This window comes from Halichoeres trimaculatus, unplaced genomic scaffold (genome assembly GCF_033239565.1).
Source record: "Halichoeres trimaculatus isolate MK-OKI-2021-1 unplaced genomic scaffold, fHalTri1.1 fHalTri1_scaffold_14, whole genome shotgun sequence".
NCBI lineage: Eukaryota > Metazoa > Chordata > Actinopteri > Labriformes > Labridae > Halichoeres > Halichoeres trimaculatus.
This window is the reverse complement of record NW_027437192.1, coordinates 32,762,905-32,827,906: the sequence shown is the minus strand read 5'-3', so window position 1 is coordinate 32,827,906 and position 65,002 is coordinate 32,762,905. Positions and strand designations below refer to the sequence as shown.

Below are 65,002 nucleotides of genomic sequence, written 5' to 3'. Positions count from 1 at the left end.
TCAGGAGATATTTAGATCCAAAATCGTGCAGCGGACGTCCGTATAATGGGATCCATCGGGGCAGAGACAGTGCGGCTCCTAAAACTGCATTAATCGTCCAAAAACTCATGTTTTTCACCAATATTCCATCATGGTCCGCTTCGGGTTAGTCCTCTGCTGCAGTCTGTGTCACTCCAGACAGCACTGTGTGGCTGTACTGACCTCTGAACTGACAAAGACTTTGTTTACGATTGCCCCTCTGCGCATGCGCAGTGCGGCTCATTATTTCTGGGGAAGACAGCAGGCTACATGACGACACGCGGAGGGGCAATCATAAACAAAGTCTTGGTCAGTTCAGAGGTCATTACAGCCACACAGCACTGTCTGGAGTGACACAGACTGCAGCAGAGCACTAACTTGGAGCGGACCATGATGGAATATTGGTGAAAAACACAAGTTTTTGGACGATTAATGCAGTTTTAGGAGCGGCGCTGTCTATGCCCCGATGGATCCAATTATACGGACGTCCGCTGCACGATTTTGGATCTAAATATCTCCCGAAGCACTGCTTGGATCAGGAAAGCCTTCTAGTTGAGTGTTTTGTTCTACTTCATTCTATAAACAATGTAAAAGCTGTATGAACTGAACTTATCCTTTAAAGGCCGTGGTACTCAAAAGACCCACTGTTATTTCTTTAATGATAAATTCATTCATTCATTATCTGAACCACTTATCCTGTTCACGGTTGTGGGTGGCTGAACCACCACCTCTTCTCTCTTTAAAGATGCTGTGAGGAGGATCTGTTTTAATTTGATTGCCTCGCCACCTTCTGGCCCGAAGTCTCACACACACTGTCGTAATTACTTTTAGCAAGGTGTGTGTTTTGGAATTAAATGGAGATCAGATCAAAAAAAAAACATTTGTTCGGGTCAACTTTTTACTGGATACAATGCACCGAGGTAAGGTATTTATTAGTACAGTTGCATAGCGCTGCGGTTTGGAACGAGACATCAAGCAAACATTTTTAGTCTATATGTAGCGCTATCAGCCCTGTGCTCTGACGTATCTGTAGACGTCCGTGATGACAAGTTAACACTGTCAATTTGTATGTCGTTCAGTAGCTGTTTATATTTAGCTCAGCTGGCAGCTCAGTGCCCTAAGACATGTCTGTAATGTGTAACGTTAGTAAATCCTGGTTCTGTCCTGCCAGTCATCTACCAATCAGAGCTAACGTAACCTCACTCTTCATTTTATTGATAGACTCTCAAGTTTAAACAGACCACTGCAGAATAACTGCTGACTGTGGGTTGGAGTCAACATTAGCACAAACAGTTTAGCTCCTGTGTTAGCATTTAGCTCGTGCTCTATCTCTCTCCTGTTTATCTTTCTTCTTTTCTTCTGTCTCACAGTTAGGCTCCAGTGTCTACCATCACTACAAAATTAATCACAGAAATCATTTTCAGCAAAGAAAACACAGATCTCTCTTCTCTCTACTAAACTTCATCAGCCAGCGTGGTGTTGTCATAGAGACTTAGATGTGCCATAAATCAGTCTGGTCCTGCTCGACTTGATCAGGAAGCTAAGAAAAGGTTTTTGAAAAAGTGTAATATTGGTGTTGATAATCTCATTTTAAAGTGTTGATTAGGATCGGGCCTATATCGAGAAGGGAGACTTTTTCCTAGATCACTTTCAAACTCCTCAGCACCTGTAATTAAACATCATGCAAGATGAAAACTCGCACACTTCTGCTTGAACTGGTGCACTGTCTGCTCTGGAACAAACAACTCTCAGTACAAACAGAGAATGAGGCCGTTAGTTCGGACGGAAGGTGGTTTTAAAGAAAACATTTAGCCTCATGGTACAATCCCTGCATGTGTAAAGGTTTGACCCACATAGAGTAGAGATGTTTTCTTATTTGACGACTCAATGAAACTAGTCCAAGAGGCAAACACCTGCTGATTCAGACAGTTTGAGGTGTTGTAGATACATTCCAGTCAAACAGGATTTACTCATATCATTTCACATGAAGCACTCGAGTGCCTTTGTCCTTTGGAGATACACGTTTTCCCCCCTGATTGTTGTCAGTCAGATCATCACAGCAGAACGTGCTCAAATGAGGTTTGGATGTTTTTTAACATAATACCCCTGCTCCCTCTGAATGGAGCATGGAAACACGGAACACTTACAGATATTAAATCATCAACCCTTTGCTTTGGCATCATAAACCCCTTAAATAAAGATAAAAAATGAACACTATCCCACATGGAGAGACTCTGATTTAACAAACAGAAACACGCTCAGATTCAGAACACTGTGTGCTGGAACATCCCAAATTCTTCTGTTATTGTTTTTCCTCTAATTAATAATGGATGATCCTGCTTCCAGAGTGATGTCGGCTCTGTGTGCTGCAAATTTTAGAGATGGTTTCAGTGCTTCTACCAAATGTTGAGTTTAGACTGAAAGGAGCCTGTTTAATGGACTCTGGTGTCCATAAAGTTTCAGCTCTGAGGTTTTCTGTCCTGGAACCACTTTGGGTTTGTATTGATCTCTGCAGACCAGGGACACCCAGCAAGACCTGCAGTTTGGGGGTGTTCAGACCCAGCCTGACATTATAGATCCTCAATAGGGTTTAAGTCAGGGCTTTGAGCCGGCCAGACAATAAGGTTCACTTTGGTTTTCTGGAGCTCCTTCTTCACCAGGAGCCACGTAGGTTTTGGCTCGTTGTCATGTTGGAAGACAAAGGCAGTTTTTCTGCTGACTGCTTGAAGTTTTCTTTCTAAATCATCATGCCCTTCCCAGTTCCAGACTGGGCCCAACCCCACAGCTTGATCCACCACCACCACATTCAGCTGTATCTAACATAAATAACGTCTCTATGACTCTCAACTCTGTGAGAACTTTGTATATCCTCCTCCTGCTTTGTGAGCAGTAACACTTATTTGAAAAGTCCAGATGAAAGTGATTTCTTTCGTTTTGAAGTTCCCTGTGCTTTCAGCTCCAGCTATGGCTCAAAGCCTGAGCTGAGCTTTTTATCCTGTGTGTAAAGTGTGGGACAACCAGTGGCGTGCACAGAGGGGGGGCAAGAGGGGCACCCCGACTTATGGCCTCATTGTTAGAAAATACGCACTTAAGTGCCTTTTAGCTGATTAAGTATGGGCAGCTTGCTAAACATAAACAGTGAAATGTAAAACTCAAGTTTTCTTCAGCAATATGAGTTCAGAGAAAAGTGAGCTAGTTTAAAAACAACTATTTGTTAGGAAACAACACGCTCATGTTTCTAGAACTTTCCTACATGAACGTGAACCAAACCCACCTTGTTTGTGGAAAAAAACTGGGTGACATATTGTCGTCCTTTTGGTCCTCTCTCAGCCTGGTCTTTTTTCTTCTCCTTTTTGGCTCCGACTTGTGCGGCATTTTGCTGTCTCTGTGGGACTGGAGCACAGCACTGTGGGTAACAGCTCAGTTGATTGGTAAGAGCTCCCGACCAATCAACTGAGCTGCTGAGCACAGCACGGTGCTCCTACCAGTACATTGGAATAAATAATACACTGCTCAAAAAATAATTGGAACACTAAAATAACAGATCCTAGAACTGAATGAATGAAATATTATTATTAAATACTTTCTTTTTCACATAGTTGAATGTGTTGACCACAAAATCACACAAAAATTATCAATGAAAATCAAATTTGTTAACCCATGGAGGTCTGGATTTGGAGTCACACTCAAAATTAAAGTGGATATTGAAAAAAAAACACACTACAGGCTGATCCAACTCTGATGTAATGTCCTTAAAACAGGTCAAAATGAGACTCAGTAGTGTGTGTGGCCTCCACGTGCCTGTATGATCTCCTTACAACGCCTGGGCGTGCTCCTGATGAGGTGGAGGATGGTCTCCTGAGGGATCTCCTCCCAGACCTGGACTAAAGCATCCACCAACTCCTGGACAGTCTGTGGGGCAGCGTGGGGTTGGTGGACAGAGCGAGGCATGATGTCGCAGATGTGCTCAGTTGGATTCAGGTCTGGGGCGGGCCAGACCATAGCATCAATGCCTTCGTCTTACAGGAACTGCTGACACACTCCAGCCACATGAACTCGAGGATTATCTTACACTTGGAGGATCCCAGGGCCAACTGCACCAGCATATGGTCTCACAAGGGGCCTGCGTATCTCATCTTAGTACCTAATGACAGTCAAGCTACCTCTGGAGAGCACATGGAGGACTGTGCAGCCCCCCCAAAGAAAAGCCACCCGACACCATCACTGACCCACTGTCAAAGGTCATGCTGGAGGATGTTGCAGGCAGCAGAACGATTATAAACAAACAACATAGTTTCATATTTTTTTTGTGAGTTTTCTAATTTTATTAGGGGCCTTTTTGAGCTTCTGTCAATGATTGGCCCCTAGAACACCCCCCTCCTCTTTTGGTGCCCATGTTGGCAGGTTTGAAAACACCAGCCCCCTTGAGAGCCAAAATGCCATTGTCTGGTTAAAACATGTTACACTGTTGGCTTAGATGGAAAAAAACAGAATTCCTGTGCTTTTTTCCCTGTTTCACCCCTGCCCTTCAAAATGTCTGAGCACGCAGCTGAGCACAACCCTCAGTTTGACCTGGATTGATTGATTGTAAGCTGTGATCATTACAAAGTTAAAGCACATGGTTTACACACACTGGGGATTTGGTTTTGACCCTGGTAGTTTTTGTGAAATTTGTCTGTGTGTGCAAAACAGTCTGATACAGCTTTTATTCCCAGACTGTCTCATTGATGCTGAGAGCTTGTGTTAGAGCCCCTAATGTTTCACTTTGCATACTTTTTATTCAGACGTGCTCTAAACCTAAAAAAGGACCAGGGCTGGTGAGCTTATACCTCTCTGACAGCTGACGTTTGCTAGAGATTCCTGCAAAGCGTCCCCATCAAAAGAAACACCACACACAACTTTTCTCTGTGTCCTTTTTATTAGGAGATGACACCAACTCATGTCCTCAACCTTTGATTTCATACAGTCTGGATTTGGATGAGCATCACCAGCTGCTGAGGTGGATAACAGGCAAACATGCAAACCTACAGCGGAGACAGGAAGCAAATAAAAGAAGCATGGGAAAACAGGAAAGAAGGTTTGGTACATTTTGATTCGTATGGCAAAAACACCTTATCATGGCAAAAAATACACTGAATGATACAAAACACAAAGTAAAAATCAAAGCTAGGTAAGATAAAGTAACTAAACTGTAACTTTGAGGTCACGATGATCCCAACAAAACACTGAGTTATCTCACTTTATCAGTGCAACAGTCCCCTCACCTGTGTCAGACTAAATAAAAACACTTCCTCATACGCGTTTTTATAAAAACGAAAACAACAGAAGTTAACTGAGCTGGTGTAAATACAGAAACTGGCCTGTCAGTCCTTCATTTCCTTTCTGTGCAAGAAAAAACATCCACAACCCTGTCCACGTCCCACCGGAAAAAAAGAGGTTTCTATTCTTTGAGGCTAAAAAAAAACAAACAGAAAAGGACAGAATCAGGTCTGCTCTGGCACACAGTTCACTGAAGGTCTGACAGTCCAACACCACCCGGTTTGGCATTTCCCATCTCCCCCAGAGTAACATTACAAAAACAACAACAACAATAAAAATCTTCACTTCTTCACGAGGCTGCACCTCCTGCTGAACAGGAAATGAATTTTCTTTTTGGGACGACATGGTGGTGAGAGCGATCTGCAGCAGTAACACGTGATGTGGAGGTATGAGCAGATCAGGAGATTTATGGATCTGAAGCATACATAATGAACGAGCCGGTTGGTGAAACCCTCAGTCAGTGCGATGTGAAGTGGAGGTTCGATTTTACCAAACCCAGAAGGATTACAGGGTAAAACATTCAGACTGATCTCATGGAACAACTGTGGTTCAGGTTAGTCTGACCATCTCACTACCTTTCTGAAGTTAAACCAATTAGTGTCTGGTGGAGTCTAAGTTGATGAATAATGCTGCTTTAGTTTTAAATATCCAAGGCCAGATTCAGAGGTGCTAGGATGGAAAATATTTGAAAGCGGTCAGTTATCAATCCATCTCTGTTCCTGTGACATCCAGACAGTTTGGGAAATACACCAGATGCATCTGCAGTCCGTCTCTGCTCCGTGCGGCTGCGTGCCGTATCCAGCAGGTCACACTTAATACACAGCCATCCTAATTGTGACAGATGCTGGAGCCGTGACAGTAGGAAAGATCGAGTGAGACAAAAATTTGTGACCAGAAACTTCCTAAAAACAGACAGTGACTTTTAAAATAAAACAAACTGTGTCAAAATCAGTTTGAATCTGGACTACAGCAACAAACAGACATAATGAGTAGAGTCAGACCAGGAGTCAACAGGTTTGAGGTTTTACAGCTCAACATCAATGGAGAGGGTAGAGCAGGAACTCCTTTGTCTGTCAGTCATGAAGCTTGTTGGACTGAACACGCAGCCGGTGTGAGTTGACAAACGCAGTCAACATGCAACAGAGCCAGACTGCAGACGTATCTGGTGTTTTTGAGGCGTAAAGTCCTCAGCTCCCAGGAAACAGTTTAAAGAGTGACCCTGTAAACTGGAGACCCTAAGCGAAACATGCCAGTGGATATTCAGTGTGGGTGGAAGAAAAAAATTGATTCACATAAATATAAGGAATTCTTTGTTTATAAGCTAGGTTGGAAAAAAGTTACCACTTTTCTCCAGCAGAGGGCAAAATGTTATTCTTTAACTTTCCAGTGACGAGATGTCGGGTCCCCTGAACAAATCCTTAAAACTGTCTCACGTGTGATGTTCATTTGTTGGGAAAATATGGCTCCTGAGACATCGTTATCATCAAACTTTTTCACGTGTCAAGTGTTAAAAAAACCAATCTGAAAATTTAAAATATTAAAGAATTGCAATTTAAATAGGATCAGCACCCTAAAAATTGTAAAAGAATTGAATCAGGCGAGAAGTGTGTTGTCTCAGCGCTACCATCCACTTTACAACAGCTGTTTAAACACAGAAGAAGTAATCAGTAACACATTCTAGTGCATCAAAATCTCAACAGATGAGTATTTCATGATGATCTAAAGCTGTTTGGGGCTCATCTTTGAAGTGGAAACACTGTCTGATCTCTGCTGTTTTTATACTTTAAACTGCAGAGTAATCCAGCATTTCAGACTTTTTCAGCTTCATACTTTCTCTCCCTTCATGTGTCAACAAATCCATCTGCAGTGAAATAAAGCACAATGAAAACCAGCACAGGCTTAATCTCCTCCATGCTAACATGCTAACTGCAGCACAGTTATATGATGCCATTTCTTGTGGTTGTCTCACTGCCCTCTACTGATTGAGGAATGTATTGCAATGAGCTTTAAGTTTCCCTCCATATTGTTGCCCTATTAAAATAATGGCCGAAGTCATTTTTTGAGGAGAATGAGTTTTTGTCTTAAATTATCTTTTGATGATGCTAGCCATCTCTGGTAAAATCTCTTAAATCTGTAGCTAAAAGGATCATGCTCTTTATGACCTATAGTAGCAGTCCCCAACCTTTTTTGCGCCAATGTCAGACAATATTTTCACAGACCGGCCCTTCTTCTGTCTCCTCACTGGCTCTTTTAGCTTGGGTAAAGAAACTTTTCAAAGCGGTTTGTTTTTTGTCCATTTTGCTAGCTTGGGGATTTGGTGTCAAGAATGAGTCATAAATGGGTATGATGGGGAGAATCTGGTCATTTTTCAAATAAAACATTGTTCAAAACCAGATAATAAATCAAACTGAAATAATCTAAGTTGAATTTTTTTTTTTTTTTGTGCAGCCCAGTACCAATTGGCCACGGACTGGTACCAGTCCACGGCCCAGGGGTTGGGGACCACTGACCTATAGGACAATGGCCTATGTCAAGAGGGTGACTCAGGCCATTTTATTTGTAGTCTAAGTCAAAATTTTGGATTATTCAGGATAAAACATGTGACTTGGTCAATTCGCCAAGTTTTCATGATGGCAGCTGCTCCAAGAACAAACAGAAACTTTGGAGCAGAAGAAGCTGTAAACATGATTCTTGGATCAGTTTCTACTGCTGAGTGATTAGGTTCACTATCATAAAAGCTAGGCTATAATGTTGTGTAGTTATGTAGTCTAAATTTCACAAGTTATACTCAAACTACAAATTTAGCTACTTCTAGCTAGCTACCTATTCCTGGCTAGCCCACTTATTTCTGTAAACAAACATTAATGAGCACAGGGCAATAACACCCCTCAGAGTTCTAAAATTAAAGAGATGTTTTTGTTCTTTGGTAGATGTATGAGTATACCTACTCAGCGTATGAGTGACCTGAAAGTTGTTCAGTTTAGTTTGGAGTTATTTATGTTTTGAGTTTGCTCTATGGAATTAAAGCACAGTTAATGGTCAGGTTTCAAAAAGTTGTCTAAACTGGATGTTGGAAATGGTTTAAGTTGAATAAAAACCAGCAAAGAAGAACTGGAGAAGTGAGGACAGGAACTGCCTCCTGACCAATCTGATTTACCTGACATTTCATTGAACTCAGGGTCATTTCAGTTCTGAGTTTGCTCTATGGAATGAAAGGGCAGTTTAAGCCAGGTTTAAAGTTGATAAGTTAGACTAGAATGTTAGAAAAAATGGCCTAAGTCACTTTGTTCTTTAATGTTACATGATTGACACAATGTTCTCTACATGTCAGCAGTCATCCACTGTGAAGGCCTGATTGAAATGATTCATTAATATCATATGCTCTGTTATTGGTAAAGTTTTTTGTGTTTTCCCAAACACTTGAAAAAATGACTTCTGCCATTATTTTAATCGGGTGAGGATGTGTGACTGGTCTGAATTGTACAATCTACCAGGGTCTTTGGCCCGTGGTGGAAACATCAACAAACAATGGACAGGAACCATGTAGTGCCTGAATTTCTGTTTTCTACTGGACTTCCAGAGGAGGTGCTACTGACTGAAGCTCAGCGTGTTTTTCTACAAAGTTACACACAAGTAAATAAAACAGGTGACAACCACAGCCCTAAGTTAGTTTATAACAGTCAGCTGGAGCTGCTTCACAGCCGTCATGTGTGACAGGAGATCTACACTGATGCAGAAATTTGGCGAGCCGGGAGAGTAAAACAAAGAGACTATTGGTGATTGGTTGCACAGCCCACAACAGTCAAAGCAACAGCAAAAAAAGCTGGCAAAAACAGAATCCATCAATCCATTCATGACGATAGCCTGTCCCTAATTGGTGGAATGGATGGTCGAGGGCACAAAGCTCGTCCCCAGTGTGAATGCAGAATGAAAAATTAAGTTGTGATAGAGAGGAAAGGTTTTTCTGGTAAATCAGTTTCATTCAGCCTGGCTTGGAGCCTGCATTCCATATACTTCAACCCTGGTTCTCAAGTATAGGTTTGTTAGCAGGGGACTATTTCTGACATGCATCAGATACGTCTCTGCCCTCAGCAGGATGCAGGAACTCAATTTCTTTCTATCATTCACTCAGGTAACTCATTATTTTTCTTGTTTCTGCTGCAAAATGTGTCCATTATCCGAACCATGTGGTCAGGTTTTTCCTCTAATCTTAACATTTTACTAAAAAAACCCTTTGACTCCTCTTTTGGTGAGGTCGTGCCCTTTCTAAAACTCGCCGTCATCAGTCTAACCCCTGTGACGTGAAATATTCAGAAACCATTTACAAAATGTTACAAATCTTCCCATTACAAAATGTTGGCATTGACCCTTTAACAAAAAACCCTACAGCCTGAGCATTGCTTTCTGAAGTCAGTGATTTGCACATGTCAGCCTTTGGGATCTCTCTTCATTTGGTTCTTCTGATTGCCTCCAGTTTGGATTAGCATCTCTCCACTGTGAAAACAAACTGAAAACAAAAGCTGTGTGTACATTCAGTGGCGTTGTGTTGTGATATTTCTGATTGATTCATACATTTATATTGCTGGGAATGCAGCAAGCTTTGTTTAACTGTGCGTGGCTTAAGGCAGAGGGTCCATGCTACAATCATCAGCTCATGTGGCCACAGAAGCTGGTCCAGGTGCAGAGTCCAGTGTATACATCTGCAGTTCATTCACTGTTTGTCTTCATGTTGGTGCATAATATTCTCCACATGCACGGGGTTGCTTTAAGAAGTCTGCATTCCACCACACGAGCATACAGCCGCACTGAGAGGACATCTAAAACTTAAAGGTTTGTTTGTAATAACTGTTCTTCAGCTGCAGACACTAACACCACCAAGTGTTTGTGTGTGTTCATGCCTTATTTATAGGTGTGTGTGTGTCTTTATGCATACTTTGAGGAGCGGCTGAGCAGCCTGCGCCATGTCAAGCTGCTTTGTGCACTCATGTCTGTTTATACACACCCAGACATCCTCTCAAAGTGCTCCTCACGGTGGTTTGTGGGGGCTGCAGGAAGCTCTCAGAGGGCTTTGGCACTGCTGGTGTGAGAGACAGAGTGGGACACGGGCTTCTGTGGGTACAGACTGTAGTAGTACACCTGGAACAGGATGGCAAAGTCCACAAAGACCTGGAGGAGGCCACAGATCCAGAACTGGGCAGGAGCCTGGGTCAGAAGGAAGTAGCCGGTTTTGAAGGTGTCCCCGCTGGTCCACATCAGGACCATCTTGATACTGGAGAAGAGAGAAGAGGAGGCGTTAGAGCAGAAGTTATCTAAAAGTCATGTGGAAAAAATCAGACGACAGAATGTTTCTGCTGATGTTTCTAATTTTATCATTCTCCTTCAAAATAACTCAAAAAGATAAAACTTCATCTCTGGAGTTCCCTCATAACGTAGACAGCATCATTTACAACAGCTGAATAACTCTTGATAAAATTTACAATTTCAAACAAACAGCTTACATTAGCAGACACAGACAGTTGCACAGAATCTGGGATCAAGAAATGCCTTAAAAAAATCAACAATCAGATTTTTGTCTTTCAATGAAACCAATAAATATCAACATCACTGACGGTTCAACCTGTGTATGGCTTTTTAATATTTATTTTATGAATAACATTTATGAATACACAGAGACTTTATTTTATTCATCAGCTAAAAAACTGTTTCTCAATCCCGGGAAAGGTAATGATTGCTTTTACATATTAATGGAATTCAAATTCAGAAACGCCCAACAGAATGTCTTTTTACAGAAAAACAAAACAAAACAACAAGACTAAGTAAACACACAAGCCCTGTTTCCACCAAGCAGTTCAGTTTGCTTCTTCTTGGGATGGCACGCTTTTTGTGGCGTTTCCTTCCTAGAACCGGGACAGGTCCCCAAACTACCGACCCATACCATCCCACTTTTTGGCACCCTTCTTTTTGGGTGCCAGAGATACCGATCCAACACCAGAAGGTGAAGGGTGGGGTTGGCTATGGAAACGCAAAGATCAGGCTTTACCGATCCGACCTGTACCAAACTGAACTGATCCATACTGGACTGCTGAAAACAGGGTTGACAATAATAGAAAGTCAGTGAAAAATCACCAGGTTTTTTAAGGCTACATTCTTGGTCCGGATTTAGGGTGTGTTTACACCTGGATCATTTAGGGCAGTTGTTCCCAAACAATGGGCAGCCCTCCGAAACCCCAGTTGATTTGGGAATATGTGACCACAGCAATCGTGCTCAGATGTGGGACAAAACAAGGAGGTCCAAATTGCCTGAAAAAGGTGGTCCCCGCTCGCTTACATTCAAGCCCTGTAGCGGTTCCTGTGCAGTGAGAACATGAACGCCTCAGCAACCAGCACATCTGACTCATAACTATGGCTCACACTGTAGAGATGGGGGCAGTAATGAGCTCGGTTGACAACTGTACAGTCAAAACAGTAGAAGAAGAAGGAGTAGAAGAATCACTAGAAGGAAAGACCGAAGAACTGAGGAAAATGAGTCATGGGCTCACTTGGAACCGTGAAAAAGTAAAGTGTCCTATCGAAGTGCCTTAACGCAGTCGGGACTCTTGGCGGTACATGAGCCAGACAAACAGGATACTGCTAACTAGCCACACATGTTGTTGATGCTCCATGACTGTTCTTCCCTGAGGAAAGCAGGTCAGAACATACAACTGCTACAATTGTATCATTTAAAGCCCCTGGATCAGAACAAAGCAAACAAGCCACAGGTGTGAAAACACCACAAGTTGACATCCTGTGTTTTTGACTTGACAAAAACAGGTACCAAGAAATTTGGACTTGATCCTTTTAACACTCCCTTTAACCAGTCCACATTCTCCTCTCAGGCTCTTCTTCATGGCCCCTCTGGTCCTCGGATTCTTCATCCTGGGAAGCGGTTCCTACCCGGACCCTGATGCCTCCATCATCTGATCCTGCTGTCTGGCTCTCAGAGAGCTGCTGGTGGTTTTCAATGTTGGTATCAACAATGATGTCAGCAAAGGAGCTCTGAGGGAGGCTCTCAGACAGGATGGGGACCGGCAGGACTTCCAGTGGTTTGATGCGCTGCTCCTGGTCTACAGAATCCTCTAGATGAAGTCAGGATCAGGCTTTGCTCATCTAACCCATTGACATATTCCAACAACTTGTTGGTAACAGGACTGTAGAAGGGCCTCAACACATCAAAGTCTGTTTTTCCAGGTTTCCAGCCTGTCCTGAGACCATCTCTACCATCTCTTTTTTTAACTTAAATTGTGTATATTTTCATCATACTCTGTACAAAGCTCTTTATTTAATATTTTAATTATCATTATTTTCCTCTACTACTTAAGCTCTATTTTTTCTACTTTTTGTTATATTTAGTGTTTCTCTTTGTATCTTTCTATTCACAACATTGTACTGAGAGAGTGCAGTTTAAACCGGAGCAAAATTCCTTGTATTCTTGAAAATACTTGGTGAATAAAGGTGATTCTGATTCTGATTCTACAGCCATCAGACCCAGAGCCCACCATCCATGGTCTCATTAAAGCCACTGTAAAAGGGACACTTTTGGGGGCCCTGTACCAGACAGTCTGGTTGAAAATTTGGTAAAAAGAAAAATCATATTGAAAAGAGACACACACTGCTGACTGTTCATCTTCTTCAGTCCAGGTTTCTCAGGTCCTCCTGGTCCAGGTGATTTTTCAAATTATAATTGGAGTCATTGTTTGAAGTGACACAGAAAAGTCACAGTGAAATGTAAGACGGCAGAGTTTCTTCCATCATGAGCTTAGCTCTCCTGCCGTCATTTCAAACGACTGTAAACTCAGCTAATGAGGCAAAAAATGAACTGTAACTGAAGTCTGAACAAAGCTCTGGATCAAAGCACACAGCTGTACCTACACGTCTTCAAAACGGACATTAGAGGAAATGTAGGACCTCATTCTGGACAGCTGCTCCAAACCTGTCTCCAGTGTTTCTGGCTCTGTGTGTTTTCCACACCAGTGACAAAATCAGGACAGCCGTCAGCTTCAGCAGAGCCCACTTGTGTGAGCCGTGTACTTTTTATACTTTTGTGCTTGAGGCAGGGATAAGTGTAGGCAATGCTGGCAAAGAAAGGACTGAGCCAGCACTGTGTCTACAATGCTCCCGTGTTCACACATACTCACACAGCACTTTTCAGATGTGCCTCCTAAAGCAACCTGCCCACAGCAATATGAACTCACACTGAGACCTCTGAAATGCTTGCAGTGGAGCGTGTCGTTAGGTTGGTCAGCACTATTAGAATACATGCTGCAGGAGGCGTTTGTGTTCCCTGCTCCAGTGAACCACAGGGGTTAGTGGTTAATTTACAGCTGCTCTTTGACACAGGGCAGAGCTGTGAATGGATGCTAGTTTCATCTGTTTAAGATTTTATAGACTGTCGGGAGTCCTTTGTTATCTACTCCAGGAGGAAGTTGCTCTCGACTGCTAACATGATGATGAAGAGAGGTGTTAAACAGCCATGTTTTAGCAGCCAACTCTTAAAATTAGAGATAGACTGATCAAGAAGTTCGACCCATTAATCGGGTTAAAGGGACTGTAAGGACTCTGTCAGAATTGGACTGTAGTGACACCTTTTGGCCAGGAGTTGCACGTACATGGTCTTAAAGACACAACTTTTAACAAGTTTGAAACATGACAACAAGCAAACTTTGTCAGTTTGTACCGTAGTTTAGTAGCCGGCCGAATTTAGATTAAGATCTGAAATGTGTCTGTAACGTGTAACGTTAGGGAATCCTGGTTATATCCTATCAGAGCTCATCTACCAACTCCAACCTCACCAATCAGAGCTAACATAACCTCACTCTTCATTTTATTGATAGACTCAAGTTTGAACAGACCACTGCAGAATAACTGCTGACTGTGGGTTGGAGTCAACATTAGCACAAACAGATTAACCTGTGCTTTAGTCTTTAGCTCATGTTTGAGCCTTTCATCTGTGTTTTAGCTTTTAGTTCATGGGTTAGCTTTCAGCCAGTGTTGTAACCTTTAGCCCATGTGTTAGCCTTTAGCCAGTGTTTATGCATTTAGCCCATGTTTTAACCTTTAACACGTGTCTTCTAGCCTTAAGCTTGTGTTCTAGTCTTAAGCTTGTGTTCTAGTCTTAAGCTTGTGTTCTAGCCTTAAGCTTGTGTTTTAGCCTTTGGCCTGTGTTTTAGCCTTAAGCTTGGGTTTTAGCCTTTGGCTAATGTTTAGCCTTGAACTCATGCTCTGTTTTGGCCTTGAGTTTGAGTTTCAACCTTTAGCCTATGTGTTAACTTTCAAACAGTGTTTTAACCTTTAGCCTCTGTGTTGAAGCCTTTAGCTTGTGTTTTTGTCTTCATCCTGCGTTGTAACCTTTAGCCTGGGTTTTAGCCATTAACCCCGTTGTTCTAGTCTTTAGCCTGTGATTTCACCTTCAGCTTATGTTTTAGTCCTTAGCCTGTGTTTTAGTCTAACTCTTGTTTTAGCCTTTAGCTCAGGTTTTAGACTTTAGTTTGTGTTTTAGTCTTTGGTTCATGTTAAGCTATTAGCTCGTGCCCTATATCTCTCCTGTTAATCTTTCTTCTGCTCTTCTGTCCTTTTTCTGTCTGACAGTTAGGCTCAAGTGTCCACCATCACTACAAAATTAATCACAGAAATCATTTTAAAAAAAGAAAAACACAGATGTCTCTTCTCTCTGCTTAACTTCGTCATCTGACGTGTTGTCACAGAAACTTGAACATGCTGTAAATCAGTCTGGTCCTGCTCAACCGGATCAGGAAGCTATGAAGGAGCATTCAGGAATAACCTATATTGGTGCTGATAATCTCATTTTAAGTATGAATTGGGATCAGGCATATATATCTAGAAGAGAGACTTTTTGAGATCACTCAGAAACTCCTCACAGGGACTCTTAGGACAAATGCTGTCTCAGACCTTTTTCTTTGGAGTGATTTCTGTAAAAATCAGTCTTTCTATGCTCAATCCTCCCTGCTCTATCTTCACAGACTGATGAAATCAAAGCTCACCTGTCCCTCTGGTGTCTCTGGTCCCTGATAATCAGTGGTCAGTTTTCTGTGGTGTTACGTGCTGCGTAAACATCAGCAAACTCTGCTTCTGACCAAGGAACATGTTCTACATTAAGGGGCGATATGAAGAAAATATGTCAGGATGTTTTTATGTCACGATCAGGATCTGGGTTTGATCGGGATTGTTTTCAGGATGGTTAGACCTGTAAACCACTTTTTTTGTAAAAGTCTGTGCAGAACATGAAATCACCAGAACAAGGCTTCAGGAATCAACCATGCTGGTATAACCTCGAGGAGGCAGCGTCTTTGTGTCTGCAGATGTCTCTAAGCCTCCTTACAGATGTAAAGGATGGATGAGAGGTTATCTACAGCCTTCTCTCCCAGCAGGGCTCAGTTGTTTCTGTCTCCCTGTCTGTTATTCGTTTAGTCAAAGCTTTACTCATACGTTCTCAAATCTTCTCCTACATTATTCATGCCTGCAGCCTCACCTTGGCCCTTTTCATTCGTACGGCCAATTTGTGCAAACCTTGCTGTTTTCCCTCACAGCCCGTCTCTTTCCTCAGCAGAATCTCTGAATGCCCCTTCTTCTTTCTGCTTCCATTTTCACTGTTTTCTTCCTGAAGCCCACTCTCTGTAGCACTTCTCTCTCTTCTTCCTCGTCCATTTATCTTCCCACCACTGCTTTCCAGTCGGTCGCCTGCGCCTTTCTATACCTGTGTGTGTGTGTGTGTGTGTGTGTGTGTGTGAGGAGGGGAGGCAGGGAAGGAGGCAAATACACTTTTCACTCTCGGTAAGAAGCTTGTTATTCTTTGAAAAGAGAGCTTCAATCCATGGTGCTCTGCCTCTCCTCCAGCCGTTCCTCAGCCTCCTCTGTCCACATTAGGACAACACGTAGCTGCAGGCACTAATGAGCCAGGCAGGATTCATGTTTGATCAATCTCTCTGCTGGTTCCTATCCAGAGGTAACATGAAGAGGGCCAGAGAACAAGGTGAGAGCACGTCAGTCTGTCTGTTTGCTGCCTTCTCTGACACATGCTGTATGTGTGGAGGCAGAGCACGCTGAGCTCCAGGCTGCAGCTTCAGGAACGCTGTGAGGTAAAGCTACACTGGACCTCACCATCTGCACCGTGGACTCCATTCACACTCTATCGTTGACATGGCTTCATACTCTAAATGTTAACGGGTGTGTACACAGAAGGAAAGGCTGCAAATAACTGTCTTACAATACTCCTCACAATATTTATTATTCCAGAACTAAGTGTGACCCTAGTTCCTCTGGTCAAAAGCATAAAGTTCCCAGGGGAAGTTCCTGCAGTTAAAAACCACCTTTAGATTCCCTGACCTTTGTACTTCAGCTGACTTCCTGTAAGCTCTTTAACAACCTGATACTGAGGTGAGACTTCAGCACTGAGTTATCATGTACCTCCCAAAATACTCCAAAGGGGACCTATTATTCTCCTCTCCAGGTTTATATTTTTAGTCTTGGAATCTACCCGAGCAGCCTCGCATGACTCACAGCTCAGAAAATCCTTAAATATCTTACAGTGCCCCTCGGTTAATCCAGTGTCTGAAACAAGGTTGTTAAGCTCCCGACCACTGTGTTAATATAAAGAATAAATCCACACAGCAAACACAGGCGCTGCAACAGTCACATCCCCAGCAGACCTTCAATCATTACTGTACCAGGGAGTTCAACCTAAAACTTTAAGAGGAGACCAGAGTGAGTCTGAAAAACAGACACAGAAGAAATAAGCTGAAGGATGATTGGTGTACACGTATATTCATAGCCTGCCTGTCTGCAGCACAACTGTTAAAACTGCACAGACTCAGGCCAACATCAGGGTAGCATTGTGCTAAAGACACAGCTCTCTGTTGCAGACCATGAGCTACAGAAGTGGCACATCTGCTGTATCATGCAAAGGGTCTTAACTCTAAAGTTTCTTTATCAAGATGTGTATGACAAGTAGGTCACGATAACAAATTTTGCTAGACGACAATTTCCAAAATATTATTGCCGATAAACGATATTATTGTCAATATTATTTTGATTTTTTTTCCATTTTTTCATTGATGTAATCATGATAAATGGGATAATAAAATGAGTACACCATATCAAAAGCAAGAAACTTTATTTTATTAATTAAAAGGTCAGGATCTTTTAATTAAAATAAATTAAACAAAAATATAATAAATTTAACAAAGAAGAAAGAGAAAAAAACTACAATGAAAATGAAATGGACTCTCTTTTAGAAAAAAAACATGTCAATGAAAATAATTACTACTAATCAAAAACAATAAAACATAGACCCTGTCTCTAAAGAAAAAACCAAACTCCAAAAAAAAATCAACAACAACAACAATAAAAACTATAGCCTAAATAAAAGGGAGTTTACACAGTTCCTGAATTGTTTGTAACATGTACTTTTTCCCAGTCAATCCGTACTATCTGTCAAACATACTTTGCAGACCAAAAGCCTCACTAAGAGCGGATTGTCAAAGAACAAGGCTCTGCTCCACCTCCCCTTCTTCTTCTTCGTCACCACTATTTTCAAACAAATGCGACATATCAGCTCGTTGGTGTTCATGAGCTCACACTTTGTTCATTCTGATAAAAAACAAAATATTCCCACACTGGGACTGTGGCAGGCGGCTTAAGAACTGTATCTTTGGTGCCATCACTCATATTAGCGTGTGTTTCCTCCTTACCCCTCAGGACGCTCGCTTCAGCTCTCTCCGTGTGTACGCGCTAGCAGCCCCATCTTCACCCCAAAGATCGCATTTTTGACAGATGCTCACTCCGCTATAAATCCGCTAAATCCGCTATAGAACCTATGCACCCCGATGTTAGGAAAGATAGACGTAGTGAACCATCTTCTCATTCAGCCTCTTTGGTCGAAAAAGAGGAGGCAAACAAACATGCATGCACGTGTCAGTTTATCGAGGCTGGAAAACTTACCGAGGATGTTTTTATTTATTGTTCGATTAATTGATTTATTGATTATCGTGACAGGCCTAATGTAAAGTATGAAATTACTACACTTTGACTTGGAACATTTCCATAAGCTGTGAAGATGCAACTAAGCAGCATAGAGCCTGCCTCTGGCTACTCTAACCCAGTGCACTGCAAAGATGGTCAGTGAGTAAGGGTGTGGTCACACTGGGCATGGTCTAACCATGTCATACTCCATCATTGCTGTTTCTCCACTGGCCGGTCAGTGGTCACACTACTCCAACATGAACCGACTTGACTAGACGCACACATGGCTCGCCTACATCATTGTGAAGCGTCTGTTTACATGAAGCGCGATCTCATCAGAGTCAGCACAGTGAGACACAGAGAGCACAGCTACAACTTTAGACACTTTTAGACTGATGTTGCGTCATTTTGGTCCAACACAGCCCTCTAACACCCTCGCTACTGTTTAAAATGATTGTTGAGAGGTGCGCTCGCAATAATACGCCATGGATCATACACACTGTCCGTTTGCTTGTGCCCGAGCATGAAGTAAACTGTGCTGCTGAAGTCCACCTCTCTGACACGTGCCAAAGAGGAGAAGTATATCATGCTTAAGCACAGCACACTTGTGGTCATTTAATAATTTTATTTAGCCTTTCCTTGTATTTTTCTTTCAAATACAGATGTCTTAGCTGTATTAGCTAAGTGTTAGCACAAAATTGATTTTTGAAGTGTCCTTTGGGTCTTCTTGCTTTGAAAAATTATTTCTAATTGGCTTAATGAGAAAACAAAACAAAACAAAACCATAAGCTCAAAAAGATTCAGTTCCTGTTGTTAAAACTCAACAAGATTCAAGCCTGAAGGAAGAGAGAGAATTTGATTAATGTTGGTCTCAAACAGCTCTCTGGGTAATGTGAGCAGCTGGGAGGAGGAAAGCCTGGATGAATGATCTGAAGGTTCTCCAGCTGTGGTGATCCGCTGCAGGGTGCTGCAGCTACTCTGTTCTCCAGCCATGCTAAACACTAAAGCACCATGCAACTGGCCACAGGGGTGACGGCCTCGTCAATACGGATCCATCCCAGCACGTGGATCTGAGTGTGTGTGTGTGTGTGTGTGGACAGCTTCATGCAGGCTAAAAAAGGCTCTGGCACTTTTATCTCTCATGCTGGGACACAGCTCAAGCCCAGCAGCCTTATAAGGCTTCAGTTGGTGGTGTGGACGTCCCTGCTCTGTGCTGTGTGTTTGTCTGTTTTATTGTGTCTGTTTCATGGCAGGCTGGGCAGTATCAGTGTGTTTCTCAGGCTCCACAGGCTGTGGACTGTCTGATGACAGCAACAACCTGAAAACTGTCAACACCACAGTCCTCTCATCCCCCACACTCCTCTTAACACAAACACTTACACTTCTCATCTTAACTAATGGCCCCATTAAAGCATCTGTCTTCAAGTATTTACAGCAGCACTGAGGAGACTGTTTGACTGGACTCCAACTCTGTTTATAAAGTCAAGACAGGCTCTTAATGTCTGTTAGTACCCAGCTCTTTACTGATCTTACCTTGTAAGATGCTACATTCTGATTGGTCAAAAACCCTTTTACAACTGTTGTTAACTTTTCCCAACATGAGCAACACCAGAGGCAGACTGATCACGTCAAGTCAAATCAATCCACGGAAAAGGGATCAGAGGGTTTAGTTTCTGATTGCTGACAACACAGCCTGTGAGGTGACGTTACACTGTTGTCTTCCGTTAGCATTGTAATAATTAACAATGAAGCTAAACTGTTAGCTTCTGTTAGCATCATATTGGTAAACCATGTGGCGAAACTGTTAATATCATACTGGTTAGCAATGCAGCCAAAGTGGTAGTTTCTGCTAGCATTATATTGATAAACAGTGTAGCTAAACTTTTAGGATCATATTAGTGGACAATGTTGCTAAAATTTTAGCATCTGTTAGATCAAAAAAGTAAACAACATGGCTAACCTGCTAGCCTCTTAGTATCATATTGGTTAAAAGTGTGGTTAATCTGTTAGCTTCCGTTAGTATCTTATTGGTAGACATATAGCTAAACTGTTAGCGGCCATAGGCATCATCTTGGCTAGCAATGTGGCTACACTTGGAGCTTCTGTTTACAACATACAGGTTAAAATGCAACTGAAACTGTGGGCTTCTATTAGCATCATATTGGTTAACAATGAGACTAAACTGTTAGCTCCAATTAGCATCGTAATGTTTATTGTTGTGGCTTGAACATTAGATTTTGTAAGCTTCATTCTGGTTAACAATTCTCGAAAAAAGAAAATTTCTTCAAGGAAGATATTGGCAGGCAAGTTGTCTAAACTTTCTGTTTTTGCTAGCATCTTATTTGTAAACAATGTGGCTGAAACTGCTAGCTTATTTAGCAACATATTGGTCATCAACAGGGCTAAAATGATGGCCCCTGTTGACTTCATGTTAGGTAACAATGCACATAAAAAGCTGGCTACAGTGAGCATCATACTGGCTATAATAAGGCTAAAAATGTAATTCTGTTGCCATCATAGAGGTAAACAATGTGGCAAAAACTGTTAGCTTATGCTATTGTAAAATTGGTAACAAATGTGGCTTAACTCTTAGCTCCTATTAGAATCATACTGGTCAACATTTTGTCAAAAAAGTGCTTGTGTTAGCCTGGTACCAATAAACAATGTGGCTAAAATGTTAACTTCTGTCAACATCTTGTTGGTTAACGATGTACATAAAACGTTACCTCCAGTACTGTACTGTGAAATCTTTTGCCATTATGTTGCTGGTAAATGTACATCTTATGATCTTGTTACTCAAAGGCTTAACTAGGGACAAGATTTTGAAACTAGCAGTCGCTAAAAACTTCCTTTGCAGCACATCAGATTTGCGCTTTGTTATGAAACTATGTTTAACTGCAACATCCCTATCAAATAAATGATTCAAATTCACATTCACATTCAGTTAGCATTATACTGGTTATCATTAGGCTACAAACTTTGCTTCTGTTAGCATCATATTGGTAAATAATGTCACTAAAAGGTAATTATGTACCCACATTATCCATATAATATCATTTTGCTTAAAGGAAGTATAATCACCATCACTGCCCTTGATTACCTTTCTCAGTAAAAGTTGGGAGAACTTTTCATGGTGTAACTGGCTGACATCAATAATTACAGCTCCAAATAAGAAAAGCAAAGGAGAGTGATCCAAAAGCATCCATGCTGGGTCTCTGTGGTGTTTTTACATCAATACATAATTCATGTCAGTTGGATATCTCTGTTTCTAGTTTAATAACCCGTAACCCTTGTCCTCTTTAGAGTCCTGCTGTGCCTTTCTTTTCATTTCTCAGGGTTCATATGAGCTGTAAAATACGAGGTTTGGGCCTCCAGTCACAGTATGTGAGCTGTTCGGGCTTGATAACTTCCTGTGAGAGCAGTGTGACATCCAGAGCCCCTGGTGAGACAAGCAAAACGACAGAGCTGCATTGTTTTATGGTTCTGAGTATGAGGGGAGTCTTTTTTAGTTGGCTGAAATATGGGTGAAGTGAAGCTGTGAGAAGACAAACAAACTTATACTGCCCTGTGCTGATGCCAACTCACACACATATTCTAGGAATGAGGGGGAGGACTTCTGCAACCTTTACAAATACTAACAGAGTGAAAATGGTGTCATTAGATTCATAACACACACACAAAAAAACATGCGCCATATGTTCAGGTGCAAAGTGCATGCAACTGGCACTTTACAGCAGTGTAAGTGTTACATTTCACATTGTCTAAAACTCACACCCACACACTCTTTTTCAGTCATTCTATATATTTCTGCGAATGCTGGAGTGGTTTGCATCAGGCCGTGGAAGCATTACTGTTATGAGAGCTCTCTCTGCTTTTAGCCATGGCTGTAACTGCTCTGCATCAGATCAAAAAGAAGTTTCCAGGTAAACATGATCAGAAACAGCTACCCCACAGACAGCGTTCAGTCAGAGGGAGTACAGGGCAAACTACTGACAAGGCATATGCTTATAAGACAGCCCGTGGTGTACCACAGGGTTCAGTTTTAGGTCCCATCTCATTTTTTATTCATATACTTCCATTTGGCAAAACAACTCAGCGCCACAAAGTCGATGCAGGAGACACAGGGGCTGTTTACACGACAATGGTTTTAGGGTGAAACGCAAAAGTTTTGTTGTGTTTTGGCCTCGCATTTGCATGGAAACAGTGTTTTAGCCAACTTTAAATGCAAACTTTTGAAAATGGCCTCCAGAGTGGGATTTTTCTGAAACCCTGCCACCGCCATTGCTGTGTAAACAGTAAGCCAGCGTTTTCGGTGAAAACGCTGACGTCACACTCTGCTCTGCGTGAGCGCATACAACAGTCCAAAAGTACCGTTGTTACGATTGTCGCGGGCTACCGTGTTGAGCATTTATGCTGGATCTGCTGACTATCTCTATACAAAATGAGCATCTGTTGCTCCACTTCTGCTCTTAGTTTTTACCAAAACACCAGATGATCGGCTCAACTCTACTTCTTTGGAGATCTACCAAAAGCTGCTTCTGGACAAGACAGTTAGCAGAACAGAGTTTTTTCACCGCATGTTAGTGTTTTTAGATGAAATGTTGTGTAAATGGGGCCACAGACATACCTTCCTGTGAGACCTGAAGACCATAAAAGGCTTGATGCTGTCACAAACATGTTAAAGGGATAGTTCAGTTTTTTTGAAGTGGGGTTGTATGAGCTCTATGTGACCACTAAGGACATTAGATACAGTAGAAAGTTGTCTCCTCTCCCTCAGTAAGACACAAACTGTAATCGATGGTGACGAGGAAATAGACGCTAACAGGGACAGACGGTACCAAATTCAAAGGCTATTTTCTCTGCCTACAAGAACTAAAATCAAAAAGTAATACAACAGTTTAAGAGTACGATACATAAAATATTTTTTAAGTGCATTAAGTCTTCGGAAATATAAACATTTATCAGGATCTAACTAACTGGTCATGCATCCTTCCGCGCAGCGCTAGTGCGCTCCGTCCCCCCTCCTCCTTTCAGCTGTAGGGAATGTAAACAAGCTATGCTTCAGGTGCCGGTTGTAGCCTTGTGTAAGTTTGATCAAGTATCGTAATTCTTTGGTTTGTACTCTTAGGATTGTGAGGCAGCGTAGGAAATTCAAAATGAGTGACTATGACAGCGACGATGAAGTTCCATTCACTCTGGAACCAAAAGGATACCTGTATGAACCGGAGTCCACAGAAGAAGAGCTGCTACAGATGGCGACTGAAAGGAATACAGAGGAAACATCCACGGACACTGGACATCAAGATGCTGAGTGTTACTGCTGCCACGACTGTTGTTGTTGTTGTTGCTGTTACAGGACACTCCAGAATTCAGAAGAGCAGGGGAATCTGTGTGATGAGTTATACAGACGGCTTGAGAGCCAGCAGTGTCCTCAGACAAATCCTGAAGAGTGTCTGTAACCAAGTTCCACTCGTGACAGCAGTAACACTAAGCATCTGTGGGCATTGAGTCACAGCTCAGACATTTACACCACTGAGTATTTCCGACTCTGTCTTGATGTCCAGTGTCCATGGATGTTTCCTCTGTATTCCTTTCAGTTGCCATCTGTAGCAGCTCTTCTTCTGTGTACTCCGGTTCATACAGGTATCCTTCAGGATAACAAATCACCATTTCTGAATGGAGAACAGGAAATGGAACCAAACAAAATATAACTTTGACTCAAAACTAACGTTTAAAAAATAGATGTCCAAAATGACATTGAAAGGGGGTTTCATAGTGCAATGGGCTCACTCCTCACTCAGTCATCCACTTAAAGTCCAAAAAGCCGACGTTCAAATGTTGAACTGCATACTAACATTTAAGTAGGGTCATGGTTTGAGGTCCATACAGCGGACCTGATTTGAACGCTGTTTAGAAGTCCAGAATTGGTCTTGGACCAGCAGATAGAGACGTGATCTGCGTGTCCATCAGACATCCAATGTTTAGCAGGAAGCTCCCTGTAAGTTTTAAAAATGATACAAGAGTTAGCTGATTCTTCTTACAGCATGTAGGGGTCTCGCTCTGAGCTGGATTACAGAACTGTTAACTCAGTGAAAGCCAGCCTAATCCTCAAGGGGGAACATCCTGGTCCTTTTGAAGTCAAAGCTTAAACTAAAGGCGATCAAGCTGTCTCAAATGGAGTCTCTAGACTTTGGATCAACTTTGCAAAGAGAGAGGCGTGTGGATTCAGTTACATCTTTCAAATCATTTCTTAAAGCTTCCTTCTACACATTTATTTTTATTTGATGGGTCTTCTTATCACCTTTTATTTTCCCATTTTCATTATGTCATTGCATTTGTTTAGTTTATTGTTTTTAGCTCATTTTAGTTCATCCATCTCTTTTTATTTTCTTTCTGTCTTATCCTTTTTACATACTTTTTTCACTTTCTTTTTACAGTTTTGTCTTTGGTTCTTGCTCTTTTTAATTTTTGCTTGTTGTTAAAGCACTTACGAACTCTTATGTCTCATAGTTTTTTTTATATTATATAATTGGCTAAAGTTAACTGTTAAGTGGTAACTGACACACACTATGGGTAACAAAGACAGAGGAGTAAAATGACTCCTGGGGTTGGACATAGAGTCAGATGGGTCAGAGAACAGCGCTATCATGAGACACACATGTCTTATGTTTGGCAGTAATCCAGATCTCTAAAGACCCATTATGGCGGCAGGGCAGTAACAGGCTTCAGACTGTAACAAGGAGGTTAACTGAGCACCTTGGGACACATTAATATCACATCAGAAGCCTTCCCGTGTCCTCATGAGACGAGCACTCAGTGCCCCCTCCCCTCGACCCGATCCATATTTCATTATTAAATAAAGCTTTGCTGCTGCTGCCTGTCTGACAGCGTCTCATAGTACACTGCTGCCGTTTCTACACACTGTGGACATAGAAGATGATTCATTCTCCTGCCAACTTCCAGTCGACTTGGACTCCGTCTCCTGCCTTCTTTTGTGTTTTTGAGGTAGTGAAGCTTCCAACTCCATGGTGGATGAAACAAATGCAGAAAGTAGTCTGAGATCTGTTACAAATTTAGACAGATGGAGAGGGGACTGTTCTGCAATGAGCATCATCATGTCTAGAGTAACACACTGAGCAGCCGCTTGCATTTTACATATTGATCCAACATTTATCGTTCTACTGGGAATATTTGTACACCGTTTGGATAAAGTCAATATAACATTAAAATGATTTAAATGCTGACAACAAAAATACAAATATGCATATTTCAGGCCCCAAAGTCTACTTAACTCGTTGGCTGCCTTTGATGTCTATATACATTAATTCGATTTCAACCATTGACCGCGCCTATAGACATCAATTATCTTTCTTCACAGGGGGAGGCGGGTCTGGAAAAGCTTGTCAATCAATATCAGGCTTTGTAAACTACTGTAGACGGCAAAGGTGCACTCTTTGGGTGAGAGATCAGCATAGACATGAGGAGACGATGTGAGATGACAGAGACATGGAGAGATGTTGTAAGACAGAAAAGTTCCGGCAGCTCACACTCCAACTGAGGATGTGTCGTAGAGAAAGAGTGTCGGGATTGTGGGAAAAGACGATGGAGATCATGGAGAGGATCAAAGGATGGAGCTGATGAGACAAGCGCAATCTAATAAAGTGTGTTTTCTTTGTTTTTGGATCAAAAACAGGAAGACACATGAAAGAGGAGAGTCCACTCTTCTAATGGAGCTTCAGTGTTTACATAGTCATAAAACACATTAAACTGTGGGTATTGAAAGACTGGTGAAAATGCTCTGAAAATGGCTGGCAGCCAATGAGTGAGCTCATCCTCCTGCCTAATGTCTCACAGCCTCAGTGTTCTTCGACTCTTCTCTGTGCTTTGGTCGGTGAATTCAATTTAAAAGATCCTGTGAGGACTTAATGAGTGATTTTGAAACAGTTCGCTTTCACACATTTTCTGTTAAACTAAAAAAACTATGATCTAAAACAAAATTATCAGCACCAGTACTGGTTAGTTCTAACACAAACTCATTAACAGCACATAATATAAAGTCCCTTTAACAACAGCATACCAGCTGACCACAGATTGGCAATAAGAAGCAAGGTCTGTCCTTTTTCTCAGCTGATTTCCTGACCTTACACTGCCAGGCCAAAAAAAAAAACCATGACCACCATAAAAAGGTTACAGACTCTAATATTTTGTTGGACCGTCTTTAGCTTTGATTACAGCACACATTCTCTGTGGTGTTGTTTGGATAAGCTTCTACGGTGTCACAAGATTTATTTCCATCCAGTGTTGCATTAATTTTTCACCAAGATCTTTCATTGATGATGGTAAAGTCTGACCACTGAGCAAAGCCTTCTCCAGCTCATCCCAAAGATTCTCAAGGATTCTCAGGTCTGGACTCTGTGGGGGCCAATCCATGTGTGAAAATGATGTCTCATGCTCCCTGAACCACTCTTTCTCAGTCTGAGCCCAATGAGTCCTGGTATTGTCATCTTGGAATATGTCCGTGCCATCAGGGAAGAAAAAGTCCATTGATGGAATAACCTGGTCATTCAGTATATTCAGGAAGTCAGCTGGCCTCATTCTTTGAGCACAGACTGTTGCTGAACCTAGACCTGAGCAACTGCACCAACCCCAGATCATAGACTGCCCCCACAGGCTTGGACAGTAGGAACTAGGCATGATGGGTGATCACTTCATCTGCCTCTCTTCTTACCCTGATGGCCCATCACTCTGGAACAGGGTCGATCTGGACTCATCAGACCACATGACCTTCTTCCATTGCTCCAGAGTCCAATCTTTATGCTCCCTCGCAAACTGAAGCCTTTTTTCTGTTAGCCTCACTGATCAGTGGTTTTCTTAAGGCTACACAGCTGTTCAGTCCCAATCCCTTGAGTTCACTTCTCATTGTGAGTGTGGAAATGTTCTTACTTTCACTATTAAACATAGCCCTGAGTTCTGCTGTTGTTTTTCTTTCATTTGATTTCACCAAACCTTAAAGTGATTGCCGATCACCATCATTCAGGATTTCTTTCCAGCCACATTTCTTCCTGGAAGACGATGGGTCCCCACTTTCCTTCCAGTTTGTAATAATGTGTTGGACAGTTCCTAACCCAGTTGTAGTAGTTTCTGTAGTCTCCTTAGATGTTTCTCTGCTTGATGCATGTCAATGATCTGACCCTTCTCAGACAGACTAACATCTTTTCCACCACCACAGGATGTGTCTTTCCACATAGTTGTTAAAGAAAGAAAGAAAGAAGAAGTAGCTCATTTCACCAGTTGAGTTAAATAACTTGTTACCAGCTGAAAGATAATCACCCATGCAGTAATTATCCAATAGGAGGCTCCTACCTGTTTGCTGAGTTAAATCCAGGTGGAGACTTTTCTTTTTTTTTGGCTGGGCAGTGTATTTTGTAGTAGGTCAGAGCAGAAGAAAACTTAAGGGCAGAGTGATAGAACACAAGCTTAAACACGGGTTACACTGTTTGTGATAATGTGCATTTTTAACCCACATGCAGCAATGGGTGGTGGTGCTCATGGGAAATAGAGTCTTTAATTCAGAAATCCACTTCTGATTGGGCCAAAGGTGTCACTAGTGTGGATGCCAAACAGACAGCTGTCACAGAGACTTTAAATTCAGAAATTTTCAGTCTATTTGTGGAGCAGAAGGACACACGGCAGCTTGTCAGCATTGTAGCTTGTGGTTTGTTTTCCCACACACTGTGTTCTAGATGTGATGTTTTTCGGGGAGAAGACTGTATTTATATGTCTTGCTTTGGCTGCTCCCGTTCATTTACTTATTTTACTTTTCCTGCGTAGAGACTCACCACAAACACCAGCCTGATATAACCCTCCACCTGAGCTTAAAGTGCAGTAAAACTATTTGCTTTTAAACATTGGTTTGGGAAAAACACCCTCACTTTATATTGCTTTCTTTCCCTGCACTCACATCCACACACACACAGAAACCTTGAACGCTGAGTGCTGAGGTAAAGTAACCTAGCAACAGCCTACCAGACTCAACAGGTTTCACAGAGAGGGAGGAGAGGACATAAACAACAAACAGAACTGGAAATGACAATGTCCCCAGCCCTCTCCCGCAGCTTTATTTGCACTGCTTGATGGCTGGCAGAACCTGCTGCAGCCAGGGTAAGACAAAGGAAGTGACAGGAGTAAGTGAGGTGTTTCATACTGACAGTGAGTTTGGATATGATTCTGCAGAGAGGTTAAATCAGATTATGCCAGCCTCAGTCTGAAACGCTCAGATTCTTTGTCTGAGAAAACTGCACATGATTATCACTGAATGTTAATCTGTGCAGCACAGCGGTCATAACAAAATAATCCAAAATAAAAAAAGCATCACACTGTCTGGAATGGAGAAAAATAACTGTGTAGTATCAAAATAATCTGTTTTTAAAATGATAAAGTAATTATTCCTTCAGCTTCTTCCATTATCAGTGTGGTGCTCGCATTGTTTGGAGTCCAGGACGACAAGCAGGTGCACCTCAGAAGACAATAATTACAATGTAATTTAATATTTAGACTTTTCATCAGTTCTATTGGACCATTATTCATCTAACTGATGGATCAATCCAGATTTGGGGATGCCAATTCAAGCATTCTCTGTGATCGATCTTTAGTAACATCAACGATCAATAGCGAATTACTGGTTGAAAGGAAAGACTTTGATTTTTTTAAATGTCAAAAACAAAATCCAAATGTGTTTTTTTCTTCCTGGATGTGTCTTTCCATAGCAGCACAGTTTATAACCTAAACCCCTGCAAAGCAACCAATATGGACATACAAGTTGCCAGCCTCTCCCTGTCACCAGTCTGGCTGCTTTCTGTCCAATGATGGGGTGATGTCTTATAAAGGCTTTTCATCATTTGTGTTCAAATTTGATGATTGTGTGTTCTCTCCCCTAAACAACGCTTAAGTTGTCGCTGAGCATCTCTGCTTTACCCAACACCTTTAGCCTTAAACTAGTCTGCATTGAAACATGCTTTAAAACTTAAAATACACACTGATAGCTTAATATAATATCAAAAAATATAATCAAACAATAAAAAACAAAACAAAACAGAAAAGTGAGTTTTGATTACATTTGTGATAATCAATTATTCTTCTTCTTCCTCTGAACTTCCAGCTAAGTAAGATAATTTGCTCTGATTGGTCAAAACCCCATCATTGCAGAACTCAAACATAGTAATAATTAAACATTTTGGCTAAAACATTAGCATCTGTAAGCATCACATTAGTGAAACTCAAAGTTTTTATTGGTAAACAGTGAACAGACTGAAAGGTTAGCTTCCATTAGCATCATCTATTGGTTAACAATGTGGCTAAAACATTAGTTTTTGTAAGCATGATGTTGTTTATTGACGTGGCTAAAATGTGAAATCTGAAAGCATCACATTTGTAAACAATGTGGTGAGAAAGTATGTTTCCATCAGCACCATCCGTTCTTAAACATTGTGGCTTGAAAGTAACCTTCTATTAGCATCATACTGGCAAACAATGTGGTAGAAACTGTTAGAGTCGGTAAGCATTAAATTGATAGAGCATTTTAGCTAAAATGTTCACCTTCTGTTGGCACTTTACTGGTGAAAAATGTGGCCAAAACTTAAGCTTCTGTTAGCATCTTACTAGTTAACAATGTGGCTTACACTGTTAGCTTCATCTAGCATAATATTGGAACAATGTGACTGAATGGTAAGCTTCCATAAGCATCATATTAGCAAACAATGAAGAAAAAAAAAAGATTTCTTTAGCATCATGGTGGTAAAAAATGTGGTTTAATCAAAATACTGTGACATTAAACTAATGTTACAAAGAAATTATCGTGTGAAAGTCGTGGTCATTTGGTGAAACTGATAAATATCACTTGGTGTAACCAATGTTATCATAAAATAACTAATATTGCACAAAACATGACGATGATTATTATTCTATCAGTCTACTACACTTAAAAAAAAAAAAAAAAAAAGACTTCAAATGATTTTAAACTAATGACCCAAGAATGGAGAGAAAACATTGATGTTTAAGGCATCAAAACCCACATCATCAAGTTAAGGAATAAAATATTTTGAATGTATTTTGATATTATATTTATCACACAGATTATGGGTAACATACAGCTCAGTAGCTCTTTAGCGCCATCTACTGAGCTGTATGTTCCAGAAGAGGTATTGTTCTTCCAACTCACCTAAAATGTGAATTTTTATTTTAACAAAAAAGTCAATATTAAGAGTTTAAATATCGATATTTAATCACAGGTCAAAGTATCACAATAGACTAGTATATCACTATTTTTCATACTTCTAGTAGAAACTGATACCTTCTGTGAGCATCATATAGGTTAACAGTTTTTCCCAAACTTTAGCTTTGGAAAAAACTGTGAAAAAAACTTGTACTGGTGGCTAAAACTTTTGCTTCTGTTAGCTTCATGTTGGTAAACAATGCGACTTAAACGTTGACTTCAGTTAGCATCATATTAGCGAGCAACATAGCTCTATTATTAGCTTTTGCAAGCATTAAATTGGTTAAAAATGTGACTGAAAGCTTAGCTTCCATTAGCATTAAATTAGTTAACAATGTGGCTTTAACACACTGAATAAGGACGGGTTAATGTTAACTTGACCACAACAGGCAGGTAAGAATCACTGGGACATTTTTTCAAAAACTGTATTTTTTTTATCAATAAAACAGTATTTTATTCAACATGTTTTTGGCAAAGTGTTTGTATCTCAGAGTGGTAATAAGCAGGATAATGTATGGTAAACCCTACAACAACAAACATTCTTCATTTAACCCAGCAGACATGGCAGGGGAGGTGAGGAGCACATGGAGCTACATAAAGAAATCAAAAATAAACCAGGCAGTGGACAGTGGGTATGGGAAAGCTCTGCGTGGAAGCTGTCATGGCGTGTTACGTGGACAGGCTGCCCTGCTGGAGCTCTGTTATCTATCTGCTGCAGACAGGCAACCAGCAGGGAACTGAGGAGGGAGGGGGCTCAACATTTTTACCTGACCTGTGTTATGTAAACAATATCAACACTGAAGTACTAAAAGTCATTTCATTCTTATTTCTCATAACTTAAATATTTCTGTTAGTCATAGATTTAAACTTGTGTGAGCTGCTGTGCTGACGTAAAGTTTCCAGGAGAAGCTAAAACAACTGATTTTGTAACTGTGTGTTTTTAAAGAAACCCATTCATCGAACCTGTAATTCAAATTACAGGCTAATTACAGTAATGAGACTGAATGGTGCATTATAAACAGATACAGTAAGACAGAACGCCTCATTACCAGAGTGAATTTTAGAGAAACACTCCTCATGTTAGCATGATAAGTAGCTGTCAGGAGCCCTGTCCTTACCCCCTGCTAAACAGGAGCTAGAGATACATAATAAGCATGTGTCAAAGCTAATGATCGTATGTGAAACGGCGTATTATAGAGCTGTTACTTAGGAATCTCTGTGATGAAGAGGAACTCAATAATCGAGCAGTGACGTTATTTATCAAATGTGCAACAAGCCTTGTTTTGATCACCGTCTGACACTCAGAAAAACCTCTTTTCCAGAACAGGTCCAGGAAACATGAGGATTGGTGGTTAAATCACCTGCCAACATTCAAAAGTCTCACTGTGGGATTATTGTGGCAGGAGATGCCACTGTGAGTGACATCCACTGAAGGCCGATTTGGAGCGTTTTTAACCAGAGACAGCCTGTCAGAGCACTCTGTCATCTCCAACAGCCAACATGAGTCTCACGTTACTTTGAAGACCTGTTTTTTTCCCCTCTGTTTCATTTCGCCTCAATTTGAGCACTAAACCCTGTACATCCTGCTCATAGCTGAGAGCACCATCGAGCACCTCGGCTGTGGGGATGTTGACAGACGTTTTAGCTGAAGAGTCAGCTGCAGCGGACAGAAGAAGATGATTGCACAGCTTCTGGTTCAGGAGTAGTTTAGCTGAGATCAGTTAAATTCAGCACCAGAGATGTGAGTGTGGGAGCAGAGAGCACGCTGCCCTCTCCTCCATCCATCACTCTCTGGTTCCCATCAGACAGATTTCAGTGCTTCAGTCACTCGGAGAAATGATAGAGTTTACAGAGCACTCTGAGCTGGCCTTAAAAATGCACTGTGGACCCTTGCTCTTCTCTAGATGTCTGTTCAGGACAATATGCATTAAAGTGAAGTCAGGAAGGTAAACACTTGTACCTGTGAGGTGTCAAATTCATCACTTGCCTGCAGGACAGACACCTGCCTGAGTCTGGATCTATCATCACCTGGACACATTTTTCCCAAGAAAGAAGATAAGAATATTCTTGTGCAAAAACACAACAATAACTCCATAATTTCTTCAATCAATTTCCATTTGTGGTTTGTGATGACTTAGAAATGACAATCGAGATATACAACTTCCTCTTGGACCCTCAAAGCTCACACTCTGTCTCTTTGTTTATTTCCTGCAGAGCCACAAACAACTGGCAGGCTTGATGCTTGTTTGTAGCCATAAAGACACAGTCTTATTAGTTGTTTGGTTGTTGAGAGGCGTCAGACCTTGAACAAACCCCAGTCAGTTTGAGTTGGTTGTAAAGCTGTTGCAGCTGAGGGCAGCAGCACCACTTTATTTCATCAGCACATGCTGCTGAGTGGAAGAAACATGTCTCACTTCATCATGCAAAAGAAACAGTGGAGCATAGAAACGAGTTGAACAGATCTGGTCTATGGATCAGCTCTTTTATCATGTGTCTTGGTTTGTTTATCTCCCTCCCTCTCTCCCTGAGAAAGCATGGCTGGCAACGAAAGTGAAAGTGACGGGTTGGTCCCAAAAGAAATGCTATCTACGTAGCATGAAACTGGTATGGGTTCTACCAAAGAGACACAACACAAAAAAACAGTCATTTGCAAAGTTTGCAATGAGAAAGTTCGTACTCCTGACGCAAACACCACCTGAGGAGACAGCCCCTGAAGCAGTCTGCCCAAAGTCTAAAGTAGGGCTGAATGATTTTGGAAAACAATCTAATTGCAATTTTTTGGACCAATTTGCAATTGCGATCTTGCCTGCAGTTTTTTAGGGGAAGTTTATCTTCTGCATTATTCACTAAACACAAGCAATAAATCGTTCTGTAGTATGACCAACATGACAAAGGAAACTGTAGCATATAAACAATTCTGTTCTGTAGGCCAGACCAACATGTTATGATGAAACAAGATTAATTTTTGCATGAATTGATACAAATAACATGTCTTTATTTAATTACTGCAATCACATTAGAATATTGACGGATTGATTTAACTTCAAGGCTTGTAGACCTGTAATATAATTATCGTTGACTACCTCAAATACAATCACAGAAAGATATAGAGCACTGCAGAACAGGCCTGGTATGAACAATAATATGAAAAATAGCTAAAATCCACACTAAATAAAGTACAGAAATGTAAATAAGACCAAATCTCTGGCTCAACCACTGACATATCTCAACATATGGAATGCACTTTTTTTTATAAAAAGAAAAAAAGAAAGAGAGTGAGTGAACTGAGTGAACATAAATATTAAATGTATAAAAATCTCGCTGATCTCTTATCAGTAGCAAAACACAAACTAAAGTGCAGAACTATAAATAAAATAAGTTTCAGTCCAATCACTGAAATATGGAAACGTGAGGATTGCACTTTTTAAATGCACTTTAAAACTTTTTCTTAATTGCAGCCTTTGCAATTTGAAAATTTCATTCTATTACACTGCAATGTTGGTTAAAATTCAATTAATTGTTAAAAAATCTGTGAGCTGAAACTAAAAGGACTGCTTTGTTTTCATCTTCACAGTGAACAAACATGTTCTGCATAGATTTTTGTGGTTCTTCTGGATTACAATATACTTTAAGTGTTTAAAGCAAGAACTTAGGTTTACATTTTCATTTTATGCTTCAGTATGTTGATTTTTTTAACCGTTTTTACCTCTTCTACCAAAGACGATTTCCATTTGAAGCTGTGCTAAAGATTTAAGTGAAGTTGAATTACCATGGCTGAAGCTGAATTACTATGGCTGAAGTGCATAATAGCAAAAGTTGATGTTTGTATTTGAGGAGTGTTGATTAAAGGTATAATTGGTAGTTTGATTTCGATAAACTTTTTGTTATGCTGGTTAAAATGATCTATATGTACCGATGGCAAGAAATACATGATGTGTTCTTAAAGTAGAGCGGAAAATATCTGCTATCTACAGCAGGAGTAAAACAGGGAAAACACCAACCAATCATCTTCCAGGGACACCTTTTTTGTAAACCAATCAAATCCTGTTGCCGTTCTGCCCGCCTCCTGCGTGTACATTTCACTGGCGTGCACATGATTCAGTGCGTGTGGCCGAGCTGAGAAGGAAGGAGCAGCACTGCAGAACGGCGGAGAAGCTACCTATACCTCGATTGCCCGTTGCCGCTCCTCCAGCTAAACAGAGCAAGAAAAGAAAGATGGAGGCTTTCTTTTATTGCTCTGTTCCCCTGCCTCTAACTACTGCCCCTCTCGCTCCACCTCGGGCGTGTCCCCTCTGACCTGATGAGGTACTAGGCACTGGGCTGTAGTTCGGATCAGAGTCTAATAAACTCTCACCACAGGGGCTCTGACAAGCAAAAAAAAACAAACTGTGATATTTGGTAAGTCCTAGAGAAAATGTACATGTACTATTTGTATTATAGCTTTACTCCTGATATCATGTCACAGGTAAAAGTGGACGATTCTAGCATGACAGTCGCCAGTACTGACAAAAGCCACGTTTGTTTATCTTTTTAGCTTTACGTTTTAACGTTTTGGTGTTTCCTTACCTCTAAATGAGACATGACTCGACATAGTGCAAAACATAAAATGATGTGCTGAGTCTGTCTTTCACATAGGTCTTTCAGTCATTCACAATCAGAGTCGCGAATCAGCGGCACCTGGGCATGTGTGCGGGGGCATTGCTTTGAGGGAGCTCCAAGTGGAGGAGGAGGAGGGGCTAGGAGGAGTCCTGACGAGATCCTACTTCCAAATTCATGCTAGTTTTTCAGGACTGCCAACCCTGCCTTTAAACCCTGATGTTCTTGATGTTTGGTCCTGTTTATAGCACTTTTAATATTTATTGGATTTTGATGACATGAGTGTGCTACCTTAGAAAACAAGCTGTAGTCACCAAACTGGTATGCTGCCTTGATAAGCGTGTGCTCAACAATACTATCCTGAATGATCTTTTATCCTTTTTTCCATTTAAATCTTTGGTTTTAAATACTGTTAAATAACATGCAAAATAGTCTAATTTATCTAACTTACGATAAAAATGTGATAAAATTGTGATTTTTTTCCCATATGCCCACCCCTGTACAAACATGTTCTGAGTTCATGTTTTTATATCAAATTTAACCTGTATTTATGTTAAAATTATTACTCTGGCAGATGAAACAGGTACGTAGGTTTTGATTTTGGAAGGTATTTCACGGCCCTCACTTCACTATGGGAACCACTGATATATGCCTGGTCACATCATGTCATGTAAGAAGCTACGACAGCGTCAGTGCGTACCTCATGCCTTCTGTGGACTTGTTCTGGTAGTTGCAGTGGAGCTGCGGCGTGCCCAGCATTGCTTCGGTGAAGACAGCCAGAAAGCCCAGAGACTCCACGAAGAGTGCCGAGTCCAGGAGGAGGTAGGTGATGTAGGCTGCGACCAGCGTGAAGGCAAGCACGCACTGGAGGTAGTCCACAAAGTGGGACCACGACCAGAAGTGGCTCCAGTCAAAGTCTAGAGGTGCGTGGAAGAGAAAAGACAAATGAGTTCAGAGAAATGAAGACTTCCAAGGGACTAGAGCTCTCAACCAGAAAGAGGAAACTAAAAATGGGCTTGATGTGCTGTGCCTGTAAAAGAAAGACTGTAAAACAGAAACCGAGGGCCTAATATTCTAAAAGTGATCCTGTACGAGACAAGAGAGTACCACGCTCTGTCACAGGGGAAGACTTTTATTACAAAGAGCTCATTGTTTAGAAAAATACCCAGAGATGTTGGAGCTGGAGTGGATGTCTCCTGCTTTAAAAGTTTCCATTTAAATGACATAAACATTCACAAAACTCCCCAGTCTTAACCACATCCTCCTCTAAAGACTCATTTCCCAGCACTGCAGCAAATCCTTATCCCCTCTCTCTCTCTCTGGTCTGTACCAAGTTGGTGGAAGGATTTAGAAAAAGATATTAATGTGAATTTTTTAAACTTCCTTCACACCAGAGCTGTGAATATTCACATGACTCCCACAATCCCTCTTTCATATTCAGATTATGTCACTGCCATCTCAGATGCACATGGTTTTGGAGTTCTTTCCTGTTCAGATGTTTGGAAACACAGACTCTGAACTTCTTCGGAGAGGAGGCTGTGTATGAATAAAACGAGGGGTGGTAATCCCTGAGGGTGAGAGTCGTCAGCACAGATTATGTGATTTTCTACACTAGTGCTGGGCTTGTTGGAGATCTGATTCCTGCAGAAGGATTTTAAAGCCATTTCTACCACCTCTCTGCGCTCCAAACAAATGATAGGATAACGATTCAGAGCACAACAGCCTCAGGTTCCTGTAAGAGGCCACACAGGCAGCACTAATCACACCACACCAGCCTAATTGTTCGCCTCAGGTGCTACTTTAACCACAGCTGCTGAGAAATCAGGAGCATGAAGCATTCAGAGACAACTTGGCTGTTTCTTTAAGATGTTCAGCTCCTCTCTGGAATGGGTGCTGAGAAAAAGATCCCACATTTAGCTGCTGGTTAAGCGTCTCAGCACAGGACATTGAAAGATTTTATCATGAAAATCTAATCACAGCTGAGAGCAAAAGATGTTTCTGTGCTGCTGTAACTGAAATGGAATTTCAACAAGCCTCAAATGCAATAAAGCTGACTCCTTTAATCACAGTTAAATAATACTCTATCTATCTAAGAGGCACATCCGAGCGCTTAGAGTAAGCCCACCGGACAGGCCTGCAGAGGCTCCAGAGGAAGGCTGATATGAAGATTATAGCAACAAAAATGAAAAAGAGATATGGTTTGGAATCAATTACCACATCAAGGATTCTTTAAAAGGCTCCAACTGACCAAGACTCATATGAGAGAAAATAGATTTGTTTTTAGCTTTTTGTCCAAGTCTGTATTTTGTCCCTCTGGTGCCCCTGTAGCAGCCAGGGATGGGTACCAAATTAGGTACTTTTTTAAAATTATTATTATTTAATAGGGATGATGCAGTTTAACATAGTTTCATCACTAAGTATGAATCTGATGTGCTGCACAGAGACTTTATAGCAAATGCTAATTTTCAACTCTTGTCTCTAGTTGGGCCTTTAAAAGTCAGAAAATGTTCAATATTTAACAGCACAGAATAATAAAAATGTTTACAAAACAACAATAAAATACACATTCACATCAAAACAAGTAATTACACAAACTAGTTCAAAATAAATAAATTAAAAAAAAAAAAATGTGGCAAACTAAGAATAATCACAGTTCTGATTTGCTTTTAGCCAGCTTGACCTTTGTAGAGAAGAGTTTTAAGTCTGTGATTAATTTGATTTGGGTTGGTAATGAATTCCAGAGTTTAGAGTCTTTAAAAGAGAAAGCTGTCTGTCCAAATGTTGACTTACATTTTTGTATGCTACAGTTTCCATTCACCTTGCTTCTTGTAACTCTGCTGCTGTTCTGCCTTTGAATAAATTTGGATAAGGGTTCAGGGGCAAGATCATTGATACATTTAAAAATTAATTTAAGGAAAGAAAACTGCATGAAGCTTTCAAAGCTCAATAGATTGTATTTTTTCAAAATGTGGCAGTGGTGCCAACGGATAGGTTTTTTGTCCATTACTTTAAGGGTTTTATTATACAAGGATGACAGACTTTTGATTGTTGAAGGTGAACCCTGAGCCCAACCCTGATGCAGTATGAGAAGTGAGAAAAGATCATAGAGTACATGAATATCTGAGCTGCCTGCTTATTAATTTGAAACAGTTTAAATTGCTTTTTAATGATTTAGCCATTTTCTTCACATGTTTATCAAACCTGAGCAGTGGATCTAAAATGACTCCAAAGAATTTGGATTCATTGACTTCTTGTATTTCTAGAGCCTTTACCTTCACACAAAATCTTTCAAGTTGGCACCGTTTCCTCTTGGAGAAGCTCATCGTTTCATAGATACATTTTATAGATACAGACGAGTTTACATGTGTAGTACCAAGTACTGATTCACATAAAATCACACATTACCATGTTGAGGTACCTAAATGCATCCCTGTGAGTGTAAGGGAGTGGAAGAGCAGGTGATTTTCCATGCTGGACATTAACACAGCATTGCAAGTTTATCGACTGAAAAATAAATATGATGAATTAAAAAACTTTGGGATTGTATATTTATCAAATTAATATTTATTTCCATGTAAACACACACAGAAGTACAGAAAATTGGTACCGTGGGGTACTGACACCGATTGCCAGGTACCGGGCACCAGTGCTGTATCATTTCAAATGTAAAAGGTATCCATCCCTAGTAGTAGCTTTACATGATCTATAGGTTTTGTCTTTGAAAAGTCTTAGTTCAGCCTCTGTCTGAAACACTTCCTTCAAGCTGATGTTGCTTCAAGGCTTCTTGCCCAACAAAGCCCCTTCCCTCTGATTGGCCAGCCCTCTGGAGGCCTGTCATGGGCAGAGTCATAGGCAGACCTTTGTGTTTGAGGCCCCTCCAACGTGTCCTTAACCAGTTACGACTGAAACACACCTGACTAGAGCCCGACCGATATGGGATTTTTGGGGCCGATGTCGATACCGATATTGGGGGCAAAAAGAAGCTAATATCTGATATATAGGCCCATATTCGATATATCGGCTGATATCCGATATATCGGCTGACATATGTGATACATTTATTGATATACACAGGATATATACTGTATATGAACACAAATTATGACTAGCTATTGAAAAGTTCCATCTTCCATTTAATGCATGGGGCTTAACTAGATTTTAAGTAACAATGTAGCTGCTTTCAAAACATGCAATAAATACAATTACAACAAAATACATTGAAACATTTTCAAAAATTATTTCAACCAAAACAATTACTTGTGAATTTATAAGCCCAGGTTAATCCTGCATGGCGTTATGAAGTGAGACGCTGTGTAGTAGCCTTATATCAAATAACACACAGGAGCAGGAGTGACAGAATCTCTGCAGAGCAAAAATTTTTATAATCGGCTACATTTTGGCCGATGTTGATTAATCGGTGACAGGCTATAATCGCCCGATTAATCGGGCGATTATTTAATCGGTCGGGCTCTACACCAGACCCATCTGTCGTCCGGGTCTGCTCTGTCACGGCACTGGCCTACACAGCCAGATGACAAGATCCTCATTATCCTCATCAGCTATGTAACACCATGACAGCATAGCAGCACAACACAGCGTACCTCTCTAATAAACCCAATGAGGAGAGAAATACAACAGTTTCGTTTCAACAGCAGTTTCACGCTGTTTGGTGACGCCATTTTCCAAACTAACAGAAAATTCTCTTCAGGAAGTGGACTGGAGATTTGAACATGGCAGGGTTATGTGTTGTTCTTTTTGACCATTGTCACATAGGAAGTGACGATACTGTCTGCCAGTCAATGGACTGCAGTGTTTCTAGCTTCACCTTCTTGGGTCCGACTGAAGGTACAGTAAGAGTTGGTTATTTGGAGACCTGTCCCGGTTTTAGTAAAAAAAAAAAAAAAAAAAACGCCACAAATTGCGTGCAGTACTGAGACAAACTGAACAGTACCGCTTGGTGGAAAGGGGGCTTGATGTGTCAAATTGCATTGGATCCACTCTGATCGCGGTCCGGCCTGATCTGGCAGATTACAATACACAACCATCCTATTTTTGCTGGATGCCAGAGCTGTGACGCTGGACTAGAAGTACTTCATGGAAACTACCCAAAAACACCAAGAGACTTTCAAAATAAAACAAAGTGTGTCCAAACCAGATGGTATTCGTCTTAACTACGATGATAAACGGACACAACAAGTGGAGTCAGACCAGGAGTCAACAGGTTTGAGGTTTTACAGCCCAACATGGATAAAGAGAGACTTATCAATAGAGTGGGAAGAGCAGGAACTCCTCAGTCTGTGACTCCAGCTGTCTGTCAGTCATACAGCTTGTTGGACTGAACATGTAACTGGCATGAACAGATGAGAGTAGTCAACACACAACATAGTGGAGCTGGACTGCAGACGTATCTGGTGTATGAGAGAAGATCCTCATGTGATGGCCTCATCATTTCAGCAGTTTGAAAATCTGCACACGCTCAGTCTGAACATCCTCCATTGTTACTTTATCCATTATACCCCCTGGGATAAGTTAAATGTAGACAAATAAATGTCAAAGAGCAAAATAAACCAAGTCAGAGTCCTCTGCCAACACAGAGATTTTCTCTGGCAAAGCCTTACAGCAATGTAGGATGCAACACAAAGCAGCGTTCAACAAAAGATAAGGAAAACGGCTCTTCAACATATAACAAGGCATGTGTTTTTGTGTTGAGTATAATCAACCCTAAGAATGTCCTCTGAGAGCTCTTACTGTAAAGCAGTGTTTACTCTGTAGGTGTTGTGGTTGCAAATGTCTGCTGTGGCTTTGTGGGCCTGCTGGCAGCAGAGAGAGGACTGAATCTGGGCCAAGTAGCACCAGGCTGGAGCTGCTTGATAACAGCCAAATACAGAGGGATGCATTCAGAGACAAAGCAGCAGAATGTGACACCAACCTGGCTGCTGGCATGTGAGGCTATACACTAGACACAAACATACGATGTAAAACACAGCACCAGAGATGATGTGAGGATTTGAATCCGGATAGAGTGATGGACAAACACTGACTGTATATTAAAGTAACAGCATCACTTCATTCTCAGTGAGCTTTGAAGCCAAAGATCACCCCACAGGTGCTGCTGCAGCAAAAGGACCAAGCAACCTGTCTGAACTCACCTGCAGCACTGACCAAAGCACACAAACTTATCAATAAAAGATCAAAGATCCCTAAAGGTGGGTCCGGTCCACAACAGGACACATTCATGTGTTGGTTTGAAGCAGACACATCTCACTTTAGAAAGTTCACTTACACTCATGGAAGAATTTGCAGGATTTTCTCTTTCTGTCGCTACTTCCCTCTGCTTAACCTGGTACCACTGCAACAATGCAGGAGCCCTGTTTAGACATAGCTGCCAATCATGACATCACATCCTCTCTTTAAAAAAAAAAAAAAAAATCAACTTTAGATACACATTGGCAAAAACAAAACAAAACAAAACAAAAACATTAATTAAAATATTTTGTTGATTTATCTGCCTGTTGTGGTGGAGTTCACATTAAACTGTCCTCATTCAGCTCTCCTTCTCTAAGCTCTGGGGTTGATGAAGCTTTCAAGATAGACTAAATGTTTCAACTTTGAACACTGCTACTATCATCACCACCACTCATGGTTTAAGACTCTGTTCTCTTTCTCTAAAGAGCGCTAAAGTTTCTCTCACCTTCCTCTTTGCTGTCTCTGGTATTGATGGACAGGATCCAGGGTTAAAATATCCACGTTGATTAGTCTGCTAGCTAAGCATGCTACTAGAACCAGTATGTTGCTAACAGAAGCTAAACCTTTTAAAATACTGTTTGCCAAAAAGTTGCTCACCAGAGCTAACATTTTAACTTCATAGATAACCATTATGATGCTAACAGAGGCTAATGCTATGCCACAAACAGAGGCTAACATTTTAGACACATTGAAAACTAATATGATTCTAACAGAACCTAACTATTACGGTACATGGTTGAACAAGATTATGCTAACAGAGGCTAATGTTTGCCACATTTTTTAATAGTATGATGCTCACTGAACTAATCTCTAAGCCACATTGTTTACCAACTATGTTGCAAACTGAGGCTAATGTTTCAGCTATATCGTTGACTAATAAGATGCTAACAGAAGCTAATGTTTTAGATACATGGTTAACCAATATATTGCATACAGAAGCTAACGTTTTAGCCACAATGTCTGCCAACTATGATGCTAACAGGAGCTACCATTTAAAACACATTGTTAACTAATAAGATACTAACAGGTGGTATTGTTTTAGCCACACTGTTTACTTATCATTTTGCATGGTTAACCAATGTGATGCTACCAAAAGCTATCATTTTAGCCACATTGTTTATAATATCTGTTCCAACAGAAGCTACTGAATTAGCCACCCTGTTTACCAATATGATGCTTTCAGAAGCCAACATTTGAGCTACATGGTTATTTGACTATGTTGCAAACACAAGGTAACCTCATTGTTTAATAGTATGATGCTTAAAGTAGCTTACATTTTAATGAATGGTTCACCAAAATTATGCTCCCAGAAGCTAACTTTTTTTCTACATTCTGATAGAAGCTCACATTTTAGCAGTAGCTGAAACTTTAGAAACATGGTAAACCAATGTGATGCTAACAAAAGCTGACATCTTGGCCACAATGTGGACTTACTAAGTTGCAAACAGAGGCTTTCATGTACCCACATTGTTTAGTAATATGATGCTAACAGTAGCTAACATTTTAGCCACATTGTTTACTGGTATGGATGCTTACAGTTTAAGCCACATCATTAAGCAACATGATGCTAAAGGAAGCTAAGAGTTTTACCTCACCTTGTGGTCCCTGCTGCCAACAAGCAGAAGCTTAGATTGCTTGGACTGCTTAGAGTGCTGGGTAATAAATTGAAAAAACACTAAGAGAAATAACTGTTACAGAATAAAAATATATGTATTTGTAATAAAAACTGAGTTCTTTGTAACACAGTAGGTCATGTCAGTTTCACTCCTCTTCTTATGTGGGAAAGTTACTGCACAATGTGGCTCCTAAAACAGCCTGAAAGATGGAGCCAGACCCTCAACAAAGAAGAAATACCCTTTGTTAAGAACATTGTAGTTCCTTTTTGATTTTTAATAATTTGGACAGTTGTCATCTCAGCTTCATGTTTGACTAACTATACTCCTTCATTTCTGTGGTGTAATCTTCTCCAAATCCTGCATACTTAACAGATTCACTCTAAATCAGAGAATGTAAAGATAACGTCTCTTTTCCATGCCAGTTTGCCCCTTCATCCTGACCGCTGAAGAATTTTTATCTCACTGTACCAAAGCCCTACACACTGTCTCTCCCTGTGCCACTTGTGCCCCCTGGGGCCTTCTCCTCCTTCTCTTTAATCCCTGAGCTGTGCAGCAGCCGTGGCAGCATTGTGTGGGTACAGACTGGAGCCGAATACAGCAGACCGCCTGTGGTGGCCAAGGACGCAGAGTTTGGCAGACTTGGGTCAGAGTCGATGGTTTTAATCTGTTTACTGACTGTTCTTGTGAGGACGCTGAAACAGTGTCGCTCAAAAGCGTGCTGTTGGAGAAGAGGGCATACAAAAAGCCTAAAAATAGAAGAAAAAAAAATTCAACTCAATTATTTTTTTGCTGGGCACAATGACTGATAGACTTCTGCTCTGAGCCAGAGCAGGGTAACCTTTGTTCATTGCACTGGCTCCATTATTATAAGGATCGAGCAAAAAGTGTGGCCTCCACTGGCCCTCAGGGATGGGATAACTGCACCGACTGGATGAAGTGATTTATTCCAAGTTGACAAACCCAGTGAAGCTACAGGTACAGACCCCTCATGGGACCAGCATGAGCAATGAGCCACAGCCCCACATTAGAGATGGAGTCTTTTGTATCGCAGCGTGCCTGTGTAACATAATCACTCTCTGTGGCTCAGGATGACTCAATCACAGTGACAGAACCAGGAGAACTACAGATTCAACCACAATCTGATGCACACATTACAACAGAGGTGAAGTTTGAATTCTTTGGGATCAAACAATTTTTTGTGGGTCATTTTGTCCAAATTTAATTTGACCAAGTGACCCTAATTTAAGCACTGGACACTCTATCTTTACCACAAATCGCTCATGGTATGGTTCCATTACTTCCAGCCTGTGCTAATCATTTATGTGTGCTCTTCTTCACATGGCTTTGTGTGTTCCCTCCTTACTCAGGGTTACAAAACATTAACACAACACAAATTAATGTCCAGTGGTAAAATGCACTTAAACAGTTAAGTAATCCAACAAAGTAATTTTGTATTTAACCTTACCTAGAAAATTAGATTGCAAACAATTCTGGGTTGACAGTGCAGATCAAAGAATGGTTGTATCAACAAAACAAACATTGCAACCATGAGTGAGAAGGGGGCAGCATTTATGGACTACTTTGTGCTTCAGAAGTATTTTAAAGCTCTGTCCCTGGACATTTCATCTTATGGAATTGTTTAAGAAAAATAAATAATTAAAAGTTCTCGGTACCATTTCAGTCAATAATTGAAGACTTTACTCTGAACTGAAACTGAATAGGATGCATGTCAGTCTAACTGAAGGAAATAGTGGAAATAGCATTGTGGTCATGCTACTTCAGCAGAGGATACTACTCTACTGGTTTAAAATGTAATTTTCAAATGGCAAGGTTTTAAACTGTAAAATTGACAGGTTCTTCTGTAAAGCTGTTTACATTTTTACAATTTTTTAAAACGTTTTTTTACCGTAATAAATTTTTTTTTTTTTTTTTTTTTTTTAGTATAGATCTACAGCTTGTCAAATACTCTAACAACAACAATCCGTTCAAAGTCTCTTAAATCTCCTTTCTGGTGATAACGGAAGCTAACATTTCAGCTACATTGTTAACTAATAAGATGCTAACACAAGCCAACTTTTAGATTCAATGTTTACCAATATGTTGCTAACAGAAGCTAATATTTGGATGTATTGTAGACCAGTGTGAGTGTTACAAAACCTAACATTTTAGCTTTATGGTTAACCAATATGATGCTAACAGAGGCGAATCTACCAACAATATTGAAACCAGAAGCTGACTTTAAGCATCTTTGTTTATTCATATGATTCTTAGTGTAGCTTACATTTTAGTACATGGTTAACTAGATTATGCTTACAGAAGATCACATTTTAGCTACATTGTAAATCAATTAGATGTTTACAGACTAACATTCTAGCTAGATGGTTAATCAATATGCTACCCAAAGAAGCTAATATGTTAGCCACAGTGTCTACCAGTATGATGCTACCAGAAACTAATGTTTTAGGCTCTTTGTTTATGAACTGAGTTGCAAACAGAAATCAAAGTTTAAGCAACATTGTCTGCCAATCAGAGGCTAACAGAAGCTAATGTTTTGGACACATGACTAACCAATGCAATACTTACAGGGGCTAATATTTTAGCCAAATTGTTAACTCATATGATGCTGACAGAAGCTAACATTTTAGCTGCATGGTTCACCTATAAGACATAGTGAAATCTATAGTTGATGGGAGCTGTGTGCTGATTGTTCCACCAACAGCTTTTCAGCTTGTAGCAAAGGGTGACAGGAAGTCCTGAGGTTGTTATCTGGTTGCGAAAATTTTTTAAGACCTACTTTTTGAATGTGTCTGCCTCAGCACAGTTTTTCTTCCTGGGGAGCAGGTAACGCTCAGGTACATCACACCAAGGATTGAAAATAAGAGAATGCGAAGGTGATTTTTTTTTTCCCCTGCTCTGAAAAAGAAGTGTTTTTTTCATGATCTACAGCTGTAACATAAAACTCTAATGTTGAGATTAAACTAAGATGAGAGTGATTGAAGGTGTGATGGGAAAGATAGAGCTGCATCCTCTCAGGAACAAACACACTGAACCCCTGAGTCGGAAACCACAGACGCTTTAAAGTTTGCATACAGACTTTCTAATCTTAGAGCAGAGCCTGTTTGACGGCTTGCTTGCTGACACATTTGCATTTTTATGTGGCTGGAGATTTTTTAAAAATGCAGGGAGGGTGCATCTCCCAGGTCTTCCAAAAACACTCAGTTTTGATTTCGACAGACATTCACACAGAGGAACCTTCTCGACTAACATTTCATCCAACCTTTTCCTCAGAACCTTTTAACCTCCTCTAATATTTTGGATCCTGACAGAGCCGAACGATCTGATCTTTTAATCCCCTTAAAGTATTGCTGCAGGCAGGCTTCCTTATAAATCGCACTAAGAAAAACTCAGACTACACAGCCTGCAACAAAAGAGCCCACTCTGCAGCACATGAGGAAAGTTTTGTGATTGTGTTCGTGACACCGCTAGCGCTTTCTGAACCTGTGTGAGCTCTCAGTTAGGAAAGTTTATCTCAGATACTAAATTGTACATTGTCAAGTTCACAGCCTGTCGTACCTTTTATAAATCAGTCTATGTGGGCACAGTAGGAAGTTGAGTCAAATGTCAGCCACCCCATGTTTTTCTTTCTCAGAACAAAGCTCCAGCTGTTTGATGGACATGCCTGGGGCGATAATGACGTTGAGAATAAGTGTGTGCTATTACAGAGGCTTCCAGGAGCAGAAAGGGGACAAAAAGGGAACAATCAGAGAAAGTTACAGGTTGACAGTTTGTCCTGCTGCCTGAACACAGGTGAGTCACAGGAGAACAAGACATCAGAAGCTCCTCCACCTTCCACATTTTCACACTGATTATGCATTTCATGTATGAGACAGGACACTGACCACTGCACAGCCTGCAGTGATACTGTGTGTGAATATTACTCCACAGTTTCCTTTCTATGGGCTGAAACAGTCGATTCGTATCTGTAACTGGATGTGGGTGTCTGCGCAGTGTGACTCCTGTCTCAAAGAAAGACTGTATCTGTACTTCTTATGAAGAAGCCCATTAATCATATTTGATACCTCAACTTTTTTTTTTTAAATTGGAAATTTCTGCACTTTTGTGAGATTGCTCCGCCATGCTGTTGTGCCCGTAAATCTAACTTCCTGTCTTTATATCTGAATTTGAATCTTTCAACCAGGATATGTTGAAATCAGGTTTAATGTCTGTCAATCTGGATTGGAATCTACAAATGTAAATTTGTGTGTAAAAAGTAGGACTAATCTGTAAACAAAGGTCTGTATTGTTTTTGCTTGATTTGTCTATCAAAGTCTGGATTTGGATCTGTGAATCAGGGTTGTCTGAAGATCTAGATTTGTGTGTGTTCAACATGATTTGAATCCAAAAATCTGGATTTGTATATCTAAATCAGGGTTTGCTAAAATCATAATTTCTGTCTAGAATTTTTTTTTGTATAAAAATCTAGATTTGTATATGTTAACCATGTTTTGTGTCAGCAATCTGGATTTGTGTATGTAAATCTAGATTTTTTTCTGGAAATCTGGATTTGTATCTGTAAATCTAGTTTTGTGTCTGTAAACTGCATTTGTGTTTGTAAATCTAGACTTGTATCTGTAAATCTGGATTAGTGTCTGAAAAAAATGTGCATTTAAAACTGTAGATCCAGATCTATATTTAGAAATGCGGTTTGTGTATTTAAAGCTGGATTTGTGACTGTAATCTTGCTTTGACTCTGTAATGTGGATCTGTGGAAGTAAATCCAGAATTATGTCTAAAAATTTGAATTTGTATCTGTTTATCTTGTTTTCTGTCTTTAAGCTGGATTTTTGTTTGAATCTAGAATTGTGTCTCTAAATCTGGATTTGTGCCTGTATCTTGGATTCGTGTCTATATATTTAAAAATGTGTATATGAATCTGGATTTGTGTCTGTAATCTAAATTTGTGTCTGTGAATCTGGATTTGTGCCTGTATCCTGGATTTGTGTCTATATCCTGAATTCATGTCTATATATTAAAAAAATAGTGTATGTGAATCTGGATTTGTGTCTGTTATCTGAATTTGTGTCTGTGAATCTGGATTTGTGTCTGAAATCTGGATTTGTGACTGTGTCCTGGATTCACGTCAATATATTTACAAATGTGTATGTGAATCTAGATTGGTGTCTGAAATCTGGATTTGTGTCTAGATATCTGAATTTTGTTTATCTAAATCTTGTCTGAAAAATTGCGTATTTAAATGTGTAGATTCAGATCTATATCTAGAATGTAGATTTATGTTGAAACTTTGAGGTTTGTGTTTGTACATCTGAATTTGTGTCTAAAGATCTTGATCTGTATCTTTAAATATGGAATTTTGTCCGCAATCTAGATTTGTGTCTGAAAAAGTGTGCATTTAAATCTATGGATTAAGATCTGTATTTAGAAATCTGTATTTGTGTCTGAAAATCTGACTGTGTGTCCAAACTTCTAGATTTGTGTCTGTAAATCAAGAATCATGTCCATTTATCTGGATTTTTTTTGTCCTTCTCGATTTGGTCACAAAGTCTGGATTCAAAACTGTGAATCTGGAATTGTTTCTGTAAATCCAGATTTTTTTCTATGACTTGTGTCTTCTCATACAGAATGTGATTGTATCTGTAGCTGAACCTGGAATGAACTGCTTGTGTATCACTATCTGTGTGATAACTTTTAAACCTTGACTTTTTTTGTATCGTACTGTATCGCAGGTGGTTCCATATAACAGTTTGGGTCTGCCCTGGACGTTTTGTTTTGTGGCACAGTGTTTTACACACACACACACACACACACACACACACACACACACACACACACACACACACACACACACACACACACACACACACACACACACACACACACACACACACACACACACTCACACACTCACACATACACTTACACACACAAAAGCAAAAGACAAATGCAGGTCCTGTTGTGTGAGTCACAGTTCACAGATACAAATCCAGATTCACAGATAAAAATCATGCTGTAGGAGATCAGCACCAAGAAACAGTCTCAAATGAATTTGCTAATTTATTTCCACCAAAAATACAGAGTTGATATCCAAAATATGATTTATGATCTTTTAATAAGTGACACAAATCACACTGCACAAAGATATCCAGTTACACATACAGATTGATTAATGAATACTTGATGAGAGTTTTAAGCCCATACCTCTCACTGCAACATTCTCTCACATTTGTTTCGATTCTGCTGCCAATGCAGACAACAACATGATACACGGTGTGAAGGCCTGATGATTCCATCAGCAGATCAATCAACATGGTTTCCTGTCTGTTCCAGTGCTGCTTGGCAGAGCTGACTGATCAATGACTGGCTGTGGTCCACATGTGGTCACAAACAGCTGATGCTACAGACAGACAGACGAGTGTAACTACAGTGTCACTGAGATGATGAGGATAGCTGCTTCATCTTTTCTAAGAACCACCGTAAACGCCCAAGGATAGAAACAGCATTCTAAACACGAGACCATCTAGAGTCCCAGGAGGAGAATTTATGATTGATTGTAAACTCGCTGAGCAAAGAGTCAGAGCCTCTCCTCATGAGACCATCACTGCTGCTCTTCTGCCATCTAGTGGCGACACCAGCAATGACACTGTGCGCTCTGTGAGCTTGTTTTAAAAAAAGCATGAAGTTAAATAGGCTTTAAAATGTATTCCTAAAGACATACAGACACCACTGTACTTAGAGTGCAAACTATACTCTGTGTACTTCTATCTACAAAAAGAACACGTCTGTATCATCAAATGCTATACTGGATCTCTGTCTCTTAATGTCTACTTGAATAACTGCTGAATAATTTGCTCACTAAAGGGGAAACCTGCCCGTATTCAGCACTTAGTGTTATTTTATTTTTTGGTCAGTCTATTGTTTTCTTTTATTAGTTGTTTTGTTATGTTTCATTGGAAAAGGAGCTTGCCTACAAGCCTGGATTGCCCATGCTGCACTCAAGAAAGTGTTAAAAGTTCTTAAAGTTCCTAAAGACAGAAAATCAACTTTATTTGTTGCTTTATTCCTCCTTAATGTACAACTCTATTCCTCAAAATTGGCTACAGAATTAAACTGAAATTCACAGCCCTGTTATATATGTCTTTCATAAAACATTTTCCTGACATGGGCTTCAAATTAAGGTTCAATAGTGGCATTAATGTGAAATAAGATCTTGATAAAGACAAAAAATCTAATTTCTTTGAAGCAACTTAGGATCAAATATAACCTACTGAAGAAACACTTTTTTAAGTGCTTTAAGTACTTTTTAAGTTGTTTCTGCCAGCTATGCCCACTTTGGAAGAAATTTCTATGGACTGCTTATGCAAAGGCAGAGCTTAATATGATAAAAGGCGCAAACCCAAACGACTAACACTTGCTTGAGATTGATGCAATAAAACGGGTTAATGAGGACTTACATCACTCCAGTAAAGTTGAACATATTTGACCCTCGTGTTCCTGACCTTTGTTATAAGTGCAGTTCGTACTGTTGCACTTTGTCTCACTGTTTGTGTAACTGTGCCAGGATCACAACATTTTGGAGGTCTGTGATAAGTCTTGTCTCTCAGATCACTCCGTCTCGCCCCAGTAAAATGAAGTCCTAAGCTGTGCATATTTGGCTTGTTTCCTGATGAATGTCTTCGTTCTAAAAGAGTGAGTGAATAGTGGACCTAAATGTCTTTAAAGGCAAGGCGTTCTATCGCGCTCTGTTGAAAGAAAGAGTGTTATCACTCTCTTGGCCACCGATTAAAATAATTATCATCAAGTCTGACTCTAGAAAACTTACATACGTAGTTAAGAAGAAGGCTTCAGAGCAATGTAAAATTTGGGAGCTATTTTTTTTTTTAATTAGAAATGATAAATTAGACAATGTATTGAAAGTATAGAGTATAGATGAAGGACATTACAAGGGTGAACTGTTACTAGTGCTGGGACCATAAGCTTTTCTCCTGATTTGATTCTATTACGAATTCTGGAATGCTGATTCGATTTAAACTAAGATTCTTTGATATTTATGATTTTTGTGATTGTTAGTTTGTTTTTTTTAACACCAGTCCATGTGAAAAAGTTAAATGATGATAACGTCTACAGACTACATCAGGAGCCATATATTCCCATAAAATTCACACCACGAGAGTCAGAGAGAAACATTTCACCATCTGTTGGAGAAAAGGGGAACTTTTTCCAAACCAGTTGATAATTGAAATGAAGAATTTGAATGTGAAAAAAAAAAGTTTTTTTTTTTGACAAAGAATCCTGATTTTGATGTTGTCAAACAAAAAATCCTGATATGTTGTATTTCAGAATAGAATAGAATAGAACAGAATAGAATAGAATAGAATAGAATAGAATAGAATAGAATAGAATAGAATAGTGTCAAATAATTTTATTTATTTGATTCTTTTTATGGGGGGATGTATATTTCTAGTGCCTGGTGTAATAAATGTTAAATTCAATAAAATTATTTTTATTAAAAAAAAAGAAAAGAAAAAGCAACAAAAACTTTTTCCAAACTGTTAAGTGGAACAAAATAACACAGAGATGAATATTTATGTGGAAGAACTCGAACTGACCTCCAATTTTCTTGCCCACGTGGGTGTAAGGTGTTTATTTTTATTCTCTTTAACCTGTCAACCCACTTTGTAAAACCTGTAAAAGTTCTCCCACTGTGCTAAAGGTTGTGACAAACAGTTTTTGATGGATTGTAAATTGGTGCATCTGTTGGATGGTCTGTCGTTTAACAGTTACAGTCTGAAGTGTTGGTTCTTTGTACTCTGGATGTTCCAGAGCACATAACATAAAAAAAACAGATCATCAGCCTCCTACACTCGACCCTGAATCCTAAAATGGACCTACATGCACAGAACTGAGAAGACACAGCTGTGGATAGTCACCTGTTTTATTCCAGACTACATCACAAACCCTGTTGAGCCTCTGATGCACATAAATACCTGTGGGCTAATTGACTGGACTCTTGCTCTATGTTTCTATCTTCTTTTTCTCTGCTGTGGCTGAGAATAGTAAGACAACAAGTTGATGTACTCAGACCAAAAAATACTCTAAATCTGTCTGTGTTGAATCAAAGGAAACTATAACTTGTGTGTTGTGACGGTCTGGCGATGTGTTTTTTTGGCTTTTCAACCCTTCACATTGTTTGCTTCAGTCTTCATGTTGAAGGCTTGTAAGAGTATTTGATTATTAGCTCGATGAATGATGGACCTTCACACCGTGAACTTGGCTGATTAGTTTTGTACCAACATGTTCCACCGCCTCTTCAGTGGTTTGTCACCAGGTGTCACCTGTTTTTGCTCGTCTGTCATAAGTAAACCTTGTTTTTACAGGTGCTGTACAAATAAAATTAGCTTCATCAACCAATGATGATGAATGGGTCACACCCAGCCAGCAGGTGATACCTGACAAAAGCTCTGAGCGGCAAGTTAATATTTATATTTAAGCCTGCATGAATGCTGATACCAATGCAGAAAAACCCGCACACATACAGAAGATCTAGACCAGGAGTGTCCAAACATCTGGTTTTATGACAACAACCAAAGGCCAGCAGCTCCAGGGCTCTTTTTGTGAATTCTTTCTGTGAGTGATTTCTGTCAAAATTAGAGAAGCAACGATGCACAGTAAGGTATAGAAGCATTCAGTCCACGCTCCACAGGACAACCCACCCTTATGTTTTCAGTTCTGCAGTTTATTTTGTACTGATCCTTGACGAGCTGCTGTGAGTGTGTGTGTGTGAGTGTGTGTGCTTGTGCCTGTGAAAAGCTCTCCCTATGAGGTAATGTCCAATAACAGTTGTGCCCACACCCCACTGTTGTAACTTGAGTCAGTTTGAAACAGTGTAGCTCACTCACACACACAAGCAGGGAAAGAGATAACTAAGAGACATAATCAGTAAGTGTCAGCGTCCTTTCAGACCCCTCGAGCCACTGTTTTTCAAAAAAAGGACTCACAGCAAATTCAGCAACTTTCCTGGAGTGGACACTGATGTGAAAGCATGTACTGATCTGTCTGCTGTGGGCCCCTCCCTGTTCAAAACACTCACAGACAGACGAGTCCTCCCCACTTGCAGCAGTCCCTCCCAGCTGCAGCACGAGCAGACAACTGCAACCAAATAAACTGAGCAGTGCTTGTCTCTTTTTGGTCACTTTTGCTAGTCCCTAGCCCAGATAAAGGAGGAAGGTTGATATTTAAACATAAAAAAACAAGAATGGACGGAAGAAAGTTCATTTAGAGTTAGAAACACATTTACAGCAGGTTTTTTTTACCCACTTTCTGTCTCTCCCATGCTGTTACAGCTTCCATGACAAATATATGCAAACGGCTTGTTATACAACCTTGGTGATGATGATGTCTAAGGACAACTAGTTATGTTCCTATAATGTATACAAGTAGTAAGTAAGGTGTAAGAAGCAAATTAACGTTTGAAAGTGTTTGTTAACTGTTAACTTGAAAGAAGAGCGTTTTATTATTCAGTACACCAGTGGAACTGGAATTTCTTCACTGTAAAGTGCAGTTTTTACTGACAAGCAAAATAAAGAGCTCATTTTTGGAAAAATAAGTTGTCTTCATGCATAAAACACGTACCCAAACTAGGGATACACCAATCCTGGGATACCTGGGCTTTGGGGATCAATAGGTACCGATACCAATTCCAATCTGATACCAGTGTTCAAAAAAAACTCTGCATGTCCTACTGAGGGATAAGACTGATTTTTTTGGTAAAAGGCAAGAAATGAGTGTATGGAAGTACTTAAGTTAATATTTATTTAAACTATGAAATATTGACATGTTTGTCATCAAAACAATTCTTCAGAATGTACACAAGTTCTTACTAATTATAAACTCTTCCACCCCGTTGACTGGTGATGCAGCAAAAAACAAAGAAGATGCACCAGAGGTAACATTACAAATCAAGTAGCCCAGAGCACTGATACACCAATCGGTATCGGTGCTTCTTGACCCAAACCATGGGCCAAAAACCAAGGAACAGACCAAACTGTGGGTTTCCTGTAATACTGCACCCCTAGTAAAAATCAGTCCTTCAATGAGCTCAAAACCTCCTCATTTTGTCATCACAGACTGATGACATCAAAGCTCACCTGTCCCTCAGGTGTCTCTGATCCTAGATGATCAGTGGTCAGTTTTCTGCAGTGTTATGTTCCGCGTAAACATCAGCTAACTCTGCTTCTGACCAAGGAACATGTTCTCCATTAGGGGGCGATATGGAGAAAATATGACAGGATGCTTTTATGTCAGGATCAGGACCTGGGTTAGATCAGGACTGCTCACTATTTTGACACCTTTTCATAACTTCAATCTGGTCTCATTTCTTCCAATGCCTTATTTGAAATCTCACACTGACACATCATAATAAATCCATTGATTCAAAGGTGTCAGCTGTAAGAGACAGTACTAGATCGACTTTGGTTTGTGCTTTTGACAGAAAATGTAAGTGTACACATCATTTTTAGGACACATTGAAAGGTACGGTGAGTGGAAAAAGGAATACTTGCTACCATCAGGGTTCTGTGGTGAAACATATTTCATTTTCATACTCAGAGAACTTGTTTAAAAAGCAGGTTAGACGAAGACATTGGTTAAAAGTGATCAGCGCTACAGGTTGCATCAGCCGGACCATAAAAGAAATAAAAGAGACGTGTCACATTAACATTACACAGGAGGTTAAATCAGCATGCAACAGTTTGAACACACTAATAAAAACCATCATCAAACCATTTAGAGTGGCACAACAGAAGCAGAAAAATGGAACAACAGAACATCATCCTGTCACTCCAAATGATGCAATGAGAGGGTGAGTTAGTTGCTAATCAAAGACGACTGTCAGATAATTTAAGCCAGTTAAGAGCGCAGACATTATTAATGATATGAAACATGCAAATGCATCCACATGTTTTTCTGTTCTGTAACACGTTTTACCCCTGCTTGTACTGAGCATGTGCAGAGCAACAAGCACTCATAGCTGATCACAAAGGTGGAGGGTAAACATGTGTCATGGATCAACATGCAGGACTACGTGTGGGAGGGTGTGTTAGTCATCAGAGCCACACTGGGAACAACATGCATGACACACAGATGAAGTGGTAAACGCTCTACAGCTGATGTTTCGTGGCAGACACAGTAAGTTCTGTACATACCCAGAAAGATCCTCTTAGGGATTCTGATCTCCTCGTCCTTACTGTCTGTGGCTACAGACAAAAAGTCAAAATAAAGCCAAAATAAAAAAACAGGGAACAGGAAGAGAAAGAAGAGAAGCTTGGTTTTCTTCATTTCCTCAGACAAAGCCAGAGATGATGTACTGTTACTGAGATTCAGCACCACTTCACTGATATTTCAGTTCACTGGCTAAAACACCTCAAAGCTATCAATCTCTTATTTAAGATATGATTCACTGGATACAAGTTGGTTCAAAACATGACAGCATTCCGTAGAGTCCACTAGGACGCTTGTTTTTTTTTTTTTTTTTTTTTCAAATTTGTTGCTCCAACATAGAAGAACAACAAATTGAAAGTAGGAATTTCCAAACAGGGAAGTACTTATTTTGAGGATATTGCAAAATACATGAATCCCACCTGGATTATTTAACTGTCCGAAGCCTTTTTTCCCTAAACGACCTAAAACAGCAAGTTCTCAAAGACATCCTCACTCAGAAGGGTTGTGCTCAAAACAGTCACGCTATGTATCTCCCATTTACCATACACTGAAAAAAAAGTGAATTCTAGCAAGTGCAACAAAAACAAAAAAAGGCATTTCCCTGCAGCAAATGCTGAGTGTTAAAATGCCCTTTTTCCACCATTTATTATTGTTGAACAGATGTGGTATCCTGCTTACACGCCGCTTACCACTAGGGGGCACAGTTTGCTGTGGAAACGCAAACGGGATCAGGCTTAACCATACCAAACTGTGCCAAACCAAACTGAACTGAACCGGACTGCTTGGTGGAAAGGCAGCTTAAGACGGATCATCTCCATTTGTTTAAATGAGCCAATTATTTCTAGAAAATGCTGAATATTTTTTAAAGTACCAAGGCTATAAATGTGAAAAGTACACGAACACTTCTCCTGAACATGCTCAACATTTTAAAATTCAAATGGTAAAAATCTGTGATACTTTGGAGGCATAGCAAGCTCAAAAACATATGGAAAAATAGGCATTTTATTAAAGTCACAGGATTTCTGTGTTGAAATGGTCAGCATTTTCTTATTGGACTTAGTTTGAGCTACATTCACCTGACATGCAGAGAAAAATGCCAGTTGTGTTTTCTCAATTTCCCATGAGCATCGCCCCACACTGTCATGGAGACATAACTCTTATAACTTTTTTTAAGTCAACTTTTCCCAGGATGCAAAGCAACAAGGTAATGTATCTGAAGATACATAGAGCTATTGTTTGAAACGTGACAACAATCAGACTTTGTAAACTCAGTTTGTAGTTCAGTGTCCAGAAGGTGAACAGACTATCTGTTAAGTTTAACCTTTGTTTTAGCCTTTAACTCGTGTTTTAGCCCATGATCTATCACTCTCCTGTTTGGCTTTCTTCTGCTCTGACGTCCTGTTTTTACAAAATAAACACAAGAAACCCTTTTCTTTGGGAAAAGAACAGATCTAGCCTCAGACTACTGAACACTGCCAGCTGGTGTGGTGTCATCAAGGGTCTTTCAGTTTTTGTGGATTCATGTACTCCCAGGAAATTCCAACCTGATCGCACATACTGAGAATTAACATTTAAAAATAACCAATTTTGGTGCTGAAAATCTCATTTAAATTGTGAATTTTGAACAAGTAAAATATTAAAGTGAGTTTATTTAAAGATCATTTACAAAGTCACACAGGGCCTTGAAAAAATAGCTTTAAGAACACTCATACAGTTAGCACAATGAGCTCACAAACTGTTGTGCAGTCATTCACACACTAGTAATATTTCTCTTGGCTCAAACACACTCCTGCCCACTCACACTTTCTGAACTCCTGCTTGCTCCTGAATATTTTTGTACCCTCACACATTCTCACACACAATGGCTCCCACAGGTTCACTTGATGTTTGATGCACACAGCATTTTTAGCTGCACTTAAAAACATTATAGAGGACATTTAAGAGGAACCAGGAGGGTGTCCTACCTATGAAGGAGCGCCTTTTGGTGTTGAGCTCAGTGGCCATGCGGACGTCGGTGCACAGGTTCAGCATGACAAGCATGGTGGCGATCATAATGATGCTCTGCCACAGCAGCAGCGTCTCAAAGTAGCGGCCAAATCTGAGGAACAGAACAAAATAATCCAATTTAAAGTGACGTACAACACATGACGACAGTTTCTCTGCTAAATCAGCAGGAGGGTGTGTTTCATCCTGCAGGGACAGGTGTCAAGAGCAGATTGTTGAAAAGTACATGAGTTCAAGTGCCAGCTTTTTGAGCTAAAATGTACACTTAACTGCCCTTTTTTGAGATAGAACACTGAACTGCCCTCTTGAGTGGCAAGAACGCACACCAAGAGCACAGTAACACTGGCAAACTGTACCATGCTCAGACTCACTTCAGCTCCAAAATCCAGGGCCTGTATGCATGTCCAGCCATTAGCAAGGAAAACGGTTTGTTCATACTAAAGGCAAAAAAGAGCGTGAAGTTAACTCCACCATTACAGGTGCTAACAGCAGGATTACAGCACTGTTCTACTGTTTAAAGGCAAACATTGCATGATACGTTACCGTTTTAGACTAAATATGCAAAGACAGTGGACAAACCTTTGAAAAGGTGGCAAAGTGTGTAGCCATACGGCAACTTTAGATTTAGGATACAACATTTTTTAAGTGAACAGATGAGATAAGGGAGACAAACAAAGTGTCAAACTGGTGAGGCTCACTGCCGTCAGTTTCACAAGTTTGATTCACTCTTTGCTTTTACACGTCTGGGTCCTTCAAGATGTGTGTGGTGAAATGTTGTAGTTCAACAAACTGCTGCTTGCAGAGTCAGTTCATTGAGTTACTGAGGTATTGCTGCAGCGCTTGTTCCACAAAGCAGCTTTCATATAACTGATTTTATTATTTGATTTAATTCTTATCTACTGTGAAACACCACTAACATTTACTCTGATATTACCAAACTTTCTCTTTCTCTTTGTTCACCTGATTGACTCACTGATAACAGCTGTTTGTGTATTCTTGTAATACAATCTCTTTCTCTAGCTGAAAAATGTTTTACTTGATCATCTCTCAGTCACACCATTACTGCATGCCAGGTTTATTGCTGTTTATGAGTGGTAGACATGCACAGCTTGACTTTGTTTGATGGGATTTTCATGACGTACTCTGCACTTGCATCACTTTCATGGTGTAATTTGTTAACTGGCCGATTATTTTCAGTCGTGCATGCAGCTAACGCTGCAGCCAAAGGGCCGTTCCATAACAGAACGTTAGGACTAATGGCCTGTTTGTTTAATGACTGAACATGCATACAGGCCAAGATCTTTGGCCAGTGTGACTGCAAGTGGGCCATGCTTGAGCACAATTCACCTGTAATGTTGTACCCCAATTGTGTTTAAGTACGGCACGGTTTGGATGGGTAGTGTGACCACACCTTAAAGTGCCCTTTTGGAAGCCAAAACATGCACTAAAGTGCATTTTTGGGTGACAGAATGCAAGCTTCTCTGCCATTTTAGAGTCAAAATCACACTATACTGCCCTCTTGGGTGTCAAAAATGCATGCACTTAACTGCCTTCTTGGAAGCCAAAATGTGCACTAAACTGTATTTTTGGTCGGCAAAACACACTCTAGATGTGCCCTTTTTCTTTTTGCCCCTGTTCCTTAAAAAGTCTGTGCACGCCACTGTGGATCACACTTCAGTTTGACTGAACACTATTTTATTAACATGTACACATCTAATTAATCAAATTATGACTGTATCAATGGTTACATATGTACAGGCTAATAATGTTACTCATCAATCTAAATGCAGTAAACAAACTTGAAATGGATTACTTTGCTTAAGCTCTGATGTCATATCCTGTTTCTCTGAGAAGAAGATGATGATCGCAGAAACACTGTTAGTCCAATCATTTATGGAACATTTGTCGAGTAACATTCAAAGAGAGTTTAAATGTTTTATGAATACAGTGAACACCCCTCATCTGGTCCCAGAGTTTGATAACAGGCAGGAACTCTGCTCACCTGAAGAGAATCCTCAGGATGTTGGCCACCAGCAGCACCAGACACACATAGGTGGAGAAGCCCTCTGCATTCTGCGTCCTGCGGATGTCCCTGTACTGAGGGATGTAGGGGATGACCCCACCAAACACCATGGCACCAGCTGCGACCCACGACACGAGCTTATTAAAGAAGAACACGACCTGGTCGAACACCTCATCCTCCATCTTCAGCTGCTCACCTGGAGGAGAAAGTGTGCAGTGATGTCAGCTGAGCTCCAGCGGCTGAATGAGGACTATTTCAGGTGATTTATCCCCTAATGCTTCCTGTAGCTGGTGTTGTAACCCCCGGATTGTCCATGTAGTGTTAGTTCTCCCACGGATTACACAGACAAAGAGGCGGCTACTGCCACGACATCACTCCGAGCTCAGAGCCAGAGGATAGCGATTCAGCGGACAACAGCAGAGAGCAACAGTCTTCACAGTGAAGACATCAGTTTAAATCTGATCTGTTGATCCTGTGCAATCCAAACCAGACGATCAGAGAATAAAGCTGCAGTAGTCTGTGGTGGATTGAACACAGGACGCCTCACTTCTTCTTCTTCCTCTGCTAACACTTGATGCTAGCAGGTGTTGTATGAAACGATGCACCAAAACTCAGAAAAAGAAAAGTTTCGAAGTCGATGAGGTCGAATAAAAAGCTTTGAAAACTGGTGAAAACCCCAAACTGTCATTTGATGTAGAGTTAGGATACCACTGTACTTTATCTCCACTGATGAGCTCCCACTTCCTGGAACGTCTTACGTCACAAGTTACGACGACAAGATGATCAAGTCTGTCAAGATGGTTCACTCACCCGGGACTATGATACTCACCTCTCCTCTCTCCTGAATTCCTCTCGCGTACTTTGAGTCAACACAGCAGATATAATTAAGTGTGTATGACTATTAGAGGGTTAAGTAAGTGTCCCCAGCGCTCACTAAGGGAGTACTGATAAAAACACGCAAAACACATTCACACTCAACATTTATCAGCGTTTACTCACTTGTTTTGGTTATTTCATTAAATTTATCCAAGCAACCGTGTTGAGTGTTTATGTAAGCAGTTTTTTCAATTAATATCTGTTCCTTTTTTTTTTTCCTATTTTAACCTATTTACTTATTTTTATGTTTTATTTTCTCTTTCTTTTGCCCCATTTCTACTTTTTTTTATTATTTCACCAACTGTTTTTTATCTCTTAAACTTTTTATGACATTTCCCAATCACATAGTCTAAAATTATTATCAATTTATTTAAACTTTTAAATTAATTATTTATTATTATTATTATTATTATTATTATTATTATTATTATTATTATTATTATTATTATTATTGTTATTATTATTATTATTATTATTATTATTATTATTAAATTTCTTTCTCTTTTCTTTTTGTTTTCCTTTTTGGATTAATTGTGCTGCTTCTAGTCTTGGCCAGGACACACTTAGTAAGGAGATTTCCAATCTCAATGAGGATTTTCTGGTCAAATAGATAGATAGATAGATAGATAGATAGATAGATAGATAGATAGATAGATAGATAGATAGATAGATAGATAGATAGATAGATAGATAGATAGATGATGTGCTTCAATCATTTACTGTTCTATTTTTTTTTTTTTGTTTTTTTTGTTTTACCTTTAATCTCACCTTGGTGTTTTTACAACATTTTTGGTCCTTCTGGTCTCAGTTATTGACATTCTGTTCCTCTGTTATGCCAATAGGCCTACAGCGTTGCAGGGAGAGGTGCGGTTATTTTCCTTTGTTTTTTGGGTTCATAATTTGTTTTATGTGTATTTTTGTTCATCAAAGTGCCCTGAAAACCCATTTTAAAAGGTTGACAAAATGAGTGTTACCCTGCGGTGAACGATGGCCTGACATTTTTACTGTATAAAAACATTTAATTCTAATTAACTTGCAGCAACTCAATATTTTACACAGCCTGGTTTATTTTTATAGACTCGCTGCTTTCTCTGCAGTTGCCTCAAATTCAGCACAGTCAGAGAGACATGCAGCAGAGAGACAGTCACAAAATCCAGATTATGATGATTTATTAAACCTTGATGGAGATTATGTAACCTCTGTCATCTGTCGGTGTGAGCCAGGATAATCTGTTATGTAAAAAGCTTTGGGATGGGAGAAATTTTCCTACTCATTCACATCAACCAAAACCCACAGTGACCCTCCTGACAGAGAGCTCTGACTGCAGAGTTAGAGTAAGACACAGCCATCATTATCCTCTGTGGATGTCAAATCAAGCTGGTCAAAGATCATACAATGAGTAACATTAATTTACTACAAAACAGAGTGGTTAAAGAAAATCCATTTTCACTTGTGGGTCATTCTTTAAATGCGGTGCCTTTTGGGTCATATGAAAAAAAAGATAACTTTTTTTATTTTATTTTGATGTGTCTCCTTAAAAACATGACTGTAAACTTTATGAAAAGCATAAAAGTCAATCTCAATCTGCTGAATTTAATATATTTTTTAAAGTTTTAAAAAAATATATCACAATGAATGTGTCCACTGTGTTGTGTCCACCGTGTTATCCAAATGAGGATAACACGGTGGACAATAACACGGTGGACATCTTACAACAAAAAATAGCTTTTAGCCTAGCTTCTGTAGCATTTAAGCTAACAGGATTTTGGATAGCTGACAAGAAATCAACATTTTTATCCAGGAACCTTTTAAAATTATGGTATTTGATAATTTTCTTCGTATACCTGGGATAATATCAAAATTAGATAATGAAAACACGCAACTAGCTTCCAATAGCTTCCAATAGCTTAACTTTACAATTTACATAAAACTATATATATATATATATATATATATATATATATATATATATATATATATATATATATATATATATATATATATATATATATATATATATATATATATATATATATATATATATATATACATATATACATATATATATATATACATATATATATACATATAAATATATATACATATGTGTATATATATATATATATATATATATATATATATATATATATATATATATATATATATATATATATATATATATATATATATATATATATATATATATATATTCCGCATTTAAGACGTCTTCTTCAATGAGCATTATTTTGAAAGGACGGAGCGGAAGTGGTCTCTTCCTCACCCCGATGATGACTCAACGGACTGCAAAGTTCTGGGAGTCCCAGCCCTCACTGTGGGAGCAGAGCGAAGTGGAGGACACAGTCGATGTATCGGTGTGTTTAACCAGAAAACAAAGTTATTTCATCACACTGCCGAGATGAAGCTGAGTTACTGAGCTCAGTTTGACGGAATGCTCTTCTTTTCGTCGTCTCTGTTTGGGCTGAAGGAACGATGTCCGTTAGAGACGATAAAGCAGCTGAAGATATGACAGAGGCGGTAGGTCTGCCGAGACTTCCATGTCTTCTGAATCATACATGTTGTCACATTTCTCTGTCTCTCCTCTTAGATGGAGGAAGCTCTGCAGCGAGTGAAAGAAGAATTCCAGGCGGTCTCTGAGCAAATCGAGAACAAGAATATCCTTTCTGGATTCCTGTCCCAGGTGGAGCCACCTACACACACCTCTACCACGAGCTTTCACTTTAAACCAACAGCTGGGGTTAGCTCTGAGGCAGCATAGGTCCAAATTATTCAACCACATGTATCACTGAAGACTTCCAAACACAAGACATTTCAAGATACCAGGACAATGAGCTTCATTAAGTCAGTCAACAAGTTTTTTAAAGCCCCTGTGAGTTAGCGCAATACTGAAAAACATGGTACGGATCTGATACCAAGTAAATGAGTGATTCAATAATTAGGGGGACATTTCAGGTTAGCAAAAAAGTCAAATAAAAGTGCCTTTTTGATTCATATTCTATTTGAGTGCAAAACCTGAAATGTACTAAATGTATTAGTTGGCAAGCTTAATCTCTAATAAATTCTCCAAATATTTAATTTTTTTTTAAAAAAAGGTGCATTATTTTGTCAACCGTGTTATAGACAAAAGTTGTGACTATTTCTCAACAAAAATCCATGTTTAACTGCATTTGGAGTTATTTATTCATTTAATAATTTATATCACAGTTTAAAAGAATTATGGCACAAAAATCATAGTAACCCAGCTGACAGGCCAAGAAGAGATGAACCTGTCTCTACAACTCTACATTTAGTGATGCTAACACAGTCGACATTTCCTCTATTTTTTGTCCCTGTGCTAACTGCAGACCTTGAACTTGCCACCACCTGACCTCCACCAGCTAATATTTCTGCTCCGTTTCTTCACAGTCTGGTCTTTATAACATCTATAGTAAGAACAGCAGAAAATGTTGGTAACACAGTTGATGAACAGTTAGTGCGCCCCATGTACAGACAATCACACTGATGAAATATTGATGAGGAGATGAAACATGACACACTTTCTTCAAGGTTCACACCAAAAAGGATGGGAGCTCAGCTGATTTGGGTCATGTGACTTTGGAGCAAACCATCGCTGATTTATAGTTTTTTTTCAATGGGTTACACAGTTGATACAGATTTCACAGACACACAAATTATTATTATTTTTTAAATCTACATTAATTATTCAAATAGTTTTAGTTTAGCTTAGTTATATTTTAATGGTTATTTTGAACAAATAATACTGTATTCTAGTGTTAATTTTGAAGAACAACTTGACATTTGAGAGATCAGACAGCATAAAAACTGAAAATTCCAACACATGATTTGCATATTTTGTTAAACAAATGATGAAACCTGTTAACTTCCTGTATTAAATTAAAATGAAGTATCACCCAAATGACCTATTGGCCATTATTTAAAATTGATATTTTATAAAATTAATTAGTATATCCTATGGACTTGAAATTTACCCCTAATTATAGAATCACTCTCATCCAGGGCCAGTCTGCTGAGATTGATACTGATAATGATACTTTTTACATAGGAAAGCAGCTTGTTGAAACAAATGAAGATTAATCAGTCTGTCAATGTTTTGATTGTTGGAAAAAGTGAGAGGTTATTGCATGGTTTTCATTCCAAAATTCCAAAATTAAAGTTGAAATATTGACCCGGGTCAAGAAGAGGGGATAAACAAAACTTTAAAAAACAGCTGGATTTCCTTTTGCTGTTTCCTGAAAACAAAAAATAAATTGAACACTGGGGACGAGAGTAAAGAAAAACATGCCTGTTTTTTTTTTTTTTCACATTGTTTGAGCAGAGGTTGCCCTTTTATAAACAAGACTGTGTATGAGGACAGTGCTGAATTTCAGGCAAGAGCACCAAATCATGCCCTCCACTTGTGGTTTCCCTAGCCTGGGCTGCCTGGGCTGCCTGGAGTAATGTTAGCTTGTAGCTAACTATTCCCTGATAATATGAAGTTGTGTTTAGTTTTTGCCTGAAATAAGCAGCATAGTGTTTCTGCAATCATGTCCTCTTCCTGTGACACACTCTTTTTTTTCAAAAAGCAACATACTGATCCATGTCTCTCAACTTGTGTTACACAGCAGTTGATTCTTGCACTGTCCTGGTACATGCTCTTACGTGGAAAACCTCAACTTCCTGTCGCACAATAAGAAAATCAGGTGAAATTCTTGTCTGTCTGCAAACATTTAATTTTTTTTCTTATATATAGAAACAGACAATGGCTAC

The 65,002-nt window shown here is 39.9% G+C and overlaps 1 protein-coding gene across 3 annotated transcripts; it reads right to left on the bottom strand.

Annotated features, from left to right (window-relative positions):
• Positions 1 to 6,199: 6,199 nt before the first annotated feature.
• On the bottom strand, positions 6,200 to 60,192 carry slc66a2 (solute carrier family 66 member 2). Of its 3 annotated transcripts, none has more exons than XM_074687083.1 (5): positions 59,321 to 60,192; positions 57,279 to 57,412; positions 55,299 to 55,349; positions 35,919 to 36,135; positions 6,200 to 10,606 (listed from the first exon to the last, which is right to left on the bottom strand). In XM_074687083.1, exons 1-5 carry the CDS (start codon positions 59,521 to 59,523, stop codon positions 10,396 to 10,398), a joined length of 816 nt encoding a protein of 271 aa, XP_074543184.1. In that variant the 5' UTR covers positions 59,524 to 60,192; the 3' UTR covers positions 6,200 to 10,395. The 3 variants fall into 3 exon arrangements, with proteins under 3 accessions (XP_074543184.1, XP_074543185.1, XP_074543187.1); XM_074687086.1 differs by lacking the exon at positions 6,200 to 10,606 and adding an exon at positions 21,672 to 21,790; XM_074687084.1 differs by lacking the exon at positions 55,299 to 55,349.
• Between the last annotated feature and the right edge of the window lie 4,810 nt (positions 60,193 to 65,002).

Coding starts and splice junctions, on each gene's coding strand:
- slc66a2 (XM_074687083.1), bottom strand. CDS start 59,523: ATGGAGGATGAGGTGTTCGACCAGGTCGTGTTCTTCTTTAATAAGCTC. Junction 57,413..59,320: donor ATCCTGAGGATTCTCTTCAG/GTGAGCAGAGTT, acceptor TCTGTTCCTCAG/ATTTGGCCGCTACTTTGAGA. Junction 36,136..55,298: donor CCCTAAGAGGATCTTTCTGG/GTATGTACAGAA, acceptor ACGCACCTCTAG/ACTTTGACTGGAGCCACTTC.